The sequence below is a fragment of the Hyperolius riggenbachi genome, chromosome 7 (genome assembly GCF_040937935.1).
Source record: "Hyperolius riggenbachi isolate aHypRig1 chromosome 7, aHypRig1.pri, whole genome shotgun sequence".
Classification (NCBI taxonomy): Eukaryota; Metazoa; Chordata; class Amphibia; order Anura; family Hyperoliidae; genus Hyperolius; species Hyperolius riggenbachi.
This window is the reverse complement of record NC_090652.1, coordinates 57,366,047-57,438,135: the sequence shown is the minus strand read 5'-3', so window position 1 is coordinate 57,438,135 and position 72,089 is coordinate 57,366,047.

The window sequence follows — 72,089 nt, the reverse complement described above, 5'->3', positions numbered from 1 at the left end:
ATAGTTTTAAATTTTACACAGTTGTATCAAACTCACATATGACAGCCTATTTCAGACTTTTGGGCCTCATCAGTACACAGCAGAGATTGATATGGCTGTATGAGATAGGGCTTGGACCAATACAACAGAGTAACCAAGCAGCTCGGGGTGACCCAAACTACTAAGAATGTATAGGGGGATAAAAGGGACCAAAAAGCCCTCCTTCTAAAAAAAAAAAAGCAAAGCTTGGTGTAATTTGCCTTCTTAAAACAGAAGCAAATCTGCAATAATTCAGCTATAAGTGAACATTTGTGGTTACCCACAATGCACTGCTACTGAATATGCAAATGATCCCTCTTCGCCCTTGGTTTGATATGACACTACTTCTTCTTCTTGCTTGGACCAGCCCCTTCTTCTTGCTTGGACCGGCCCTGGGGGCAGGGCGCTACTTCTTCTTCTTGTTTGAAGGTTGAGGCATTTACTCTATTATATATATAGATTTTAGGACACTATTTGGCTCAGAATCTTTTTTTTTCTTAATTTTCCTCCTCAAAAACTAGGTGCGTCTTATGGTCCGGTGCGTCTTATGGTCCGAAAAATACGGTATATAGAGTACCCATATTATGTATAGTATGACCGTAATGTAAAAAAGAGAAAATCTATACATTACAAGAAATATAAAAATAATGCAATGAACATTATAGAGACTCATTTAAATATGTGTAGCAAAAAACGGTCATACATACTATTGGAGAGAAGAGAAGGGAGGAGGACAGTGGCAGCCAGCCGGATGGCCCAGAAGAGAAGAAAATTGAAGGAAGAGAGATCAGGGATAAAGCTGCCTCTCATGCGGCTTTGTGAGCGGCATAGGTTGCCATGGCAATGTCTTCGTACTCCAAGTATGTACGCATCTGTAGTACGCGGTGACGCATGCACCGCCGTCATGACGCGTTACAAGCCGCATCCAATAGTATTATCCAACGTCACGCAGGGCAGGTAGGCGGGACCTTACACGGAAGAAGGCTACTTTAATGGCCTCTTCCATCCAGCATATGTGCACGTTTAGCCTATGAAGAAGCAAGGTTTACCCCATTGCGAAACAGTGGTAAGGCCGTGCACCTACTGGCGCTGCATCAGCACTGTAGTTTCGTCCTGTGTGCACGGTATGGGCAAGGAGGCATGGCTGCAGCGGGGGTCACTTGCGGCGGCGTGGATCAGACATGATTGGCCGCATAAGAGGTTGTGCACACCAGGGAGGCATGGCTGCAGCGGGGAACCCAAAGGAGGCTGATCTCAGCAAAATGAAGAGCTTAATGGCCGCATCACAGCCGGGCTGGATTGTAATGTATTGCGCAGCGGGCAGATGGCTGCAGAAGGGGCAGGATTAGCGACAGAAGGAAACCAGGGGTGATTACCATGGAGCAGGGACACTGGGCATGGAGCCAGCAGAATATGAGACCGCACAGCTACGCACAGTAAGGAAAGTTTTTTTATCTGCACATGTAAATTTGCTACATTCGGACTATATGACGCAGGGACTTTTTCTCCTCACTTTTGGAGGAGAAAAAGTGCGTTTTATAGTCCGAAAAATACGTTACTTTCTTGGGGCACCCTATGGTACTCGTAGTGGTCACGTTGTTCCAGGTTTTTCTCCCACTTGTACTCTCTATGAGCCTTGTTCTCTGGGTCCCGTGCCCCACCTCACTGTCCCTTCCCCCACTCTTTTCCTTCACTCTCTTCCTAACTTTTTTTCCCTTCACTTCAATTCTTCCCACTCCCCCCTTTTGTCGTGGGACTATCTATATACACGCTGACTACAGCGTTTGAGGAATGCGCACTTGGTTTCAACCACGCTATTAGCTATTAAGCTGTATGCCTGGATAATATATCCAGCGCTCAACGTGGCATAGCATCTATTTTTGTATTTTTGTGTCTGTCATGTCCGCCTGCGTGCATCCCTGGTTGCGGGATCTTTCTCCTGCTGCCCGGTGTGGAATGCGGGACGGACTGACAGTTCTACATATTGCTATGTTTTTATTTGCCTGGCTGCCTTTTTATTTGCCTGGCCGGCTTTGTGAGCGGCATAGGTTGCCATGGCAATGTCTTCGTACTCCAAGTATGTACGCATCTGTAGTACGCGGTGACGCATGCACCGCCGTCATGACGTGTTACAAGCCGCATCCAATAGTATTATCCCACGTCACGCAGGACAGGTAGGTGGGACCTTACACGGAAGAAGGCTACTTTAATGGCCTCTTCCATCCAGCATATGTGCACGTTTAGCCTCCGAAGAAGCAAGGCTTACCCCATTGCGAAACGGTGGTAAGGCCGTGCACCTACTGGCGCCCACAGCTGCCTCCTATCTCCAGCAGAGCACGATAAGTAACATCCACATTTATGAAGCTTTCATGTTGTGATTTATGAACTTTCTACCCAGAGCAGGGACAAGGTCCTCCAGCACCCAAGGCTGAGACACCAAAGTGCGCCCCTCCATCCCTCCCACCTCAGCTGTCACACATGGATTGCTATTAGACTAAGAGGGCCACAGGGCCCACAACCTCCCCAACACCTTAATATCTATTTATCTGGCTTCCAGTCACTGCTATGTATCCCCTTTTCTTATTTCTTTCTGCTTCATACACAATTAGGAATGACAGCTGAATGAATTGTGCTCCCCCTCCTACACAGCGCCCTGAGGCTGGAGCCTCTCCAGCCTATGCCTCGGCCCGGCCCTGTTTCTACCACCCGTGTTTGTACACTTGCTGCTCACCCATTAAAGCTACAGTGCCAGACTTTTTTGCTTTGTTCTCTTTTGAAGATTTTGCAGTACTTTGCTTTCTGTCTAGAGCACGTAGCTTCTGCTGGGGTTTACCATCAATATACAGCTGCCATTATCCACTGTTTTTACTGAGTGCCTGCCTTCCTTCTTTTGGTGACTTTATAGAGGAGGACAGATTAAATGCCAGAAGAAGAGATTGTAATGATTCAGCTTGTAAAAGGAAGCTTCAGAAAATAAATGTAATTTCTTCATGAGATGCGCTAATGTTTTTATTGGATCGGTCATAATCAGTGCGACATCATCTGCCAACATACTTATAACATGGTGAGTTCTACCAATTTGGACCCCTTTTATTTTAGAGTTTGGGCGAATTATTTGAGCTAACGTCTCCATTAATAACACAAATATAATAGGAGATAGGGGACACCCTTGTCGGGTTCCATTTGAGATACTGAAGGATTTTGAGATAAAGCCTGCCACATTGACTCTGGCCAATGGTGATGTGTATAGAGCAAGAATTGCTGTGACAATAGGTCCAGAAAAAACAAATTTAAGAAGCGTGATTCTCAGGAATTGCAAGTGAACTCTGTTGAATGCCTTCTCAGCATCCAATGTAAGAAGCACCGAAGGCATTCTACAAAGTTCCACATTCTAAGCAGTCCAAACATGCGTCTTGTCCCATCTAGGGATGGTCGGAAATATCAATTTCCGATTCTGTGGAAAATCTGCATTCTGCCATTGCCAATTATCGCTACTGCTCCCGATTCCCCTTTCCGCTACCAATTTCCGCATTCCAATAAGGATTTCCGCCCGAAATCACGGAAATTTTCTCCGACTTTAACATCGATTTTCTCAAAAACTATAAGGTCTTTTTACTGTATTTTTACTGTAATGTAAAATGCAGAAAATCCGCATTATCCGACATGCGGTAATTTTAAGCCAATCAGAACACGCAGAATTAATAATCCAATCAGAGAATGCAGACATTTCTGCCTAAATCCCCATTCTCTGATTGGTTTATTCATTCTGAGTCTTCTGATTGGCTTAAAATTACCGCATATCGGATAATGCAGATTTTCTGCAATTTACTTTACAGTAAAAATCTGCCAAATTTAGCGGTTAATAGCAAAGCCCCCATAAGGCCTAGAAACACAAAGTTTTCAGGGTTTATTAAACTGGATCTTGTGAACAAGACGCAAAAAAAGTTTTCAAAAAGACCTTATAGTTTTTGAGAAAATTAATGTTAAATTTGGCAGAAATTTCTTTCCGGTGGAAATCCGCTAAAATCTGCCTACCGCACTTGTATTATCGATTTCCGCATTCCGATGCGAAAATGCAATTTCCGATCGGAATTTCGGAAATTGCATTTCCGTGGAATCCGAATGAACATCCCTAGTCATGTCATTAACCTGCCGTCCCCTTGTAAAGCCTACTTGGTCGTATGCTAATAAATTTGGAGTTATCTGCATCAAGCGATTTGCCAACATATTTGCTTATAATTTAAGAATCGTATTTAATAGAAAGATGGGGTGGAAATTTGCTGGAGAGGTCTGATCTTTTCCTGATTTAGGTATCACCGTAATGATTGTTTCTGGATATTCACTAGGGATATTGCCCCCTTCTAAAAAGGAATTGAATAATAACAAGACAATTTGTACTAGGGAATCAGCAAATGTTAAAAGATATTTGTTGTTAAAGCCATCAGGGCCTGGTGCCTTATCATGTTTAAGGGTTTTAATAGTTTTTAAAAATTCTGACTCTGTGAACGGACTGTTTAAGAATTGTAGTTGTGTTGTTTAAACCTTAGGGACATTAATAGATTTTAGAAAATTATTCTGGACTCTTCTGATGGTTGAGGTGTTGAGAGGTCCTCTTTAAGATTATATAATTGGGCATAATAATCACTGAAGAGATCTGCTATCGCCTTAGGGTTGGTGATTTCACACTTAGAGATAGGCTGCGTCATGGTATGAATTCTGAATTTAGCTTTTTTTTAGCTTATAATTGTCTGGCTAACTGTTTACTAGCCTTATTATTTTGAGAATAAAATGTTAAGTTTGCTTTTTGTAGCATATAATCATACTGATATAATAAAAGAGAGCGTAGCTCCTCCCTGAGATGGGAGAGATCCTTTTCTATTTTCAATGAGCCAGAGGTTTTAAGGATTTTGTATTTGGCTTGAATAAGGGCTAATAAGTCATTATATTTTTTTAACTCTTTGACTTTTAACTATAGATCCCCGCCTAATCAATAGGCCACGAATGAACGCCTTATGGGCTGACCAAGTAGATATTGCAAATTTTGATTGATTTTAAACAACTTGAAGAAAAATTACAAAGGAAGGTACAGGTCCACAAAGAGACCATTAAAACTAAGAAACATAAGAAATATACTAAAGATTTTAGGGATTTTAAAACTGGGAAAATATATAACTGGAAAATATCCCCAAATAAACCACCTCCCAAAGCATCAACTTCAGTGACAGAAACTGAGTCTGAATTAGAGATGGCCCGAACGGTTCGCCGGCAAACGGTTCCAGGCGAACTTTGGGTGCGAAGGCGAACTTTCCCGGAAGTTTGGTTCGCCCCCTTAATGCTCCATTATGGTCAACTTTGACCCTCTACATCACAGTCAGCAGGAACATTGTAGCCAATCAGGCTACACTCAGTCCTGGAGCCACTCCCCCCTTGTATTTCTTATGTATATTTGTTCCCCATTATTTGTTTGTACTATGTACAGCGCTACGGAAGATGTTGGCGCTATATAAATAAAAAAAAATAATAATAATAATAATAGTATATAAGACAGGGAGCGCCGGCCATTACACTCACTCGTGTGCCTGCAATAGTGAGAGTAGGGCGAACTGCTGCTGACTGTTTCTCCTAGGGAAAGATTAGTTAGGCTCTTGGCTTGTTAGCTTGCTCCTGGCTGACTCTTATTCCTATAATAGCACCCCACAACAGTTATTTTCAGAGCTAATCTTGTTCTTGTGATTTTTTTTTCTGTGTGTCACTGACAATTGTGTTGTATAGAGAGCTTTTGTAATTCATACTGTGTGCCAGTGACAGTGCCAGCCCAGGCCAATCACAATCAGACACCTGTGTCAGCTGCACATTGTGTAATACCCATCACTGCACTTGTGTTGTATAGACAGCTTTTGAAATAAGTATATATATATATATATATACTAGCTGGTCGCCCGGCGTTGCCCGGGTATGTAATTGGCTAGTGTTAGCTCTGCCCACTTTTTCTAGTCCTAACACACAATTACTCACTGATGACCTAGTTTGTGAGCTTTGCGGTCTTTGGCATCAATAATTGGCATTGAAATGAAATAAATCTAACTGGCTGTGGCTCCACTCCTTTGAAAATCAATAGGTGAATTTTGATTAGCTTTTGTAGGCCCCACCCACTTTTCTGAATATTAATCCCAGTGACCAACTGTGCAAAGTTTAAGAACCCTGCCATTGACAGACAGTGTAAGAATGGCTGCAGTTTACATTCTGACAGTGAAATTAGTATTTTGCTCCACCCACTGATGTCCTAATGTTTCCCGGGTATGTATTTGGCTGCTGTTGGCTGTGGCCACTTTTTCTAACCCTAACACACAATTGTCAATAGTCAATGACCAAGTTTGTGAGATTTGTGGTCTTTGGCATGAATAATTTTCATTGAAATTAAACACATCTGATTAGTTGTTTGTGGCCCCACCCCTTTTCTAAATATTTAACCCAAGTCACCCAATGATCAACTGTACCAGGTTTGAGGCTTGTGCCATTAACAGTGCAAAAATGGCAGCAATTAAATATTTGCCTTGAAAATCAATAGGTGAATTGTGATTGGTTTTTGTAGGCTCCACCCACTTTTCTGAATATTAATCCCAGTCACCCAGTGACCAACTGTGCAAAGTTTTAGAACCCTACAATTTTAATAGTGTAAGAATGGCTGCAGTTTACATTTTCCCAGTGAAATTTGTGTTTGTCTCCGCCCACTGATGACTCGGCATTGCCCAGGTATGTATTTGGCTGGTGTTGGCTCCGCCCACTTTTTCTAACCCTAACACAAAATTACTTAATGACCAAGATTGTGAGCTTTGTGGTCTTTGGCACCAATAATTTGCATTGAAATAAAATAAATCTGATTGGCTGTGGCTCCACCCCTTTTCTGAATGTGAACCCCAATCACCCAATGGCCAACTGTACCAGGTACAGGTGATTAATAGTGCAAGAGGCTTGTGCCATTAACAGTGCAAGAATGGCATCAATTAAATATTCCCCTTAAAGATTAATAGGTGGATTTTGATTGGCTTTTGTAGGCTCCACCCACTTTTCTGAATATTAATCTCAGTCACCCAGTGAATAGTGTAAGAATTGCTGCAGTTTACATTTTCTCAGTGAAATTTGTATTTGTCTCCGCCTACTGATGACCCAGCATTGCCCGATTATGTATTTGGCTGGTGTTGGCTGTGCCCACTTTTCCTAACCCTAACACACAATTACTCAATTACTCAATGACCAAGTTTGTTAGCTTTGCGGTCTTTGGCATCAATAACCTGCATTAAAATGAAACAAATCAGATTGGCATCATCACGCAATGATCAACTGTACCAGGTTTGAGGCTTGTGCCATTAACAGTGCAAGAATGGCAGCAATGAAATATTCCCCTGAAAAATCAATAGGTAATTTTTGATTGTTTTTTGTAGGCTCCACCCACTTTTCTGAATATTAATCCCAGTCACCCAGTAACCAACTGTGCAAAGTTTGAGAACCCTGCCATTAACAGTGTAAGAATGGCTGCTGTTTACATTTTCCCAGTAAAATTTGTATGTTTCTCCGCCCACTTATGACCCTGCGTTGCCCACTTATGTATTTGGCTGGTGTTGGCTGTGCCCACTTTCCTAACCCTAACACACAATTAATCAATTACTCAATTACCAAGTTTGTGAGCTTTGTGGTGTTTGGCAACAATAATTTGCATTGGAATGAAACAAATCTGATTGGCTATTTGTGGCTCCACCCCCTTTCTGAAATTGAACCCCAGTCACCCAATGATCAACTATACCAGGTTTGAGGCTTGTGCCATTAACAGTGCAAGAATGGCAGAAATGTAAATATTCCCCTTGAAAATCAATAGGTGAATTTTGATTGGCTTTTATAGGCTCCAACCACTTTTCTGAATAATAATCCTAGTCACCCAACGACCAACTGTGCAAAGTTTGAGAACCCTACCATTAACAGTGTAAGAAAAACAAAAGTTTGCTTTCTTAAAACAGAAAGAATTTGCGATAATTCAGGTTGGAGTGAGCTTGAGATGTCTCCCAGTGCATCACTGTTGAATATATGCAAATTAACCATTGTTACCCTTAGAAACATAACACACCTCCAGAACCGCTGGATTGCAATGATGTGTCAGCTTGTTAATTTGAACAGAGCCAAAATAATCCAACATGCACACAGACTGTTTTGGATTGTTTGATCCTCATCAGTGTATGGCATGGATTAATTTGGCTCTATGCAGTAGGGCTTGTAACACCGAGAGGTACAGACTAACCAGCAAGCTCATGGTGACCCAGAACTCATTGGCGTGTGTAAGGGACTACAATGGTCCTAAAAGCCCCCTTACTAAGATGTTAAGAAAAACAAACGTTTTCTTTCTTAAAACAGAAAGATTTTGCGATAATTCAGGATGGAGTGAGCTTGAGATGTCTCCCAGTGCATCACTGCTGAATATATGCAAATTAACCATTGTGCCCTTAGAAGCTAAACACACCTCCAGTGTAACAGTGTATGGCTGCAGTTTACATTTTCCAGTGAAATTTGTATTTGTCTCTTTTTGGTTATGGGTTTAAAAAGTATCCTATACTTTATTCCAGGTAATGTACTATGTGTTTGCCAAATTTCATTCAAATCCGTTCAGACGTTTTTGCGTGATCGAGTAACAAACATCCAAACATCCAAACATCTGAACTTTCCCATTTATTATATTAGTAGGATATATATATATATATATATATATATATATATATATATATATATATATATATATATATATATATATATTAGAGATGGGACGACGAATCCGGCGAATCCACGAATCCCTCGAATATTGGGAAATATTCGAGATTCGTTGATTCGAATCCCGACGCCTTTTCCCCCTTAACGAATCCGCCGAATCCCTGCGCGCAACCGCCGATCCCCCGCTCGTCCTCTTCCGACCCCTCTGCGCCTCCTCCGCTTGCCCCTTGCATAGATGTGAGCATTGGCTCACCTAACACCTGGCCGGGATTCCCTACCTGCCGCCAGCGCAGAGCCGCAGACCCGCAGACCTCTTGTTTCCTCCTCTGTTCCCTCTAGTAACCGCCCGGCGCTTCAGTGATGACGCGTATGCAAATGCCGATCACTAGAGGGAACAGAGGAGGAAGCAAGAGGTCTGCGGGTTTGTGGCTCTGCGCTGGCGGCAGGTAGGGAATCCCGGCCAGGTGTTAGGTGAGCCAATGCTCACTTCTATGCAAGGGGGAGGCACGGGGGACGGAGGAGGCCGTGGGGGTGAGCGGAGGAGGCACGGGGGGGAGCGACACCTACCTACCTACCACTATACCTACCTACTTACAGGCCCCTATACCTACCTAAAGGCCCCCTATACGTACCTACCTACCGGCCACTATACCTACCTACCTACAGGCCCCTATACCTACCTAAAGGCCCCCTATACGTACCTACCTACCGGCCACTATACCTACCTACCTACCTACAGGCCCCTATACCTACCTAAAGGCCCCCTATATGTACCTACCTACCTACCGGCCACTATACCTACCTACCTACAGGCCCCTATACCTACCTAAAGGCCCCCTATACGTACCTACCTACCGGCCACTATACCTACCTACCTACAGGCCCCTATACCTACCTAAAGGCCCCCTATATGTACCTACCTACCTACCTACCTAAAGGCCCCTATACCTACCTACAGGCATCTATACCTACCTACCTACCTAAAGGCCCCCTATACATGCCTACCTACCTAAAGGCCCCTATACCTACCTACCTAAAGGCCCCTATACCTACCTACCTACATACCTACCTATACTTAAGGCCCTATACCCTGCTACCTATACTGAAGGTCCCTTTAACTACCTACCTACCTACAGGACACTATACCTACCTACCTACCGGCCACTATACCTACCTACCTACCTTCAGGCCACTATACCTACCTAAAGGCCCCCTATACGTACCTACCTACCTACCTACCTAAAGGCCCCTATACCTACCTACCTAAAGGCCCCTATACCTACCTACCTACATACCTACCTATACTTAAGGCCCTATACCCTGCTACCTATACTGAAGGTCCCTTTAACTACCTACCTACCTACAGGACACTATACCTACCTACCGGCCACTATACCTACCTACCTACCTTCAGGCCACTATACCTACCTAAAGGCCCCCTATACGTACCTACCTACCTACCTACCTACCTAAAGGCCCCTATACCTACCTACATACCTACCTATACTTAAGGCCCTATACCCTGCTACCTATACTGAAGGTCCCTTTACCTACCTAAAGGCCCCTATACCTACCTACATACCTACCTATACTTAAGGCCTCTATATACCCTGTTACCTATACTGAAGGCCCATATACCCTGCTACCTATACTGAAGGCCCATATACCCTGCTACCTATACTGAAGGCCCATATACCCTGCTACCTATACTGAAGGCCCATATACCTTGCTACCTATACTGAAAGCTACCAATATTGAAGGCACCCATACCTAGCTAGCTATACTGAAGGCACCTTTACCTCGCTACCTATGCCTGGCTACCCATACTGCGGGCAACTATACCACGGATCGCACAATTCGTATGTGCAGGATTCGTTAGATTCGGGATTCGAAAGGTTCGAGATATTCGAGAACCTTTTTAGATTCGGATCCGGATTCGGATTCGAAGAAATTGTGGATTCGTCCCATCCCTAATATATATACTGTACACCTAGCTGTTGTGTTCAGTGAACCCATCTCTTCACAGCATAGACCTAACTATTGTGTTCAGTGAACCCACCTCATCACAGCATATACAGTACCCTTACCTAACTGTTGTGTTCAGTGAAACCACCTCATCACAGCATATACCTGACTGTTGTGTTCAGTGAACCCACCTCATCACAGCATATACAGTACCCTTACCTAACTGTTGTGTTCAGTGAAACCACCTCATCACAGCATATACCTGACTGTTGTGTTCAGTGAACCCACAACACCACCTCATCACAGCATATACCTGACTGTTGTGTTCAGTGAACCCACAACACCACCTCATCACAGCATATACCTGACTGTTGTGTTCAGTGAAACCACCTCATCACAGCATATACCTGACTGTTGTGTTCAGTGAAACCACCTCATCACCAGTGGTGCTCAAATACCCCTTTTAAAAATTCGAATTTGGTCGAATTCGAATAGTAAATTATTCGAGGTCAGTCGAATATTCGAGTCGAATATTTTTTACTATTCGATTCGACCTCGGACTTCGAGCTCACTATTCGAGTCGGTATTCGAGCTCACTATTCGAGCTGACTATTCGAATTGGCCCAAAATAGCTTCCAACACTTGTTTTGAGGGTGAATGATGCAAGAAACATCTTTTTTTCCAAGTAACAACAGCAAGTGATTATGTGGGGATGTTCCTTTAAAAAAAAATGTGGAAAGAGAAGTTGTGTCCTTAATTTGGTTCAGTAGTGTAGTGTTACTGTATATACTTGTTCTTCTTCTTCTTTATCTTTCTTAATCTTCTTCTAGATCTTCTTCTTCTTCTTCTTCTTCTTCTTCATCATCTTCTTCTTCTTCTTCATCTTCATCTTCTTCATCTTCTTCTTCATCTTCTTCTTCTTCTTCTTCATCTTCTTCTTCTTCTTCATCTTCTTCATCTTCTTCATCTTCATCTTCTTCATCTTCATCTTCTTCATCTTCATCTTCTTCTTCATCTTCTTCATCTTCTTCATCTTCTTCATCTTCTTCTTCTTCTTCTTCATCTTCTTCTTCTTCTTCTTCATCTTCTTCATCTTCTTCTTCTTCTTCTTCATCTTCTTCATCATCTTCTTCTTCTTCTTCATCTTCATCTTCTTCATCTTCTTCTTCATCTTCTTCATCTTCTTCTTCATCTTCTTCTTCTTCATCTTCTTCTTCTTCATCTTCTTCTTCTTCTTCTTCATCTTCTTCATCATCTTCTTCTTCTTCTTCATCTTCATCTTCTTCATCTTCTTCTTCATCTTCTTCTTCTTCATCTTCTTCTTCTTCTTCATCTTCATCTTCTTCATCTTCATCTTCTTCTTCTTCATCTTCTTCTTCATCTTCTTCTTCATCTTCTCCTTCTCCTTCTTTTTCAATATCGTCTTCTTCTTCTTCTTCACGTATTTCTCTTTTCAAATTTTTTTTTAAAGAAATGCAGCTATTTTTGAGCGTAACAAATAGCTGGTGGGCGCACGCATGTTGGAAGCGCCATTGTATGTGCTCCCTGGCAGTGGAAACACAAAGACAGCAGGAGGTAAATTCAGCAGCAGGAGGAGGAGGATGAGTGTGTGGCAGCAGGCAGTCAATGAGGCAGGCAGCTCGCCGTGACATAATAGCCCTGGTACCTAGCGGTGATACCAGGGCTGTAAATAAACACAACAGGAGGTCCCAGACAGCGGTCGTGCAGCCCACATTGTGTCCAATACACAACTGGGACAACACAGTTTTCAACCCGGGCACCTCAGAAAAATTAAACCTTTTTTTTTTTTATTGGTTTTTTTTGGTTTTGGTTTTACAACCAATATAGCTATTGTTTTGACGTAATAGCTGGTGGCAGAGTGGCAGCAGAAGGTAATTCTGTGTACCCTGGCAGTGGGAAACACAGACAGACAGCAGCAGCAGGAGGAATGGAGGAGCAGTGTGAGCAGCTATTGTTGTGACGTAATAGCTGGTGGCAGAGTGGCAGCAGACGGTAATTCTGTGTACCCTGGCAGTGGGAAACACAGACAGACAGCAGCAGCAGGAGGAATGGAGGAGCAGTGTGAGTGTGGCAGCAGGTAGGCAGCGTGACATAATAGCCCTGGTACCTAGCGGTGATACCAGGGCTGTAAATAAACACAACAGGAGGTCCCAGACAGCGGTCGTGCAGCCCACATTGTGTCCAATACACAACTGGGACAACACAGTTTTCAACCCGGGCACCTCAGAAAAATTAAACCTTTTTTTTTTTTTATTGGTTTTTTTTGGTTTTGGTTTTACAACCAATATAGCTATTGTTTTGACGTAATAGCTGGTGGCAGAGTGGCAGCAGAAGGTAATTCTGTGTACCCTGGCAGTGGGAAACACAGACAGACAGCAGCAGCAGGAGGAATGGAGGAGCAGTGTGAGCAGCTATTGTTGTGACGTAATAGCTGGTGGCAGAGTGGCAGCAGACGGTAATTCTGTGTACCCTGGCAGTGGGAAACACAGACAGACAGCAGCAGCAGGAGGAATGGAGGAGCAGTGTGAGTGTGGCAGCAGGTAGGCAGCGTGACATAATAGCCCTGGTACCTAGCGGTGATACCAGGGCTGTAAATAAACACAACAGGAGGTCCCAGACAGCGGTCGTGCAGCCCACATTGTGTCCAATACACAACTGGGACAACACAGTTTTCAACCCGGGCACCTCAGAAAAATTAAACCTTTTTTTTTTTTTATTGGTTTTTTTTGGTTTTGGTTTTACAACCAATATAGCTATTGTTTTGACGTAATAGCTGGTGGCAGAGTGGCAGCAGAAGGTAATTCTGTGTACCCTGGCAGTGGGAAACACAGACAGACAGCAGCAGCAGGAGGAATGGAGGAGCAGTGTGAGCAGCTATTGTTGTGACGTAATAGCTGGTGGCAGAGTGGCAGCAGACGGTAATTCTGTGTACCCTGGCAGTGGGAAACACAGACAGACAGCAGCAGCAGGAGGAATGGAGGAGCAGTGTGAGTGTGGCAGCAGGTAGGCAGCGTGACATAATAGCCCTGGTACCTAGCGGTGATACCAGGGCTGTAAATAAACACAACAGGAGGTCCCAGACAGCGGTCGTGCAGCCCACATTGTGTCCAATACACAACTGGGACAACACAGTTTTCAACCCGGGCACCTCAGAAAAATTAAACCTTTTTTTTTTTTTATTGGTTTTTTTTGGTTTTGGTTTTACAACCAATATAGCTATTGTTTTGACGTAATAGCTGGTGGCAGAGTGGCAGCAGAAGGTAATTCTGTGTACCCTGGCAGTGGGAAACACAGACAGACAGCAGCAGCAGGAGGAATGGAGGAGCAGTGTGAGCAGCTATTGTTGTGACGTAATAGCTGGTGGCAGAGTGGCAGCAGACGGTAATTCTGTGTACCCTGGCAGTGGGAAACACAGACAGACAGCAGAAGGGCAGTACACAGCAGCAGCCCACTGTAGGTGTGAAATGTGTGGCTGCAGGCGACGTAATAGTCAAAGTGAACCAGGCTGGCTTAGTGAGCAGGAGCCAGGAGGTGGTAAAGGGTGGTAAGGCACATTAACGATGGTACTAAGTTCCGGCAGCCAGTTCATGTCCCCCTCTCGCCGACAACAGGGGCCAGGAACTCGCCTTCCACCCACGCCTGGTTCATCTTGAGAAACGTCAGTCTGTCCACAGACTTGTGAGACAGACGTGAGCGTTTCTCGGTGACCACGCCACCAGCTGCACTGAAGCAGCGCTCGGACAGCACGCTGGAAGGGGGGCAGGACAGCACTTCCAGGGCGTACTGCGCCAGCTCGCTCCAGATCTCCATGCGCTTGACCCAATACTCCATGGGATCAACAGGGGCATCGCTGTCAAGCCCGCTGTAGGACCCCATGTAGTCAGCCACCATGCGGGTCAGGCGCTGGCTGTGACCGGAGGAGGATGCTGCTGCATGCATCTCCTCTCTAGTCACTGCTGCCGGAGCCTCTACAGTCCTGTAGAGCTCGTGGCTGAGAGACAGCAGGTCTGTGGGGCGCTTGCTGCTGCTGGATGCAGGCACCTGCTGCTGCCTCTGTGCTGGCTGCTGGACAGTGGGGGTGGAAGGCTGGGGGAAGGCTTCCTCCAAGCGCTCAACAAGGGCCTGCTGCAAGCTCCTTATTTGTTGCGCTGGGTCTCCTCCTGCAGGCGGCAGGAACTGGCTCAACTTCCCCTTGAGGCGTGGGTCCAACATCATGCTGATCCAGATGTCCTCCCTCTGCTTCATCTGGATCACCCTGGGGTCCCTGCGCAGGCACGTCAGCATGTGCGCTGCCATTGGGAAGAGGCGGGCCACGTCTGCTGGCACATCGACGTCAGTGCTGTCCTCCTCATCCTCCTCCTCTGCTGCCTCATCCTCTCTCCACCCCCGCACCAACTCAGCTGCACTGCGCTGATCCCCCTCATCAGCAGCCAGGTCAGGGACCTCCACCAAGTCCTCCTCCTCCTCCCCCTCAGAGGTGGACTGTGCAGCTGCTTGCCGCTCCTGCTGGTCCAAGGCTGCCGCTCCCTGTGCCAGCAAAGCATCGAGTGCCCTGTTCAGCAGAGAAACCAGGGGCACCCACTCGCAGACCATAGCATGGTCCCTGCTCACCATGTTTGTGGCCTGCAGGAAGGGAGCCAGCACTAAGCACACCTGCTGCATGTGCCTCCAGTCATCATCGGGGACGATGGACGGGATGTTGCTGGTCTTGTCCCTTCTCTGAGCTGCGGAAACAGTGGCCAGGGCAAGGTAGTGGTTGACAGCGTGCTTCTGTTCAACCAGACGCTCCAACATCGCCAGGGTGGAGTTCCAGCGAGTCGGAACGTCAATGATCAGCCGATGGCGTGGCAGATCCAGCTCCTTTTGCACGTCTTCCAGGCTCGCACAGGCTGCAGCCGAGCGCCGGAAGTGACGCACAACGTTCCTTGCCGTTTCCAGCAGCTCGTCCATCCCCTGGTAGGTGCGCAGGAACTTCTGCACCACCAGGTTCAGCACGTGGGCAAGACAGGGGATGTGGGTCAGGTTTCCCCTGTCTATGGCAGCAACCAGATTGGCCCCATTGTCGGACACCACCTCTCCGACTCTGAGGCCTCTGGGGGTCAGCCAAATCCGCTCCTGCTCCTGGAGTTTGGCCAACACGTGGGCTGCCGTCAGCTTGGTCTTGCCAAGGCTGACCAAGTGCAGCAGCGCTTGGCAGTGGCGGGCCTTCACACTGCTGCTGAGGCGGGGGGTTTGGCCAGGTGTGGCGGAGGATGGCAGAGGATCGGAGGAACCCGCTGCAGTTCCCCTGACCCTGCGGGGTGGCACCACCCACTGTGTTGCTGCTGCTGCTGTGCCCGCTGCTGCTCTCCCATCCTCACCCCCTTCCACCAAGCTGACCCAGTGGACAGTGAAGGACAGGTAGCGGCCTGTCCCGAAGCGGCTGCTCCAGGAGTCCATGGTGACGTGGACCCTTTCACCAACCGCGTGCTCCAGCCCTCGCTCCACATTGGCCATCACAAAGCGGTGCAGTGCAGGAATGGCCTTGCGGGCGAAGAAGTGTCTGCTGGGGAGCTGCCAGTCTGGGGCTGCACAAGCAAGCAGCGCCCGCATGTCGCTCCCCTCCTGCACGAGCGTGTACGGCAGGAGTTGGGAGCACATGGCCCGTGCCAGCAAGCCGTTCAGCTGCCGCACGCGACGGCTGCTGGGAGGCAGAGCCCTAACCACCCCCTGGAAGGACTCGCTCAAAAGGCTCTGGCGTGCCTTTTTGCTGGCACGGGAATCAGCAGACGGAGCAGAGGAGGCCACTGAGGACTGGCTGCCAGAACAGGCCTCAGTGTCGGCGGCAGGAGTTGCAGAGGGGGGAGGAGCAGGGCGTTTCCGCACTCCTGCTGGTGCTGCTGGAGGAGCAGGAGGGCGGGTGGCTGCTGTTGCTGCTGCTGCTGCTGAAGGCTGTGCAGTGATGGGATTGGTGCCACTGCCAGCACCAGATGCCTTCAGCCTCTGGAACTCCTCATGCTGGTGGAAGTGTTTCGCAGAAAGGTGGTTGATCAGCGAGCTGGTGCTGAACTTCAAGGGGTCTGCACCTCTGCTCAACTTCCGCTGACAGTGGTTGCAAGTGGCGTACTTGCTGTACACTGTGGGCATGGTGAAAAACCGCCAGATTGGTGACAAAAACATCCCCCTACGGCATGGAAGCGCTGCTGCCTGTTTCCCTGTGGTGGTTGGGGGGGGGGGGGGGGTCTTGGGTGCGGCTGGTGGTGGTACTGGCTGATGCTGCTGCTGCTGCTGCTGAGCCTGAGACACCAGCAGGCTGTGGGACGCTGCCAATGCTTGCAATGATGCGCCTCCTTGCAAGGCCCACAACCGCATCCTCCTCCTCCTCCTCAGAGCTGCTGAGGACGACATCCTCTGGATGTGTTGGCACCCAGTCTCTGTCTGTCACCGGGTCATCATCATCATGCCCCTCCTGAAACATGTCCTGCTCTGATGATGACCCCCCAAACTCCTCTGCTGATGCATGGATGGGACGCTTGACTGTCGCCACAGTCTTGCTGTCCAATCCCTCCTCCCCCAAAGTGCCCATCAGCATCTCCTCCTCCAAATCGCCAACAACAGCATTCAATTGACTCATCATGCCTGGGGTCAAAAGAGTGCTGAATGAGAGGTCGGCGACTGACGGTGAACTGGCCTCCTCCCCAGACCCTGCTGGGCGGCTGCTGCGAACAGGGGTGGTGGTGGTGGTGGTGGTGAGGGTGGAGGCCTCGGATGCAGAGCTGATGGCGGGCTGCTCATCCTCCGTCATGAGTTGCACCACAGTGTCTGCATCCTTTTCCTCAATGGGACGTTTCCGACCCGGCTGGAGGAAAATGGGAGCAGGTGCTACACGCTGCTGCTGCTGTGTCTCTGCAGCGTGAGTTGCAGATGCTCCTCCTGGGCGGCGCCCAAGGCGTCCACGGCCAGTGGCTATGGGAGGAATGTTAGCCACTGACGCTGCTGCTGCTGCTGCGGAACTGTGCATGGTGGCGCGCCCGCGGCCGCGGCTTGCCACAATGCTGCTCCCTCTCTTCCTGATTCCCTTGCTGCCCTTCCCCTTGCCCAAACCGCGCTGGCTGCCACTTCCAGACATCTTCAATGTTTTGGGCGTATAGACAAAAGTTTTGTAAAAGGGCGGGTGAAAAGTGGGGTACTTTAATGGAGTGGGTTGGTTGGTGAGGTGACTGAGTGAGTGTCCCCTAGTACAGTAAGTAAGTATTAACAGTCAGGAAGTACAACTAGCAGTTACAATAATCAGTAGTAGTAATCACAAGTAAATTTAGTGTGTGTACACTCAGACAGTGAGTGCACGCACGCAGGAGCTAGTAGCCTATGGACACAGTGACTGAGTGTCCTAGACTCCTAGTACGGTAAGAGTAAGTAAGTAGTAACAGTAAGTAGAACTAACTAATAACAATAATCAATCAGCGATCAGAAGGAAATGGAGTGTGGGTGGTGTGTGTGTACACTCAGACAGTGAGTGCACGCACGCAGGAGCTAGTAGCCTATGGACACAGTGACTGAGTGTCCTAGACTCCTAGTACAGTAAGAGTAAGTAAGTAGTAACAGTAAGTAGAACTAACTAATAACAATAATCAATCAGCGATCAGAAGGAAATGGAGTGTGGGTGGTGTGTGTACACTCAGACAGTGAGTGCACGCACGCAGGAGCTAGTAGCCTATGGACACAGTGACTGGGTGTCCTAGACTCCTAGTACAGTAAGAGTAAGTAAGTAGTAACAGTAAGTAGTAGAACTAACTAATAACAATAATCAATCAGCGATCAGAAGGAAATGGAGTGTGGGTGGTGTGTGTACACTCAGACAGTGAGTGCACGCACGCAGGAGCTAGTAGCCTATGGACACAGTGACTGAGTGTCCTAGACTCCTAGTACAGTAAGTAGTAACAGTAAGTAGTAGAACTAACTAATAACAATAATCAATCAGCGATCAGAAGGAAATGGAGTGTGGGTGGTGTGTGTACACTCAGACAGTGAGTGCACGCACGCAGGAGCTAGTAGCCTATGGACACAGTGACTGAGTGTCCTAGACTCCTAGTACAGTAAGAGTAAGTAAGTAGTAACAGTAAGTAGAACTAACTAATAACAATAATCAATCAGCGATCAGAAGGAAATGGAGTGTGGGTGGTGTGTGTACACTCAGACAGTGAGTGCACGCACGCAGGAGCTAGTAGCCTATGGACACAGTGACTGGGTGTCCTAGACTCCTAGTACAGTAAGAGTAAGTAAGTAGTAACAGTAAGTAGTAGAACTAACTAATAACAATAATCAATCAGCGATCAGAAGGAAATGGAGTGTGGGTGGTGTGTGTACACTCAGACAGTGAGTGCACGCACGCAGGAGCTAGTAGCCTATGGACACAGTGACTGAGTGTCCTAGACTCCTAGTACAGTAAGTAGTAACAGTAAGTAGTAGAACTAACTAATAACAATAATCAATCAGCGATCAGAAGGAAATGGAGTGTGGGTGGTGTGTGTACACTCAGACAGTGAGTGCACGCACGCAGGAGCTAGTAGCCTATGGACACAGTGACTGAGTGTCCTAGACTCCTAGTACAGTAAGAGTAAGTAAGTAGTAACAGTAAGTAGAACTAACTAATAACAATAATCAATCAGCGATCAGAAGGAAATGGAGTGTGGGTGGTGTGTGTACACTCAGACAGTGAGTGCACGCACGCAGGAGCTAGTAGCCTATGGACACAGTGACTGGGTGTCCTAGACTCCTAGTACAGTAAGAGTAAGTAAGTAGTAACAGTAAGTAGTAGAACTAACTAATAACAATAATCAATCAGCGATCAGAAGGAAATGGAGTGTGGGTGGTGTGTGTACACTCAGACAGTGAGTGCACGCACGCAGGAGCTAGTAGCCTATGGACACAGTGACTGAGTGTCCTAGACTCCTAGTACAGTAAGTAGTAACAGTAAGTAGTAGAACTAACTAATAACAATAATCAATCAGCGATCAGAAGGAAATGGAGTGTGGGTGGTGTGTGTACACTCAGACAGTGAGTGCACGCACGCAGGAGCTAGTAGCCTATGGACACAGTGACTGAGTGTCCTAGACTCCTAGTACAGTAAGAGTAAGTAAGTAGTAACAGTAAGTAGAACTAACTAATAACAATAATCAATCAGCGATCAGAAGGAAATGGAGTGTGGGTGTGTGTACACTCAGACAGTGAGTGCACGCACGCAGGAGCTAGTAGCCTATGAACACAGTGACTGAGTGTCCTAGACTCCTAGTACAGTAAGAGTAAGTAGTAACAGTAAGTAGAACTAACTAATTACAATAATCAATCAGCGATCAGAAGGAAATAGAGTGTGTGTTGTGTGTGTACACTCAGACAGTGAGTGCGCACACGCAGGAGCTAGTAGCCTATATGAACAGTGACAGTGAGTGTCCCTACGGGTACAGTAAGAGTAAGTAGTAAGTAAGTACAACTAACAATAATCAATCAGTAATCAGAAGGAAATAGAGTGTGTGTACACACAGACAGTGAGTGAGTGCACACACGCAGGAGCTAGCTAGTAGCCTATAAACAGTGACAGTCAGTGAGTGTCCTACTCCTAGTACAGTATAACTACAATACTATTAGTAAAGGACAGCAGAAATACTGGTATAGATGATGAGAGAAATAAACAGAGGACAGCTGCCCACAGAGGCAAGGCCCCCCTGAGGCCTAAACCTGTAAGCTTGCAGCAGCTGCCTGTCTCTAATGTAACACACAAGCTACTAACTAAAATACAATGTCTATCTAAATAACAACAATACAGGTGTATATGGCAGGTGTAGGTGAGCAAAAACGCTAGGTAAATGAACACAATAGAGCACTTGCTAAGCCAAAGCACAAAGGAGCAGATCTCTCTCTGTACAAGTCTCAGGCAAGCATGGAAAACCCGAACATGGCGGCCGCTATTTATAGGGTAGGGGCTGGCCAGGGTCCCCCTCTGTGATTGGCTGCCGTCAGAGGGCCTGGGAGCCCTCTGATTGGCTCTAAGCACATCAATCTGGGCTATGACGCTATTCGAGCTCGGTACCGAGCTCGAATAGCGCCGGTTTGCTCGAATAGCTCGAATAGTGAATGGGCTATTCGAGTGTTCTCGAATAGCCCATTCGAATAGCTACAGCTATTCGGAGCTCGAATACCGAGCTCGAATAGCTGAAAAAGAGCTCGAATATTCGAGCTACTCGAATATTCGAGCTCTGCTGAGCACCACTACTCATCACTGCAAATACCTAGCTGTTTTGTTCAGTGAACCCACCTCATCACAGCATATACCTGACTGTTGTGTTCAGTGAACCCACCTCATCACAGCATATACCTGACTGTTGTGTTCAGTGAAACCACCTCATCACTGCAAATACCTAGCTGTTTTGTTCAGTGAATCAACCTCATCACAGCATATACCTGACTGTTGTGTTCAGTGAAACCACCTCATCACAGCATATATCTCCTCCACGCGGCTAGGATGAGGAAGAGGGCCATCAGGATCTCCTGCGATCCCTCCCACCTTGGCAGCCGCTTCTTTGAGCGTCTCCCATCCGGCCGGCGCCTCCGAACCATTCCTTCCAAGACCACCAGGTGCAGGAACTCTTTCTTCCCCCAGGCAGTTCTACTGCTCAACAACACAGACTCGTGACTACTTCCTCCTAGTCCACAATCAGCACGCTTGCCTTAAGTGCTGCTCTTCAGCCTTATAGTCTGTATCTAGCTCACGCTAACACAGCGAAGTCATCATACTGTTAATGATGCTTGGACTCCACTAAGGTTATCTTGTAAATGCTGCTAGAACGTAAAATGGTAGCAATTGTAGTCGTAAAATGTACTATTGTTTTTTGTGTATCATAGCCACATATGTAATATGGACATTCTGTTACTGTGTACTTTGCCTAAGCCATGTGTACCACAAGCAATTCCGAGTACGGTACCCCCGCACTGGGCGAATAAATCCTTCTTGTATCTTGTATCATATACCTGGCTGTTGTGTTCAGTGAAACCACCTCATCACAGCATATACCTGACTGTTGTGTTCAGTGAAACCACCTCATCACAGCATATACCTGACTGTTGTGTTCAGTGAAACCACCTCATCACAGCATATACCTTTACCTAACTGTTGTGTTCAGTGAAACCACCTCATCACAGCATATACCTGACTGTTGTGTTAAGTGAACCCACCTACCTACGTAAGTCCACGCAGTGTGATATACCACTCTATGCATACCTGTTAACTGCTGCACCTGTGTGACTGCACATTGTATTAGTCAAATCAATGCATACCTTTCACTTAATCCCCCCCCCCCCGATATGGACAAAACAGACAAAACAGGTAGAGGAAGAGGTAGAGCCAGACCCAGAGGAAGGCCACCTGGCAGGTGTGTGTGAGGTCGTGTTGATGTGATTTTGTGCGGCCCTGACCCAAAGTAAAGAGGCCCAACTCTATAAAGGAACTAAAGAAACAGGGACGCAGACTGGAACGAAGGTGGCGCAAACATCAGTCTCCTGATGACAAACTTTCCCTAATTGCTCACCTGAAAAAATATCAAACGATGATTAACAAAAAGAAGTCCTTATTCCTGTCTCACGAAATTGCAAATGCAGCCAACAGACCTGCCCAACTCTTCCGCACGGTTGACAGTCTCTGCAATCCATCTTGCAGGAAATCCAGCATCAGACCTTCACAGGAACTGTGCGAGAAATTTGCCCACTTCTTCTCAGACAAAGTCTCCTCCATACGATCTGCCATTCAATTCACAGCCCCAGAAACACATGCAGAGCCATATAACACGTGCAAAAATAGCCTACCACCATAGTCTGATTTTAAGGTAATCACTGAAAAAGACATCTTGGATATCCTCTCAACCCTTCGCCAGACTACCTGCGATCTGGCCCCCTGCCCCACTAAGTTCATGTTGAAATGCCCTGAACTATTTACACCAGCATTCCACAAAATAGTCAACGGCTCCTTACAAGAAGGGTGGTTTCCCTCTACTCTGAAAGAAGCAATCGTCAGGCCACTACTCAAGAAACCATCCTTAGACCCAGATGCTCTAAACAGCTACAGACCTGTCTCAAACCTCCCCTTTCTGGGAAAAGTTATTGAAAAGGCTGTCTACCTCCAACTTGAAACCAGGCTCTCCAGAAACAACATCCTTGACCCTCTTCAATCTGGCTTCAGGAAATATCACAGCTGTGAAACAGCCCTCACCCAGATTTGCAATGATCTGCTCATTGCAAGAGACAAGGGTCAATGTTCCATCCTGATTTTGCTCGACCTCTCAGCGGCTTTTGACACAGTCGATCATGAAATCTTGCTCAACAGGCTACAAGAGTACTGTGGCATAGATTGCATTGCTCTCCGGTGGTTCAACTCCTTCCTGGCTGGCAGAACACAAAGGGTAGCCTTAGGGCCCTTCCTCTCCAACCCTGTACCACTAAAATACGGTGTACCTCAGGGCGCAATATTATCCCCTTTACTTTTCACCATATACATGCTGCCACTTGGAGAAATCATACGAAAACATGGCCTGACATATCATTGCTATGCTGATGACACCCAGCTATATTTGTCATTCAAACCTGACGTCACAGACCCTACTCCACAAATAAACACATGCTTAGCTGAGCTTCAGGAGTGGATGAATAATAATTGGCTAAAACTTAATGCTGACAAAACTGAGGTTCTTGTTATCGAGGGCCAGGGCTCAACAGCAAAGCAGCCCCAGTCTCAACCAACACCGCTAAGGATAGGGAGCTCAGACCTGAACAACTCAGACTGTGTGCGCAGCCTGGGAGTACTGATTGATGGGAAATTAAGCTTCAGGAATCAAATCTCAGCTGTTGTGAAACATTCCTTCTTTCACCTAAGGAATATTGCAAGGATTAAACACCTAATTCCTTCAGAGGATCTTCCAACCCTAGTTCATGCCTTTGTCACATCAAGGTTAGACTACTGCAACGTCCTCTACACAGGCCTGCATAAGAAAGACTTACACCGCCTGCAATTAGTACAGAATGCCGCCGCAAGGCTGTTAACGAGCCAACCCCGCCATTGCCACATAACACCAACCCTGTGCTCACTCCACTGGCTACCGATAAAATGGAGAATTCTGTTTAAGATTGGTTTACTGACATTCAAATCCTTGCACAATCTGGGCCCTGGATACCTGAAGGACTTGTTGCAACTGCATCACACCCCCCACAATCTTAGATCAAAAGGATGTAACACCTTGGTCACCCCCAGAGTCCACCTCAAAACCTTTGGAGACAGAGCCTTTTGTCATGCTGCCCCTACACTTTGGAACTCCCTGCCACACCCAATCAGGACAGCTCCATCCCTGGAAGCATTTAAGTCTAAACTGAAAACCTACCTCTTCAGTCTGGCATTCATGAACATCTGACTATCTCCTCTGTAACACAACCCAGCCTGCAACCCTGTATTAATCTGAGACACAACTATGCGCTTTGAGTCCTATGGGAGAAAAGCGCTTTACAAATGTTATTGTATTGTATTGTTATTGTATAAAGTACAGTGCTCAGAAGAAGGCACGTCCCATCACTTCCCAAGATTGTCAGGGCGCGGTTGACTTTTTAACACAGAATACCTCATCTTCCGCAGCCACCACCGCTACTACAAGCACCACATCCGCTGCATTTGACACTTCGCAGGACTTTTTTGGTGTGGAAATCACTGATTCACAGCCACTACTCCTACAACAAGATAAAGGCACTAAGCAAGTTACACCACCTCATACGTCTGAGTTAGGTGGCGACACTATGGATGTAACGTGTGAGGAGGGGGATGATGAAGTAGCTGTTGTTGGTGCAGTTTCGGAGGTGTCTGAGGAAAGCGAAGCTGGGCAGGATGATTATGATGACAATTATACGGATGCCACGTATGTTCCCAATAGAGGAGATGACCAGGGGGACAGTTCAGAGGGGGAGTCAGAGAGGAATAGGAGGAGACAAGTCCCTGAAAGAAGCAGAGGGAGCTCATCCTTAGAAACCGCTGGTGGCAGTGTCTGGTGCCATGTATCGCCACCTATAGACAGCTAGCCAACATGCCCTTCACCATCAGCTGCTGAGGCCACTGTAGTGCCATCACCCCAGGGGGGCTCAGCGGTTTGGAATTTTTTTAACGTGTCTGCCTCAGATCAGAGCAAAGCCATCTGTTCTCTCTGCCTCCAAAAATTGAGCCGTGGAAAGGCCAACACTCACGTAGGGACAAGTGCCTTACGATGGCACCTGGAGAAAAGGCACAAACAGCAATGGGAAGAACACCTGAGCAAAAGCAACACACAAAAGACAAGCCACCCTCCGCCTCCTCTTCCTCCTTCAGGTGAAGCATCTTCAGCCGCTTTTTCCTTTGCACCTTCACAGCCACCCTCCTCCACTCCGCCTCTGCCCTTGAGCGTTTTCTGCTCCTCTGCCCACAGCAGCCAGGTGTCCGTGAAGGAAGTCTTTGAGAGGAAGAAGCCAATTTCTGCCAGTCACCCCCTTGTCCAGCGTCTGACAGCTGGCGTGGCGGAATTATTAGCTTGCCAGCTATTACCATAGAAGCTGGTGGACTCTGAGGCTTTCCGTAAATTTGTGGCCATTGGGACACCGCAGTGGAAGATACCAGGCCGCAATTATTTTTCTAAAAAGGCCATACCCAAACTGTACCGTGAAGTTGAGAGGCAAGTGGTGTCATCTCTGGCGAAGAGCGTTGGGTCAAGGGTCCACCTGACCACGGATGCCTGGTCTGCCAAGCACGGGCAGGGCCGCTACATTACGTACACAGCCCATTGGGCAAACCTGGTGAACGATAGCAAGCAGGGAGTACGTGGCTGCGCAGTGGACCAACTTGTGACACCTCCACAGCTTGCAGGCAGGCCTCCTGCCACCTCCTCTCCTTCTCCTCCTGCTATATCCTCTTCGCTGTCATCCTCCTCCTCCTTGCCTGAGTGGCAGTTCAACTCTAGTGGTGCTGCCATCTCCTTCTCTCCAGCTACACAACCCTATCTCCCCAGAGCCTACGCTGCATGCCAGGTACGACGGTGTAACGCCATCTTAGACATGTCTTGCCTCAAAGTGGAGAGTCACACTGGACCAGCTCTCCTGGCTGCTCTTAACAAAGAGGTGGAGCAATGGCTGACCCCGCACCAGCTGGAGAATGGCAACATAGTGTGTGACAACGGCAGCAATCTCCTTTCTGCTTTGAATTTGGGAAAGCTGACACATGTACCCTGCATGGCACATGTGCTGAATCTGGTCATTCAAAGACTTGTGTCAAAGTACCCTGGCTTAGAGGACGTCCTGAAGCAGGCCAGGAAGTTGTGTGGGCATTTCAGGTGGTCTTACACGGCCATGGCACGCTTTGCGTACATTCGGCGGAGAAACAACTTGCCGGTGAGACGCTTGATATGCGATAGCCCGACTCGCTGGAATTCAACCCTGCTCATGTTCTCTTGCCTGCTAGACCAGGAAAAAGCCGTCACCCAGTACCTGTACAATTACAATAAAAGGACACCATCTGGGGAGATGGGGATGTTGTGGCCCAACAACTGAACACTGATGCAAAATGCATGCAGGCTCATGCGGCCGTTTGAGGAGGTGACTAACCGCAGTGAAGGCACCATCAGTGACTTGATCCCCTACGCTTCCTTCCTGGAGAGTGCCATGCGTAGAGTGGTGGATCAAGCAGTGGAGGAGCATGAAGAGGAACAGTTACGGCAGGAAGAGTCATGGGAGCGATTTTTATCAGACCCAGATGTTTCCTCAACGCCTGCGGCACCACAGAGGGGGGAGGAGGAGGAAGAAGAGGAGTCGTGTGGAGAAGAAGAGGAGTCAGACTCGGATGATGAGGAAGGTGTTTCTGTGGAGGAGGAAGAGGCGACGGCAGAAGAACAACAACCGCAGCAGGCATCGCAGGGGGCTTGTGCTGCTCCATGTTCCCGTGGTGGTGTTGTTCGTGGCTGGGGGGAGGAAGAGGACTTATGTGACGTCACTTTGGAAGAGCAAGAGGAGATGGAGCGTACGTCTGGATCCAACTTTGTGCAGATGGCATCTTTCATGTTGTCCAGCCTGTTGAGGGACCCCGTATAAAAAAAAACCTCAAGGGGAATGAGCTGTACTGGGTGGCCACGCTACTAGACCCTCGGTACAGGCACAAAGTGGTGGACCTGTTATCAACTCACCAGAAGGCGGAAAGGATGCAGCACATGCAGAACAAGCTGGCAACTATGCTTTACAATGCCTTTAAGGGTGATGTGACAGCACAATGCAATAAAGGTACCACCACTGCCAGTAATCCTCCTCCCATGTCCACGCAGGCAAGGACAGGACGCTCTAGTGATCTCATGGTGATGTCGGACATGCGGACATTCTTTAGTCCAACGCCTCACCGTAGCCCTTCGGGATCCACCCTCCACCAATGCCTGGACCGGCAGGTAGCTGACTACCTGGCCTTAAGTGTGGATGTAGACACTGTGAGCAGCGATGATGAACCCTTGTACTACTGGGTGCGCAGGCTTAACCTGTGGCCAGAGCTGTCCCAATTTGCCATCCAACTTCTCTCTTGCCCTGCCACAAGCGTCCTGTCAGAAAGGACCTTCAGTGAAGAGAAGTCGCCTAAGTCACAAAAGTGTTCAGTACCTCACCTTTATCAAAATTAATGAGGTGTGGATCCCGGATGGCTACTGGCCGCCCAAAGACTAAGTCAGTCCCCACACACAGCATCTCTGCCTGCACGCCGTGTGACTGGCTGCCTGCCACAAGACTAAGTCGCTCCCCACACAGCACCTCTGCCTGCCGGCCGCTTGACTGCCTTCTCCGCCACCACCAACAGGGTCCAGGACTCCAGGCTGATTCCTGAATTTTTTACGCCGCTGCCCATCCCCCTTCGTGATCATTACCTTGCCGACGGCAAGGGGCGGCTTGCGTATCACAATGAAGCAATGACCGCCGGCTATATGAGTGTCTCGGGGGTTGGCACACCAAGATAATAAGGTCGTTGCTTCCTTGTGGTCAGACCAAATTTCATAAGCTGGACAGTCACTGTTCTGTCATTCAGCTACATCAGCCGGGCGACCATATGGGCTGTAAAGCCGCCATCACCTGCACTCTCGTCATGGTAAGCACCACCAGTCACTGCATATGTTTCACTGCATCTGTGACTGCACATTGTATTATACCTGGCAGTCAGTGCATACCTTTCACTTGAATGGATGGCAGACTTGCCCTCCAGAACAGATTCTCGCCGGAGACCAACCTGGTGAATTGCAGTGAAGGCACCATCATACTTGCCCTCCATAACAGATTCTCGTTAAAGGATTTAAAGTTGATTTATTACATCAGGGCCTCGAAAGTCCTCCTGTATTGTTATTTTTGGTCACTACCTCGGGACCTGCATGCCTGCCTGCTGCCCTCCTTGCATGTGTAGTGTGGTAGCTGTTTCTCAGGCTACGGACCGGAATTGAACCCTCATTCCCCGGCCATTACCCGTGGTCACTCACAAATGGCAGACTTGCCCTCCAGAGGATTCTCCTAGAAGGCTCATGGTGCAAAAATTGGCCACCATAGGTTCTCGTTAAAGGATTTAAAGTTGATTCATTACATCAGGGCCGCGAAAGTCCTCCTGTATTGTTATTTCTGGTCACTACTAGTGATGGGCGAACACTTACTGTTCGGCATAGCGAAGGTTCGGGTGACGTCATTCAGCGCGCCTGCCCCCTCCCGCCACCAGGGGGTGCCGGTCCTCCCGAGAGCCGGCCGGCCCCTCCACAAGCCCCCCCACGCCATGCCTGCTGCCTTCCTTGGATGTGTGTGGTGGTAGCCGTTTCTTAGGCTTCAACTCCGGACCAGAATAGAACCAGGATTCCCTGGCCGTTACCTGTGGTCACTTACAATGGCAGACTTGCCCTCCATAAAAGATTCTCGTTAAAGGATTTAAAGTTGATTCATTTCACATACACAGCAGGGCCTTGAAAGTCCTCCTCCTGTATTGTTATTTTTGGTCACTACCTCGGGACGTGCATGCCATGCCTGCTGCCTTCCTTGGATGTGTGGTGGTAGCCGTTTCTTAGGCTCCAACTCCGGACCGGAATAGAACCAGGATTTCCCAGCCATTACCCATGGTCACAATGGCAGACTTGCCCTCCATAATAGATTCTCGTTGCAGGTACTGAACCGCAAGCAGAAAATGTAATGTAAAAAAAAATAGACGTAAGCTTTAACAATGCTAGAGAAAGAACCATGGAAAGTTGATAAGGCAGTGAGACATTACCTAAACTGACATCACTGAGTGAGGAGGAGCAATCTCGCCATGGTGCGCAGTAGTCCAGCACGGCCGTCACTACACAAACAGCTGTTTGCGGTGCGTTACACAGTGATTTTGGTCTGTCACTGTGAAGCAGTACACTAATTACACTACACATTTGCATGGTTTGGGAGCAAACACACCAATGGTGAGGTGAGGGGGGGGGGGGGGGCGAGGTGCAGACAAGCCCCCCAGACGCTGCCACCGCTGGGCAAGCCCATCAGAATATGCAGGATCTAACCTGTCCACCTAATCTTCCTGCAGGAGTTGGCCCACGCAACATTTTGCATCTCAACAGGGGTGCCGCGTGTAGGCCTCCTTGTACCCCCAAGAAATGAAGGGCAGTGCAGACACCCCCACAAGGCATCCACTGCCCGAGAGCGCCGCAACCACCCCTCAAGGAGGGGGGAGCGAGAGAACATGGCCAGCACACCCCCCAGACATGGCCTGTGCCCAGGGGGGACCACCCATGCTGCCCCCCAAAAGATTAGCTACCCTACCTTTGCGAATTTACTTACCTGTGGTGCCATTTGCATGGTTTGGGAGCAAACATACCAATGGTGAGGTGAGGAGGGGGGCGAGGTGCAGACAAGCCCCCCAGATGCTACCACCGCTGGGCAAGCCCATCTGCACCCCCCCCCCCCCCCCCACAACACCCCGTGAAGGAAGAAACACAATTGTATGCTACATAGTAGAAAAAAAAGAGGGTGTGTGCTCAGACCAGTCAACTCCTGACTTAAATACTGGCTGCCTCAAGTCATCTGACTAATTAAAATGGCAAAGTGTGTGCAAATTGCATTCGCCCACCAGAATATGCAGGATCTAACCTGTCCACCTAATCTTCCTGCAGGAGTTGGCCCACGCAAAATTTTGCATCTCAACAGGGGTGCCGCGGGTAGGCCTCCTTGTACCCCCAAGAAATGAAGGGCAGTGCAGACACCCCCACAAGGCATCCACTGCCCGGGAGCACCGTAACCGCCCCTCAAGGAGGGGGGAGTGAGAGAACATGGCCAGCACACCCCCCGGACATGGCCTGTGCCCAGCGGGGACCACCCATGCTGCCCCCCAAAAGGATAGCTACCCTACCTTTGCAACTTTACTTACCTGTGGTGCCATTTGCATGGTTTGGGAGCAAACACACCATTGGTGAGGTGAGGGGGGGGCGAGGCGCAGACAAGCCTCCCAGACGCTGCCACCGCTGGGAAAGCCCATCCACACCCGTCCCCCCCCACAACGCCCCGTGAAGGAAGAAACACAATTGTATGCTAAATAGTAGAAAGAAAGAGGGTGTGTGCTCAGACCAGTCAACTCCTGACTTAAATACTGGCTGCCTCAAGTCATCTGACTAAATAAAATGGCAAAGCATGTGCAAATTGCATTTGCCCACCAGAATATGCAGGATCTAACCTGCCCACCTAATCTTCCTGCAGGAGTTGGCCCACGCAAAATTTTGCATCTCAACAGGGGTGCCGCGTGCAGGCCTCCTTGAACCCCCAAGAAATGAAGGGCAGTGCAGACACCCCCACAAGGCATCCACTGCCCAGGAACGCCACAACCGCCCCTCAAGGAGGGGGGAGCGAGAGAACATGGCCAGCACACCCCCCGGACATGGCCTGTGCCCAGGGGGGACCACCAATGCTACCCCCCAAAAGGATAGCTACCCTACCTTTGCGAATTTACTTACCTGTGGTGCCATTTGCATGGTTTGGGAGCAAACATACCAATGGTGAGGTGAGGAGGGGGGCGAGGTGCAGACAAGCCCCCCAGACGCTACCACCGCTGGGCAAGCCCATCTGCACCCCCCCCACAACACCCCGTGAAGGAAGAAACACAATTGTATGCTACATAGTAGAAAAAAAAGAGGGTGTGTGCTCTGACCAGTCAACTCCTGACTTAAATACTGGCTGCCTCAAGTCATCTGACTAATTAAAATGGCAAAGTGTGTGCAAATTGCATTCGCCCACCAGAATATGCAGGATCTAACCTGTCCACCTAATCTTCCTGCAGGAGTTGGCCCACGCAAAATTTTGCATCTCAACAGGGGTGCCGCGTGTAGGCCTCCTTGTACCCCCAAGAAATAAAGGGCAGTGCAGACACCCCCACAAGGCATCCACTGCCCGGGAGTGCCGCAACCACCCCTCAAGGAGGGGGGAGCGAGAGAACATGGCCAGCACACCCCCCCGGACATGGCCTGTGCCCAGGGGGGACCACCCATGCTGCCCCCCAAAAGGTTAGCTACCCTACTTTTGCAAATTTACTTACTTGTGGTGCCATTTGCATGGTTTGGGAGCAAACACACCAATGGTGAGGTGTGGAGGGGGGCGAGGTGCAGACAAAGCCCCCCAGACGCTGCCACCGCTGGGCAAGCCCATCCGCACCCCGCCCTCCTACCCCCACAACACCCCGTGAAGGAAGAAACACAATTGTATGCTACATAGTAGAAAAAAAGAGGGTGTGTGCTCAGACCAGTCAACTCCTGACTTAAATACTGGCTGCCTCAAGTCATCTGACTAATTAAAATGGCAAAGCGTGTGCAAATTGCATTCGCCCACCAGAATATGCAGGATCTAACCTGTCCACCTAATCTTCCTGCAGGAGTTGGCCCACGCAAAATTTTGCATCTTAACAGGGGTGCCGCGTGTAGGCCTCCTTGTACCCCCAAGAAATGAAGGGCAGTGCAGACACCCCCACAAGGCCTCCACTGCCCGGGAGCGCCGCAACCGCCCCTCAAGGAGGGGGGAGCGAGAGAACATGGCCAGCACACCCCCTGGACATGGCCTGTTCCCAGGGCGCAGACAAGCCCCCCAGACGCTGCCACCACTGGGCAAGCCCATCCGCACCCCGCCCCCCCCACAACACCCTGTGAAGGAAGTGAGTTCACTCAACTTTTCAACTACAAGAAAGGCCCAGGAGTAGTCTTAGCTACTGTAATATCTATGTTATGGCAGGGCCCTTTGTCAGGAACTGGCCCCACGGGACGCCTGCAGATACGGTTCCTGACTGCGGGTTTGACCAGATCAAGCGGGGAGCAGCCTTATTCAAGCTAAAACCAAGGCTGTGACCCCTCAAACACTTCTCACTGCCACCACTAGCTGCCGCTAGACACTTCCACTCTGCTGTCGAGTATACTGCACGCTGTCCGCGTTTTCGTATTCGGGTCAGCTTTGCGCTTTAGGCCGAATACGGGAATGCCATGCACACACACACACACAGTACAATCATACAGTAGCACGGCACAATCAGGCACTGACTTGTAATGTAAGCTGCACTGCAGTCTCTACTTCTAGGCTATGAGTGTTAGTTTAGTACAGCAGAAGTCAAACTTATTAAATAACGATGTAATGTTCCAGGAAAAAAGTGGAACACTGCAGAAAATAATATATACAAAAGATTTACAAAAAACAAAGTAAAAAGTTACAAAATAAAAGTTACAAGGATACACAACAAGACAAGTTGCAAAAATAAAAGGGAAATAAATAACGTTACCAGCGTAGGTTAGAACGTGGTTGGCGGGAGAACGCAGTTTCCGATTCACTCGGGATCATCCCTAGCTATGCGCTACCCCCAAGAGAAGATTATCTGTGACTGTCCTAGCTGCTGTGTTATAGCAAAATTTGTGCCCCGGGCCACCCCAATGTCCAGGTCCAGGAATAATCCAATTTCCTGTTTAACGCATGCAACTTCAAAGCGTTCCTGTTTTAGCTTGTGAAATTTGGGGTAAAACTATAGTCTAGTACATACATCAAAAGATTGTGGAGTGAGGCTTCCTCCTGTCATATGTAAATTCCAAGGCTTTTCCTGTCCACCTTGAACTTGGCAGACTCAATTAGTCAGATGTATTTTGGTTAACAGGTAGCTGTTTACATGTACACAGAGTTCAAAGCAATGTTGTTATGTAATTACCTGTACCCAGACACAGACAATCACATATGAGACAGCAGATCAAAGGTGAAGACCTGACTGCTATTGTTCACCCTTAGATGCAAATGTACTACAGGAGATCCAATTAGCAGCTTCCAACTTCCAGAGGACTGAATACAGACTCAAGGTAGCAGCTTCCTTCAACCATACACATGTGACACACAATGAAAAATATGTTCCTGTATTATCCTTAAAGAGAAGATCCGCGCATCTAAAAAAAAAAAAAAAATTGCACTCACCTGGGGCTTCTTCCAGCTCCTGGCAGTCGATCAGTGCCCTCGGCGCAGCTCCTCTCCCTCCGGGCGTCCAGTGCTGAAGAAGCCAACCTCGCCAGGTCGGCTTCCGGGGCGGCGTCATGTGCGTTCCACGGCGCAGGTCACGTGATGTATGTGACATCATCGGGTCTCTACTGCTCAGGTGCAGTAGTTCTGCGCCTGCGCAGTAGAGGCCCGATGACGTCTCTACACCATGTGACCCCCCGCCGTGGAGCACACGGAAGCCGACCTGGAAGCCGACCTAGCGCGAGGTTGGCTTCTTCACCGCTGGACGCCTGGAGAGAGAGGAGCTGCGCCGAGGGCACCGATCGACTGCCAGGAGCTGGAAGAAGTCCCAGGTGAGTGCAGTTTGTTTTTTTTAGTACCGTGAACCATCCCTTTAACATCCTAACTAGCTGCTATCATGACACCTCCGCCTTCAAATTGGTGCAGGGCAGATGACCTTCCCAGATCATCCTGCCAGCGCCTACACCGCTGGTCTGGCCTGGTGGGGTAACTCCTTAGCATTCTCATGAGGATTCCCCCCCTGGCAGTTAGCTCCAAGCTACATGGCTGGAAAACTAAACCAGGTTGCTGCAATGTGTCGTTGCCCCCGGCAACCTGACATAACCAACCAGGGGGATGATGGTCCATGACGACCGTAAATTCGCGACCATAGAGACAGTGCTGCAGCTGGGGAAAGGTTCCGACCGTCACTACACGCACTTTCTCTATAGTTGCAGGAGCTATCTCTCGGTCCCTTTGGGGAACGATTATCTGCCGGTCTGCCTCCTCCATTTCGGACAGCTCCGAGGGAATAACTTCCCAGAACCCTCTCAGCCTGCCCCCTCCAGCTGGTGAGACCCCTGAGCTCTTCCAGGTTGCTGTCAAATCGAACAGCCCCAAAGAGCTCAGTGCTGCCTGTCACACACGCCAGGAAGGCTGCAGACAGAGAGGCTTCCGGGCCCTCAGGGCCCAGGTTCTGAAGTGGATGTTGCTGACCCGGCAACATTTGCCACTTTAGTGGGCAGTCCCTCTGCTGTAGACCCGCTAGCGCTGCTGGTTACTACTGCAGCTGAGGGAGCACCCACATTACACATATCATAAACCACATCACATTTGGTCTTAAAAACATCTGAAGGGGGAAGATCTGGCCTGGTGCCGTTTGCCCCTTCAGTGGGCAGTTCATCTGCTATAGGCCAGTGAACACTGCTGGTTACTCCTGCAGCTGATGTAGGGTCCACATGACACACAGCATTATGCAGCACAACACATATGACATCAGCAGGATCTGCCTTACACACATTGTCATTTAAAACATCACATATAGCATCAACAATATCTGCAGCATTGCACACATTGCTACTCAGCACTTCACAGGTATCATCAACAGTTCCTGCATCGATTGCCTCGATCGTCCATGCGTCATAAATGACATCATCAGTTTCTGCATTCTCTGTATCAACATGCCCCACTCCAGGCCTAGGAGTGGGACATGTTGATACAGAGACTCACTAGGGCTGGCTCCTAGTATACAGTCCGTAGCCCCTGGAGGCTCACTAGCACCCCCCACTTGCACAGAGTTATCAAACAGTACCTTGCAAGAGTCCTGAGCTTCTGCTGGGGAGGCGGGCTCCAAGGGGGTTGGATTAGGCTCATACCGGGCTACTAACCATCCCAGGTCAGTACCCAACAAAACGTTTGTGGGGATGGCATCAGTTACCCCCACTTTTCTCATTACACTGCTGGCACCCCAGTCCAGGTGAACCCATGCAGTGGGTATGGCTGGGCTGACACCCCCAACTCCTTTGACAGCCATAGTCTTGCCAGGAATGTACTCTTCCGGGTTAACAAGCTGGGGGTGCACTAGAGTCACCTCTGCTCCAGTGTCCCTCAGGCCGGTGGTAACTGTATCCCCAACCATGACAGGTTGCAGATTCTCTGCATAGCCAGTGGCATTTCTGGTAGCACACAAAGCAGTTTGGACTTCACTGGGGTTTGAGGCCTCACTGGATTTTGGGGCCTCCCTCTTCCCCTCTGGCAAGTCATGCTGATATGACCCACCCTGTCACATACAAAGCATTTTCAGGTGTCAGTGGTTGGTTGCTTGAATCCAGGAGACAGTGGTGCTTGCCTCCTCTGGGTGATGGGTGAAACAGGTTTAGCAATCTGTTCTCCCCTCCAGCTGGATGTAGTAGTCCTCTGGGACTCGGGTGCTCTATGGGCCGTGTAGGAATCGACAATTTCCGCAGCCTCATCCACTGTCTTTGGTTCTCGATCCAGCACAAACAGCCGGACATCAACAGGACAAGTGTGGAGGAACTGGTCTTTTATCATCAGTTCCTGCAGGGCATCCAAGGTTTTGACTGACAGTCCTTTTAGCCACTGCTGAAAGGCAGTGCACAGGTTGCAAGCATTATCCAGGTAACTGTCATTAGGACCTTGCTGCACTGTCCTGAAACGTTTGCGATACACCTCTGGCGTGAGGTGGTATCGCGTAATGATGGCTTTCTTAATTGCCTCAAAGTCTGCTTCTTCCTCCTGGGGGAGACTCACAAATGCCTCCAGGGCCTTGCCTCTTAGCCCTGGTGTGAGGTATCTTGCCCACTGCTCGCGGGGCACCCCATACTGACGACAAGTCCTTTCAAATCCCTGTAAGAAAGTGTCTAGATCAGAGTCTTTGTCCATAGCGGGGAACTTATCCAGCGGGATTCTGTGTACTCGCTCACCTTCGTGTTCTGCGGGTCCAGCAGACCAGTTTTGCTGCTGAAGTTTAGCCAGCTCCAGGTGGTGTCGCTGTTCAGCTTGTTCCCTCTTGGCTTGTCGTATTTCCCTCTCTGCTTGCCGATGTTCCAGGATCAGCTTTAGGCACAGTTCGGGATCAGCCGAGCCTAGTAGCTGTAGGTCAGCTTCCAGAGATGTCATCTCCGTGTTCGGTGGATCATCCAGGACATCGTCTCCACTCACATCCTGCGGCGGGAGCGATTCCTCCTTTGGCGTGTCGTGAGCTGCATCTGCTGGTGTTGGAGCACGGGCTTGCTCTGCCTCATACTCCTCGAGGGCACGAACTAACTGCTCCTTAGTCTGGCCACTCGCCGTCTCGATGCCTCTGTGCTCACACAGGTTGAGTAGCATCTCTTTGCTTTGTCTTGCATAGCTGGATGCCTTCTGAGCCATCGTATTGCCAAATAAAAAGAAAAAGGGGGAGGGGAAGCAAAATACCAAGTGTGTATCCTTGAAAAAAAAAGTATATAGATTCTGCACTGAGAAGACTTCTGTAGGCTAGTCGCTTCTAGCAAGCTTCCAGCCTTTATTACTCAGAATAGCGAGCTAAACTGCGTACTAATGTACTAAACGATCCCACCGCTGCCAGCCAATTATGTCAGGAACCGGCCCCGCGGCACGGCTGCAGATACGGTTCCCGACTGCGGGTTTGACCAGATCAAGCGGGGAGCAGCCTTATTCAAGCTAAAACCAAGGCCCATGGGCGTAGGGCTCATGGTCGCAGAGGTCGCCTTCGCGACCAGGCCCGCCTCCTGAAGAGGCGGGGGGGCCCAGGGGGCCATTGGGAGGGGGCACTGTAATGGAGGGGGAGCCGGAGCCGCGGGGAGGGCAGCCTGACCTCTCCCTCCCTTCCTCTCCCCGGGCGCCCTCCTTGCTTCCCCCCTCGGTGTGCCAGAGTGAGCGCACAGGGCAGCGCTGTACTAAACTACTCACCTCCCTGGTTCCAGTCACCGCACTCGCCTCTGATCTTCCCTTCTCTGCATACACGCTGATACACACACTGCTTCCAGTTTAGCCGGAAGCAGCGTGCGTATCAGTGTGTATGCAGAGAAGGGAAGATCAGTGGCGAGTGCGGCGACTGGAACCAGGGAGGTGAGTAGTTTAGTACAGCACTGCCCTGCGCGCTCACTCTGCACACAGGGGGAAGCAAGGAGGGTGCCCGGGGAGAGGAAGGGAGGGAGAGGTCGGGCTGTCCTCCCCGTGGCTGTGGCTCTGGCTCCCCCCTCCATTATGGGGGTGGGGGGCACCTACCTAACTAACCTATCCTGGGGGACACCTACCTAATATAACTTATACTGGGGCGGCAGCTACCTAACCTATCCTGGGGGGCACCTACCTTTACTGGGGGGGGGGGGGGGCAGCTACCTAATCTAACCTACACTGGGGGGCAGCTACCTAATCTAATCTATACTGGGGGGTCACCTACCTAATCTAACCTATACTGGGGGACACCTACCTATCTAACCTATACTGGGGGCACCTACCTAATCTAACCTATACTGGGGGGCAGCTACCAATCTAACCTATACTGGGGGTGGGGGGGCCGCTACCTAATCTAACCTATACTGGGGGGCAGCTACCTATCTAACCTATACTGGGGGGCAGCTACCTATCTAACCTACACTGGGGACACTTAGTTATCTAACCTGTATTGGGGGCACCTACCTACCTAGCTAGCCTATACAGGTGGCAACTCTACTGGCTACCTATATTGGAGGCACTTACCTAACTAACCGATACTGGGGGCACCTACTTATCTAACCTATGCTGGGGGCAACTATTCTGGCTACCTATAAGAGGCACCCACCTAGCTAACCTGTACTTGGGGCACCTACCTATCTAACTTATACCGGGGGCTCCTGCCTATCTAACCTATACTGGGGGCAACTATACTGGTTACCTATGGCTGGCTACCTATACTGGGGGAACTATACTGAGTGCAACTAGACCTCGCTAACATAAACTGCGGGTACCCATACCTTGCTCGGGGGGGGGGGGGGGGGGAGCAATATTTACACCCTCCCAATAAGATTGCATTTGTGGGGAAATGTGCTGCCAATCTCATTGCATTTGTGGGGAAATCTGCTGTGAATCTCATTGCATTTGTGGGGAAATCTGCTGCCAATAAGATTGCATTTGTGGGGTAATCTGCTGCCAATCTCATTGCTTTTGTGGGGAAATCTGCTGCCAATAAGATTGCATTTATGGGGAAATATGCTGCCAATCTCATTGCATTTGCAGAGAAATATGCTGCCAATAAGATTGCATTTGTGGGGAAATCTGTTGCCAATCTCATTGCATTTTGTGTGGAAATCTTCTGTGAATCTGATTGTATTTTGTGGCCGGCCGGCCATCCACCGTGTGTTTTTTTTTTTATTGGTTGTGTGCTGATCTCTTCTACCTCCGGTATGTTCACTATAATTTGTTGCTCTGTGCCTGTAGGTATAGTAAACTGCTACCCACAGTACTGTATAAGCTGTTACTGTGTACCTGTACTGATAGTAAATTAGCTGCAGTGTGTGCTGAACTTTGCTACCTCAATTATGTACAGTATAAGCTGTTACTCTGTCCCTGTACTGATAGTAAACTAGCTGCAGTGTGTGCTGATCTCTGCTGCCTCCAGTATGTGCAGTATAAGCTGTTACTCTGTGCCTTTACTGATAGTAAACTAGCTGCTGTGTGTGCTGATCTGTTACCTCCAGTATGTACAGTATAAGGTGTTGCTCAGTGCCTGTACTGACAGTAAACTAGCTGCAGTGTGTGCTGATCTCTGCTGCCTCCAGTATGTACAATATAAGCTGTTACTCTGTGCCTGTACTGATAGTAAACTAGCTGCTGTGTGTGCTGATCTGTTACCTCCAGTATGTACAGTATAAGCTGTTACTCTGTGCCTGTACTGATAATAAACTAGCTTCAGTGTGTGCTGATCTCTGCTGCCTCCAGTATGTACAGTATGAGCTGTTACTATGTGCCTGTACTGATAGTAAACTAGCTGAAGTGTGTGCTGATCTGTTACCTCCAGTATGTACAGTATAAGGTGTTGCTCTGTGCCTGTACTGATTGTAAACCAGCTGTATTGTATGTACAGTATTGGCTGTAAAGCCTGGTAAATGTAATGATCCGCTCAGCTGTCTGCACAGGCAGACAGCTGTTTAACCATTCCTTAAGTCTGAGGGCTGCAGGTCTCTGGAAAAGAGACCTGTCTTCACTTTGCAAGTTTCAGACCTGCTCTGCTGCTGAGGAATTTGCATATACTTGTCATGCAAATTGCCTAGTTGCCACCTTTGAAGGCTTGCAGTATAAATACCATGTTCTCCCAGAGTCCTTTGCTGGTCATGATGGTTTGTTACTGCTAACACCTGGAGTGTCAGCCTTTGCTATTGTTTGCTAAGATTATCTTAGAGTAATTCCTTGGGACTGCACTAGGCATCCCTTCTAGTGCAGTCAGGTTGTATTATCTGTTTTGTCTGTGCGATTGCACCGTCACCAGCGGTTGGCGATTGTGAATCGTTCTGTCTTGCGATTGTCTTGTCGCCAGCGGCGGTCGACCGGAAATCGTTCTGGATCGCACTCGCCCTAGCGGTAGTGGCGGTGGTTCCTTCTGTATTCTGCCTTGGGGGTGCTAACAAGAGCAGCAAATGCTACTGGTAGCCCCATCTGTTTGTCTTTCTGGATCGCATCCGCTCTAGCGGTAGCAGCGGTGGTTCCTTCTGTGCTCTGTCTGGGAGTGTAGGCCAGAGCTGCGGCTGCTTCTCTCTGTCTTGTCTGGTACGAACGCTTTCTGTAGGCTCGGTTAGGGTAACCGTTTAGCAAGCGCTCGCGTTCTCTATTTTGTGTTTGTGTTGTGTTGGTTAGTAAGGGTGGCACGCTTATCACTGGGCGCCTAACGCGCGGTGATCATGCTTAAACGCATTCGCTGTTGCGAATGAGTGCGGTGTTCACATTTAGCTAGCGTTTGTTATTTTCCTTGACGTTCTGATCATTGTTATTGTTATATCTTTCCTGCTACACTTGTGCTCTGTCTGATCTGGTCTTGTGTCTCTATTGGCAATCACCACTCTTGCGATTGCGTTCCCACTTCGTTTCCGTTGTTGTGTGTTCACCGTCGCTGGGTGGCGACTGGATTGGTGGACACACATACATTCTATCTCTGTACTTATTCAGTCTTGTTTCCCTGTTGGCAATCGTCATCTCTTGCGATTGCTTTCCCACTTGGTCCTCACTGTTGTGTGTTCATCGTCACTGGGTGGCGACTAGATTGGTGGACACACATACATCCTGTCTCTGTGCTCTCTCTTTTTAAGGGCTATCTTGCCCTGCATTGCTTCCCCTCGTACAATTCCTATCTGGCATCTGTGGCAGTACAGAGGGGTTGTTCCTCTGCTCTCCACAGCTCCATCTGCTGGCAGGAATTCCCCTCTACAGGTGCATAGCACCATTGCTGGGTTCTCTCAGATTATACGCTTGTGGAGGATTTCCGCAGTGTCAGCGCGCATCCTGTGCACTGACCACGGAAATAATTACACAATCGTTACAGTAAACACATACGATTTTGAATAGCCAATTTTACTACTACTAGGTATTATGAGAGCTCAGCTCTGTTCATAATATTCAAAGTCTCTTGGCCCTCATACTACATTCAGTGATAAAATTGGTCAGTAATTGACCAATCAAAATTGAATGTGTGTGTATGCATCTTTATTCTATGCTTATACTGATAGTAACCTATCTAAAGGCTAGGGGGCTCCATCCAACATTTTGCTGGGCAGGCCCATTATTATTAGGTTACACCACTGTTAAGTTCATGTAACTTGGTCCCACCCATGGTCACGCCCACTCCCTGCATGGCCACACCCATTTTTGCCACGGCACACTGCGCATGCCGCAGGTCCTTCCCACCCAGTGCCCGTTGGTGCCCTGGATCTTTTAGGATCCTAGCAACGCCCCTGTTTACTATAAAGGGATTCTATTGTAATTCCTTCAAACTGGCATCTTGCTACTAATTGCCCTATTTCCTCTGGGTGCTGCGTATGTTTGCAAATTGAACGTGGCACACATGCTGCTGCAAAGCTGAACTGATATAGCCATGCCATGCACAGCTATGGGGATTCGGATATGTGTGTGCGTCGAGTGTTGCGGGGGGGGGGGGGGGCACATCCAGATTCCGCATCGGGGCCCAGAGATTTGTAGCTATGCCACTGCCAAGGCCGTGACCCCTCAAACACTTCTCACTGCCACCACTAGCTGCCGCTAGACACCTCCACTCTGCTGTCGAGTAATCTGCACGCAATCCGCATTTTCGTATTCGGGTCAGCTTTGCACTTTAGGCCGAATACGGAAACGCCACGCGCACACACACACACACACAGAACAATCATACAGTAGCACGGCACAATCAGGCACTGACTTGTAATGCAAGCTGCACTGCAGTCTCTCCTTCTAGGCTATGAGTGTTAGTTTAGCACAGCAGAAGTCAAACTTATTAAATAACGATTTAATATTCCAGGAAAAAAGTGGAACAATGCAGAAAATAATATATACAAAAGATTTACAAAACCAAAGTAAAAAGTTACAAAATAAAAGTTACAAGGATACACAACAAGACAAGTTGCAAAAATAAAAGGGAAATAAATAACGTTACCAGCATAGGTTAGAACGTGGTTGGCGGGAGAACGCTGTTTCCTATTCGCTCGGGATCATCCCTAGCTATGCGCTACCTCCAAGAGAAGATGATCTGTGACTGTCCTAGCTGCTGTTTTATAGCAAGATTTGTGCCCCGGGGCCACCCCAATGTCCAGGTCCAGGAATAATCCAATTTCCTGTTTAACGCGTGCAACTTCAAAGCGTTCCTGTTTTAGCTTGTGAAGTTTGGGGTAAAACTATAGTCTAGTACATACATCAAAAGATTGTGGAGTGAGGCTTCCTCCTGTCATATGTAAATTCCAAGGCTTTTCCTGTCCACTTTGAACCTGGCAGACTCAATTAGTCAGATTGTATTTTGGCCAACAGGTAGCTGTTTACATGTACACAGAGTTCAAAGCAATGTTGTTATGTAATTACCTGTACCCAGACACAGACAATCACATATGAGACAGCAGATCAAAGGTGAAGACCTGACTGCTATTGTTCACCCTTAGATGCAAATGTACTAGGATATCCAATTAGCAGCTTCCAACTTCCAGAGGACTGAATACAGACTCAAGGTAGCAGCTTCCTTCAACCATACACATGTGACACACAAAGAAAAATGAAAAATGTGTTCCTGTATTATCCTTAACATCATAACTAGCTGCTATCATGACACCCTTATTACACTTTCTCTTACAGGGCTATGGAAACAGTTTTGCCCATGCGATAAAGCGAGGTGCAAAAATGAAATCTTGCCTAGCAGAGGTTGGTTTTGATTCATCAACCTTTGGGTTATGGGACCAGCACACTTCCACGGCGCCACTCTGCAGTCTGCTTACATTTGTATACAATCTTCAAGTTTAAGAAGGGTACATTAGTTGAAATAGTTACACTACAATCTATGTTACAGCAAGGCCCTAATGACACTTTCTCGTAAGGGGCTATGGCCGCCATAGCCCCTTAAGAGAAAGTTTTATTAGGGCCTTGCTGTAACATAGATTGTAGTGTAACTATTTCAACTAATGTGCCCTTCTTAAACTTAAAGATTGCATACAAATGTAAGCAGACTGCAGAGTGGCGCAGTGGAAGTGTGCTGGTCCCATAACCCAGAGGTTGTTGGATTGAAGCCATCTTCTGCTAGGTGTACTTTATTTTTTTACACCTTGCTTTACCACATGGGCCAATCGGCGGCCATAGCCCCTTAAGAGAAAGTGTCATTAGTGCCTTGCTGTAACATAGATTGTAGTGTAACTATTTCAACTAATGTACCCTTCTTAAACTTAAAGGGAAGGTTCAGGGAGGGTAGCTAAAAAATAAAAATCAATTTCCACTTAACTGGGGCTTCCTCCAGCCCGTGGCAGGCAGGAGGTGCCCTCGTCGCCGCTCCGCAGGCTCCCGGTGGTCTCCGGTGGCCGACCCGACCTGGCCAGGCAGGCTGCCAGGTCGGGCTCTTCTGCGCTCCAAGGCCCGGCACTTCTGCGTCCCACGCCGGCGCGCTGACGTCATCGGACGTCCGCCGTGCTGTACTGCGCAGGCGCAGTAGTTCTGCGCCTGCGCAGTACAGCCCGGTGGACGTCCGATGACGGTGTGTGATTCAACCACAATAGCAGCCAAAGAGATCAACAGGAGAACCAGGCAACTGGTATAGTTTAAAAGGAAACATCCATATCCCTCTCAGTTTAGGTTCCCTTTAAGGCTACTTTCACACCAAGACGTTCCGTTTTAGGGGACGTTATGGTCACATAACGTGCCCCTAATGCAACGCATGGTGGTGTTGAAGTTGGATGTCAGATTGAGCTTGCAGCTCTCAAGGCAGCCGCTCCAGGTTAGTGATAGGAAGTCCGGATCTTTTTAAGGATTCGGATCATTTGAATCGGATCATTGAAAAGATCCGGATCTTTGAACCAAATCATTTGAATCATTTTGCTAGGGAAGCAGACTGGGGGTGAAATGACTAGCAGGACAGGACTTTCCCTGCACTGTGCTGGACTTCCAGGAGGGGTCCCTCGGCATTCATCTGCTATCCAGCTTTGAGGCACTTTCTCTGGGCACAGTCTGGACTTGAAGTCCCTGCTCCAGGCCTGTGCTGGGCAGGGGCTTTCCTGCTCTAACCATTCCTGGAGCGGCCAGCTCATACCCCCCCTGGCTCTGGTGCTTACCTAGAGGAGGATGGGGGGTCCTCCTCGGATGGATCCATCGCGGACAATGCAGTCACTTGGCTCAGGGCATGGAAAGCCTGTGAGTAGACATTAAAACAAACAAAATAGAGCTTTGCTAAGGCAAGGCACAGGTATGGTCTGAGCTGGAAGCCGGAATTCCTGCGGTCTGATGAGGAGCTTTCTGGGCTCAGGCTGGCTATCCGGGCCCAGAAAGCGAAGATGGCGGAGCTGTTAAAAATTGGGGGGCCCTTTGCGGAGCAGCTGGGGCACGCCAGGAGGTTCAAAAAGATGCTAAGACCTGAGACAGACATCGACAGTGATACTGAAACTGAAGATGAGTGTGTCATAGTGGTGGAGAGGTGTACCCCTCGTGAGGCGCCCCCGTGGGTGAAAACAGAGGAGTCCCAATCCCAGATCCCACCTGGCCAAGGTGAAGCAACCGGAGGTGCGGAGGAGGTGAGGAGTGACATGGAAGAACAAGATGGTGAGAGCATGCAAGTACCCAGCCCTGTGGTAGATGCCCGGGAGGGTGCTGGGGGTGCCCGTGCTGCTGCTCCTGCTGCCGAGGGTCTGGGTGGCACATGTGCTACTGGGGCCTTGGGTGAGGTGGGGAGTGGTAGTGTGGGTGCCTCTGGTGCCCAAACAGTGGTGGCTGTCCCCCCCTCTAAGTTACCTGGAGGTGGTGGTGTGGCTGGGGCTGTAGCGGCCCCCCCGGGTGTCCGCACAGATTCCCCCCCTGGTGGAACCTCAGGGCCTGCATTGGGATCACGATCGGTGGCTCCTGTGGGGTCTGGGGTGAAGCTGGGGGAGGATGAGTGCGCCCAGGGCTCGGTGGAAAGCTTACCTGTTGTTGGGGATGCCGGCCAAGATGGCGCCAGGAGCCGGAGTGGCGTGGTGAAGACGCCGCGGTCACTTCCGGTACGCCAGCCAGAAGTGACGAAAGCAGACGAAGAGACGCATGCGCGGCCGCCAGGCGTACCTTCCGATGACGCCAATGCGGCCTGTGTTACGCTTGGAGGCGGAATTCCTGGAAGGGAAGCGGAATTAAGGGCTGAGGCGCAGGCGCAGTCACCAGACGGAGTTCCGGAGGCTATCAGCATGGAGGAAGGCGGGAGTCCGCTAGCAGAGGCGGAAATGGAAAGCAGGGAGGCGGATTCCCATGCAGATGAGGAGGAGGGGCTGCCAGCGGACTCAGAAGACATAGAGGACAGTGAGGCAACTGTCCTGGGACTTTCAGAGCTTGCTAAGGAGGATGTTTTCACAGAAGAAGACGAGCAACTGGCCAAGCAGCTGGGACCAGAGGCAGGTCTCTCTGGGGAAGACCTTTTTGAAGCAACCTCTCTTGATGATAACAGGGCAGTGGTTCCTGGACCTTTTAGCCCTGCAACAAGCTTAAAGGAGGATGCTGACTTTGAGTTACTGGCCCAGGATCTCCTTAGGGGAACCTGGTGGAGCGAACCGGGGCCCTCTTGTGGATCATGATGGAACTGAGGAACGTGATTGTTCCTTATCGTCTAAGAGGGCAAAAAAAGGCAGGAATTGGTACAGTAAAGCTGTGAGGCTGGAGTTAGAGTTTGGGGGTAAGAGGGGTAGGAGAAGAGAGTGCAGTAACTCTGCTTCTCCCTCTGAGGTTGAAGAGACAGACCTTTCCTCTGTGGAGGATGGAGGTAGGGATGGTGGGGTGAAGAGTAAAGGAGGTAAGGATAGCAAGAAGCCTCCTGTCTTTTACCAGGAATCAGAAGGTGGAGATATTTATGTGGAAACTGGGAAAGTTCGCAGAAGTATTGTATCCAAAAATCTTGCAAATATGTTTGATAGGAATCTTTTTTCAGATTTTTATTCTGATGACAGTGACAGTGAGAAAAGGAAAAAGAAAGAGAAGAAGAAAACAAAACATCTAGAGCCCCCTCCAGTGGCTGTCGAGAACTTGCTTACAGAGTTAAAGACAGCGAATGTCACTTACAGACTGGAAAGGGACAGGCTGGTTGTCATAGATGATCACTCTAACGAGGCGATCATCCTGAAGGTGGAACCGGGGGGAGATTATGGGGGCTTATATCTGGTAGGCATGGGTGACCCCGATTGTGGTCGACAGATTGAGTTTCGGGCCGAAGGCAAGACGTTTATAATTGAAAATGATGTTGTTAAGAGGTTTTCTTTCGAAGGCAAGATTGAGTGGAGCGAGACTATATTCGGGCTTGGGCCGAATGCCCCCAGATATAAGCCCCCTCCTCCCCCCGTTTCCACCAGGGAAATTGCTCAAGGTGCTGATGGTGTTGCTGAAGGTGGTGTTGATGCTAGCTTGACGGCTGGGGGTGGCATTGCTGGGCCGGGGCTGCCAGAGCTTGAGAGTGTGACTAGAGTGGGCTTTCCAGCCCTGGGTCCCGCTGCGAACCCCGGGGCACTCGCTCCTTTGGCTGCTCCGGTTCAGGCTGCCACTTCAGCTAAACCGCTGTCTTATTCTAGGGTTGCAAGAGGTCCTGCTCCAGGGAGGAGAGTCTTGGCTCCCCTGGAAAAAGAATCGGAGGCCTACACCCCAGGCCGAAGGAATGTTGTGAGGCTAAAGTGGGAGCACACAACGGCGATTCCTTCCAAGAAGGTATTCGTTCAGTATTTACTCAGTCTGGGGGTTAGGCCCGTGGATCTTTTTGTGATTCTGGCTCCAGGGGACCCCCCACAGTACTTTGATGTGTCCTTCCTCTCCCAGCATGGTATGTAGAATTTTTTAGAGGAGAGGCTGAAGGAGTCAGTCGGGGGGGAATGGCACGGCTTTAAAGTCATTCCTCTCTCGAGGCAGTCGCTGGAGAGGAAGGCACACATCATTGTGCAAAATGAAAGTATTCCGGTGCGGGACCTGATGACCTGGGTCCAGCATTACGCAGACATCATGTCCCCGCCCCACAAGGTTCTGGACGAGCTCAGGATTTGGTGGGGGGAGTATGAGGTGGCGATCAAGCTCCATGTTAAGGAGGGGGTCGTCACCCATATTCCCCGTTCCGCCCTTATAGGGCGGGACAAAGTAATCACCTTTTACCCGGGCCAACCCAGGACCTGCAATAGATGTGGCAAGCGGGGACATCTTGCCAGTGGTTGCCCAGATCCGAGGTGCGGTCGGTGCCAGGAGTTCGGGCACTCTACCTCCTCCTGTAAGCGTATAAAGTGCAATTTTTGTTTTGAATTCGGCCACCCCTACACAGAGTGCCCGATCTCCTGGACCATGATGCCCTCGGATCTGAAGATGGACATGTTGGCCCGTATGGAGGAGAGTCAGGATGTCTCAGGGTCAGCCCCAGGTGTTTCTGTCCAGCCCGTTCCAGTCCCTGATGTTTCAATGTCTGTTGTCAACCTGTCCTCTGTAGCCCCTTCCTCTGTTTCTCCTCCAGCCAGCATGGCCCTTGTAGGGCAGACTGGGCCCAGGTCATCGGCTTTCATCCGGGATGCTGCTCATGGTGGGGGAGACTCTCCTCCCAAGGAGCAGCGGCCTAGACCGGAGAGGAATAGGAGGGGTGGGGGTCTCAGACCTCTCCCCCCTGTTCCCACAACCAATCCTCCCGTCCCTTTGCCTAGGAGGAGAAATCTTCCTACACCCGTTCCCTCTGCCACCGTCCCTTCCACTTCCCCTCCTGCCCTCTCGGCCCCTCCTGTGGCCCCTTCCCCTCCTGGCCCCCCTGCTCCTGTTATGGCCCCTTCCCCTCCTGGCCCCCCTGCTCCTGTTGTGGTCCCCTCCCCTCCTGGCCCCCCTGCTTCTGTTGTGCCCCCTCCTGCCCTCCTGGCCCCTCCTGTGGCCCCTTCCCCTCCTGGCCCCCCTGCTCCTGTTGTGGTCCCTTCCCCTCCTGGCCCCCCTGCTCCTGTTGTGGTCCCTTCCCCTCCTGCCCCCCCTGCTTCTGTTGTGCCCCCTCCCCCTCCTGCCCTCCCGGCCCCTCCAGTGGCCTCTTCCGTTCCCCCTGACTTCCCTTCCCCTTCTCCCTCTGGAAGTGAAGCTGCCCCTTTCTTTGCTGGCCCGGTTGCTACGGCTTTCTCCTTTACAGCTCCCACTCCAACTGGAGCTGCTCTTGCCCCATGGAAGCGGGAGCATTTATCTATTGAGGAGAGGCAATACTTAGAGTAGCGGTTCAAGATTAAAAAGAAAAAAGGTGGTGGGCCCAAGGCTCTTTCTAGAGCTGTCCCCGAGGAAAAAAGGGAAGCCAAAAGGCTGGCGATCTCCCAGAGGAGGGAGAAAGACAAAAAGGAGTTGAGCCTATCAAATAGGTTTGAAGTCTTGGCTACCTCTCCCCTCACGTCAGAGGAGGATGAGATGGTAACTGAGAGTTCTGGTGCTGTTGAGGAGATTTTGTAGTTTGTGTTTATGGGTTTTTCTTTTTGTTGAGGTTGTCTTTTTTCCTTTTGTTTTTTGTCTTTGTTTAAGGAAGTATAAATGGAAACCTTAATCATTCTGATGGCAGTTCCCCCACCACTCATGTTAGCAACGATCAACGTTGCTAGCATTAAAATGACCAGAGCTCGAAAATTGGCTTTTTCGATTTTGGCTGCCCTTGAGGCTGATGTTTTCTTCCTGCAGGAGACCAGGCTCACCTCTATGGCTGACCTCTGGTTGGTTGAGAGGGACTGGGTGTCCGGTCCGAGTTTTTGGTCTCTTGCGGGAGAGCCTGGTACTGGTGTTGCGGTCCTCTTTAGGGCCGACATGGTAACTTGCCGGCGAATTATTGAGGTGGAGATGGGTAGGTGTCTGGTCTTGGACGTCTGCGTGAGGGGGCAGGATCTCAGGCTAATTAACATCTATGCCGACCCCAAGTCTAAGGGGGAGAGAAAGCGCCTCTTCACACAGGTCAGGCCATTCCTTTTTTCAGCCTATCCTGTGATCCTGGGTGGTGATTTTAACACCATCACTAGGGCCATGGACAGGGCAAGGGCCCAGGTCCGGATAGGTGTTGACAGTAGGTTTTTAGCTAGATTAGTTGTTGAGACTGATCTGGTGGACGTGCACGTTCGCCATTCACCGGATCTCACGGGGTTCACCTTTTACAGAGGTAGTAGTAGGTCTAGGATAGATAGGTTTTTTGTTTCGGAGAGCCTCATCACTTCAACTCCCAAGTTGTTGGCGGTGGAGTTCTCTGATCACCTTATTCTGTCGGTGGGCTTGAATGCTTCGGATGCTCCTCCCAGGGGTAGGGGTATTTGGAGGATGAATTCATCCCTGCTGCTGGAAGATGAGGTGAGACAATCCTTTGAGGAGTTTTTTCATGCACAGGTCTCTATCCTGGACTGCTTTGACAATAGGTCTGAGTGGTGGGAAGAGGTCGAAAAACGTGTTGCCAGATTTTTCAAGGGTCTAGCGATCCGTAGGAGTGTTGGTAGAAATCTCGCTTACCGGCATCTAAGGGAGAGGTTGACTGTTCTCGTCTCTGAGGGCGGAGATCCGGGGGAGATCTCTGAGGTCAAACTTTGCCTTAAGCAACAGCAATACGACCGGCTGGCTTCTTTGACTCTGGAAAGGGATCACGGTAAATACCACTCGCCTGATCATTCCTTACCAGAGTTTCAAACAAAGCTCGGCACTTAAGACGGTCCGTGGTCTCAGGGATGGTTCGGGGTCTCTGGCAAAGTCCAGGTTGGAGATCTTGGCCATCGCTAGAGAGTTTTATGCTGACTTGCTTGGGGAGAAGCCACTTGACCAGACGAGGATGGAAGACTTCTGGGCTTCCGTACCAGGTCTGGGTGATGTTGATGTTTCTGCCATAAATTTGACAACGGAGATCACTGCAGAGGAAGTAGAGAGAGCCATTGGTGGCCTTGCGCCTAAAAAGACCCCGGGCCCGGATGGACTGACGGCTGAGTTCTACAAGGCCTTCACGTCCATCTCAGCCCCTCAATTGGCTGGAGTGTTTAATGATTGCCTTGCTGGGGGCCAGTTACCTCCCTCCATGAGGCAATCTGCAGTGATCCTGCTGTCAAAGGGGCGTGACCCTGAGATGATTGAGAATTGGTGTCCCATCAGCCTTCTCAACGTCGACAGGAAGATCCTGGCGAAAATCTTGTTCTGGCGCTTGTCCCAGGTAACAGATGTGCTTTCCCGCCATCAGCACTGCTCTGTTGTGGGTAGGAGCATGCTCTCAGCATTGTTAGCTGTCCGGGAGATCCTGGAACGGTGCAGGGCTGAAGGCTGGGGAAAGTTCTTGCTGACGTTGGACCAGTCCAAGGCCTTTGATCGAGTCAACCACAAGTACCTGTGGCGGCTACTTACTGTGTATGGTTTGCAGGGGAGGTTTGTACATTGGCTGCAGACTTTATACAAGGAGGCTGAGAGTTTTATGCTTATCAACGGATGGGTCGGCCAGCCTTTTGAGGTGAGCTCGGGGGTGCGCCAGGGTTGTCCGCTGAGTTCTCTACTGTACGTGTTCGCCATCGACCCCTTCGTGAGAAGGCTAGAGGGCAGCATGCTCGGTGGGGTTCCGGTGGGCATCCCTGGTGGCTCATCTCTGAAGGTGGTGGCGTATGCCGATGACGTTACTGTGGTGATCTCGAAGGCGGAGGAGGCGTTGGTGGTGGCCGAAGAGATCACTGGGTACTCATTGGCATCTGGTTCAAAGATCAATCCGGATAAGTGCGAAACTCTCTGGATGGGTAAAGTTGAAGAGTCCTTCAGTCTTCCCGGATCCTTTCCCGTGCCTCAAGAGGAAATTAAGATCCTTGGCATCAGATTCGGCCCGGGCGATTACGGCCTGCGAAATTGGGAACGCAAACTAAATGATGTCAGCACAAAGGTAGCTCGCTGGAAAGGTTGGAGTTTGACCTTCAGGGAAAGGATTGACTTGATCAAGACCTATCTGGTGCCAATAATGTTGTATGTCAGCTATGTTGCTATTTTGCCAGCATCTCTGTACACCAGGGTCAATGGCCTGTTTTTCCTGATGTTGTGGGGAAACAGGCTAAACCATGTGCGCAGAAGCATTACCTACAAAAGTAGGCGGGAGGGTGGCCTAGGTATGGTCAACCCGATTGTTTTCTTCTCCTTAATTTTTATTAAGTACAATCTTGGTAGTGTGTTGATGGAGAACCCGCCTAGTTGGGTAGGTATCTTCCAGACCTGGTGCAAGCCTTTCCTTAGAGAATGGAAGAGCGGTGGCCCGGTGAAAAATCTGAGAGCACGTCATGGCTATCTTCCGGCCTATGTCTTACCTTGTATGAAGAAACTGCTGCAGTGGGGATTGACGGTGGAGGACATCAGATCGGTCGACAGGAAGGTCCTGTTGGCTAGGTTGGTGGACTCTTACTTTCCTGACTCACTGGCCTTGAGGGATTGCCCAGGCACAATTTTGGAGGAGGGCTTGCGTTTGCTGAATTCGCCGCGGGTTCTGAACAAATTGTGGGACATCGCCTGGCTTACCTTCCAGGGCAAGCTTTACGTTGGGGGGAACATGAAGTGTCGGGATGTGGTGGAGCGTGTCTGTCCTCGACAGGGGTGCACTGTTGAGGAGGACATGGACCATTTCCTGATGTCATGCCCCTTCAACGTAGAGGTATACAAACAGGTGGGGAGGGCCCTGATTATCCCATTCTTGACGCATCTTAGTTATGCCGAGTGGGCCTATGGAGCTTTCAATCATCGCCTGGGTTATGATTTGTGCACATTATATATAGTCAGTCTAGTGGTTAGGAGACACTTGTGGTTGGCACGTTGTGACTTAGCTATTAGGAAAAAAGACTTGCCCGTCCAGGTGGTGGTGAACAGCATTCTGGGTGAGGTGGGGACTATTCGGTACTTGGAGAGGAAGAAGTTGGGGAGAGGGGCTTGGGTTCTGGCGTGGCAGAACATCAAGCCTCCTTGAACTAGCGGACTCCTCTCCTGGGTGTGAGCTTTGTCTATCTCCTTTTTCTCTCACCGTAGATTTTGTCTTTTTTGCATTATTTTTTTGAAGTCTGGCCGCAGGCACAAAGGAGGAGTATCCCTTCGTGCTTCCTTCTTACTTGTTGGTGAGGTTTTGTTTTGTCTCTGGGTTCTTTTTTTTTTTTCTCTTGTCTAGTCTTGTGTTTTGTCTTCAGTCTTGTGTTTAGGTACTGTATCCTCGGGCGTAAAAGTCCCACAGCCCCTTATGGGTGTGAATGGGGTGTGTATGGTGTGATGTGGGTGTTGTTGTTTCACTTTTGGGGTGGTGTATGTTATGTGTTTTTCCTTTCTTTCCTTTCCTTTTTGTCTCGTTGTTTGATTGTTGTGATGTAGGTGTTGACTTATGTCTTTGGGTGGTGGTTGGTGTTATATGTGTTTGTTTTTCCTTTTGTCTGGTTATCTAGTCGGTATGGATGTGTGTGAATGAAGTCTCCTCATCAGCTTACTGGTTGTACTCTATGCTGTATATATGGAACAGATAGTTCCCAAGATTTCTCGTGCCTGTTGCTGCATTTTTGTTTCCTCTTTTTTATGCTATATTGCATATGTAGATTGTATTTTGTATGTAGGGCATTGTTTTCTTGGCATTGCATACTTTTAATTTTATTTATTACGTTGTATGCTGTATGGGTTTTGTCAGATATGTTGGCATACTTTTACTTTATTTATTTTACTGTATGCTACTCTGAGTTTTTTCATTTAATAAAAAATTTCCCTGCACTGTACATTCTGTATGTTCCTGTTTCTTCCAGACAGACATCCACTGTGAACCGAATCTTTCATTGTGATGATGCGGATGATTCGACTCACAAAAAAGATCCGGATCAAATGAACGATTCGTTCATGATCTGGACAACACTACAGTTTAACCAGGAGTCACCACAGTGCAGTGAATATTAATTAGCCATGTGGCTGGCCGCGGAGGAGGAGGAGGGGAGACCTCCTCCTCCAACATTACTGAGCATGTGCAAGCAGTCTAACGTGGCTTAGCCCAGTATAACATACAGCATGCAGCACTTTGTTTAAACGTACTGCGTTACTATGTAACGCAACGTGTGCACTGTGAACAGCCCATTGATTTTACAGTGCTGTGAGTTAGGCTGCATTACTGGCTGCTGTAACGTGGGACTTTAATGTCCCACTGTGAAACCAGCCTTAGAGAAAGTGCCATTAGGGCCTTGCTGTAACATAGATTGTAGTGTAACTATTTCAACTAATGTACCCTTCTTAAACTTAAAGATCGCATACATATGTAAGCAGGCTGCAGAGTGGCACAGCGGAAGTGTGCTGGGCCCATAACCCAGAGGTTGATGGATGAAAAGCATCTTCTGCTAGGTGTACTTTATTTTTTTCACCTTGCTTTACCACATGGGCCAATGGGCGGCCATAGCCTCTTAAGAGAAAGTGTCATTAGGGCCTTGCTGTAACATAGATTGTAGTGTAAACATTTCAACTAATGTACCCTTCTAAAACTTGAAGATTGTATACAAATGTGAGCAGACTGCAGAGTGGCGCAGTGGAAGTGTGCTGGGCCCATAACCCAGAGGTTGATGGATTGAAACCAACCTCTGCTAGGCATGATTTCATTTTTGCACCTCGCTTTATCGCATGGGCAAAACGGTTTCCATAGTGCTGTAAGAGAAAGGGTAAAAAGGGCCCTGCCATAACATAGATATTACGGTAGCTAAGACTACTCCTGGGCCTTTCTTGTAGTTGAAGAGATGAGTGAACTGTGACACCACACTTTAAAAATAAACAACAAAAAACAGCAAACAGAGAAGCTTCCCCATATTGGATCATTGGATTTGGTAAAGTATTAAGCCAATGTGTTGAAAGACACAAGAAAGCTTTAGGTTAGCAGGAATGGTTGCATGGCCACCTAGCTTTTCATCCTTCCTAGGCCAGTGAGGCTGGCTTCAGCCTGTAGTGTTGGTAGTATAGTGGTGAGCATAGCTGCCCTCCAAGCAATAGACCTGGGATCGATTCCTGGCCAAGGTATGTGAGTGTGCTTTTAACATCCTACAAATCCCTGGAAGACAAGATCCTCCTCCAGAGAAGGAGGGAATGATGCTATATAAGGAATAACAATCAGCCAGGAGCAAGCCTACAAGAGCCTAACTATGCTTCCCCTAGCAGAGTCTGTCAGCAACTGTCCCTTCACTAATTACTGTAGGCAGACGAGTGAGTAAAATGGCCGGAGGTCCTAGGCTTTTATAAGGGGGGGTGAGGCTCCAGGAGTGAGTGTAGTCTGATTGCAGAAAATGTGCCTGCTGACTGTGATGTAGAGGGTGAAAGTTGACTCTAATGGAGCATTAAGGGGGTGAACCGAACGTCCACAAAAGTTCGCCTTCGCTGGCGAACGCGAACCACCCAAAGTTCGCCTGGAACCATTCGTGGGCGAACCGTTCTGGCCATCTCTACTCCCCATTTAAGTCTATTGAGGGTCACGAAACCTTCAACTGAAGTTCGCAAACGGGGTTCGCAAACCCGAAAATCGGAGGTTTGGGCCATCTCTAGTCTGAATCAGAAGGGGAAACTCCAAATACAGGAGTGAGACCAAAACAAGGGGATTTTTAAGGCAAGGGCAAGAAGATAAAACCTGTGGAGCCCACCACTAGAGATGGCCCGAACCTCCGATTTTTCGCGAACCGGGTTGGCAAACTTCCGCGAAAAGTTTGGTTCGCACGAACTTTCGCGAACCACAATAGACTTCAATGGGGAGGCGAACTTGGAAAACTAGAAGCACTTATGCTGGCCAGAAAAGTGATGGAAAAGATGTTTCAAGGGGTCTAACATCTGAGTTTTTACATGGATGAGTGGGATAGACGCCAAAAGTCCCAAGGAAAAATCTGGATTTGATGCAAAGCAGCGTTTTAAGGGCAGAATTCAAATTGAATGCTAAATTGCTGGCCTAAAGTGCTTTAAAACATCTTGCATGTGTATACATCAATCAGGGAGTGTCAGGGATGCTCGGGTAGTACTTTTTAATACCCGCCCGGATCCGGATCTGGGTACCTGGATATCTGGATCCAATTCGGATATCCGAATTTGACATTTTTATACCCGAACAGAATTCGGTTATCTGACCCTAGTATCTGTAGTATCTGGCCGGATTCGGATACCCGAATTGAAAAACTGGGTATAGTCTTTTCAAGGCTCCTTATCCCGTTTTAGAAGCTAAAAACATACCACCTCCACAATGATGACACCACTTGCCTTCTCACGAGAATCTGTTCTGGAGTGCAAGTCTGCCATTGTGACCACGGGTAATGGGTGGGGAATCAGGGTTCGATTCCGGTCCGGAGTTGGAGCCTGAGAAACGGCTACCACCACACATTCAAGGAACGCAGCAGGCATGGCATGCACGTCCCGAGGTAGTGACAAAAAATAACAATACATGAGGAGGACTTGCGAGGCCCTGCTGTATATGAGATGAATCAACTTTAAATCCTTTAACGAGAATCTGATATGGCGGACAATGATGACACCACTTGCCTTTCACAAGAATCTGTTATGGAGGGCAAGTCTGCCATCCATTCAAGTAGAAAAATTATTATAGCGGCCGCTGCTAGCAGCGGCCTTAAAAATTCAGGAATCCGCCTTGGTGTCCTGGACCCTGTTGGTGGTGGCGGAGAAGACAGTGAAGTGGCCTGCGGGCAGAGATGCTGTGTGGGGAGCGACTTAGTCTTGAGGCAGGCAGTCACACGGCGTGCAGGCAGAGATGCTGTGTGTGGGGACTGACTTAGTCTTGGGGCGGGCAGTAGCCCTCCGGGATCCAAGCCTCATTCATTTTGATAAAGGTGAGGTACTGAACACTTTTGTGACTTAGGCGAGTTCTCTTCTCAGTGACAATGCCTCCAGCTGCGCTGAAAGTCCTTTCTGACAGGACGCTTGAGCCAGGGCAAGAGAGAAGTTGGATGGCAAATTGGGACAGCTCTGGCCACAGGTCAAGCCTGCGCACCCAGTAGTCCAAGGGTTCATCGCTGCTCACAGTGTCTACATCCACACTTAAAGCCAGGTAGTCGGCTACCTGCCAGTCCAGGCATTGGTGGAGGGTGGATCCGGAAGGGCTAAGGCGAGGCGTTGGACTAAAGAATGTCCGCATGTGCTACTTCATGATGGGAGGGAGAAAGAGGCTGAAGATGATGCACCTGAAGGAGGAAGAGGAGAAGGAGGGTGGCTTTTCTTTTGTGTGCTGCTTTTGCTCAGGTGCTCTTCCCATTGCAGTTTGTGCCTTTTCTCCATGTGCCTTCATAAGGCACTTGTCCCTACATGGGTGTTGGCTTTTCCACAGCTCAATTGTTGGAGGAAGAGAGTAAAGATGGCATTGCTACGATCTGAGGCAGACACATTAAAACATTTCCAAACCGCTGAGCCCACCTTGGGTGATGGCACTATGGTGGCATCAGCAGCTGACATTGAAGGGCATGTTGGCTGGCTGTACATAGGTGGCGATACATGGCACCGGACACTGCCACCAGCTGTTTCTGATGACGAGCTCCCCCTGCTTCTTTCAGGAACTCGTCTCCTCCTACTCCTCTCTGACTCCCCCTCTGAATTGTCCCCTTGGTCAGCTTGTCTCTTAGGATCCCATGTGACATCCGTATCATCGTCATCATCATCATAATCACCCTCCCCAGCTTCGATTGCCTCAGACAACTCCAAAACTGCACCAACAGCAGGCACTTCATCATCCTCCTCCCCACACATTACATCCATAGTATCGCCTAACTCACACATATGAGGTGGTGTAACTTGTTTAGCGCCTTCATCTTGTTGTAGCAGTAGTGGCTGTGAATCTGTGATTTCACCACCAAATAACTCCTGCGAAGTGTCAAATGCAGCGTATGTGGTGCTTGTAGTAGCGCTGGTGGCTGCAGAAGATGAGGTGTTCTTTGTTAAATACTCAACCACGTCCTGACAATCTTGGGAGGTGATGGCACGTGCCTTCTTCTGAGCACTGTACTTTGGGCCAGGGACACACAAAATCACATCAACACAACCTCACACAGACCTGCTGAGTGGCCTTCCTCTGAGTCTGCCTCTACCTCTTCCTCTACCTGTTTTGTGCGTTTTGTCCCTATCGGGTGGGATGAAGTGAAAGGTATGCAATGACTTGACTAATACAATGTGCAGTCACACAGGAGCAGTTATCAGGTATGCACAGAGTGGTATATCACACTGCGTGCACTCACGTAGGTAGTTGGGTGCACTGAACACAACAGGTAGGTATATGCAGTGATGAGGTGGATGCACTCAACAAAACAGGTAGGTATATGCAGTGATGACTGAGGTGGGTGCACTCAACACAAAAGGTAGGTATATGCAGTGATGACTGAGGTGGGTGCACTCAACACAACAGGTAGGTATATGTAGTGATGAGGTGGATGTGCTCAACACAACATGTAGGTATATGCAGTGATGAGGTGGGTGCACTCAACACAACAGGTAGGTGTATGCAGTGATGAGGTGGATGCACTGAACACAACAGGTAGGTATATGCAGTGATGAGGTGGATGCACTCAGCACAACAGGTAGGTATATGCAGTGATGAGGTGGATACACTCAACACAACAGTTAGGTATATGCAGTGATGAGGTGGGTGCACTCAACACAACAGGTAGGTATATGCAGTGATGAGGTGGGTGCACTCAACACAACAGGTAGGTATATGCAGTGATGAGGTGGATGCACTCAACACAACAGGTAAGTATATGCAAAGATGACTGAGGTGGGTGCACTCAACACAACAGGTAGGTATATGCAGTGATGAGGTGGATGCACTCAACACAACAGGTAGGTATATGCAGTGATGAGGTGGATGCACTCAACACAACAGGTAGGTATATGCAGTGGTGACTGAGGTGGGTGCACTCAACACAACAGGTAGGTATATGCAGTGATGAGGTGGATGCACTCAACATAACAGGTAGGTATATGCAGTGATGAGGTGGGTGCACTCAACACAACAGGTAGGTATATGCAGTGATGAGGTGGGTGCACTCAACACAACACGCCCTGGCAATCTGTCCTTCATATGTAACATCACACAAGAAGTATTTAATATCCATCAATTGTTTAGTTGTAATACCATATTTGTCATTTATCTCATCTCTTGTCCCTGTGACAAACAATATGTTGGCAGGACAAGCCAACAACTAAGAGCCCGCATAGGACAACATAAAAGAAACATCAAAAAAACATTTCCCAAACATAGTCTATCCAGACATTTTGCACAGTACCACGATTCCAATCCAAAACTGCTTACATTTATACCAATTGAACATATAACAGATAATCTGTCTCGTACAGAACGGATGGTTAAACTAAAAGCACGGGAAATGTTCTCATTGCCCCCAACCGTCCCAAATCCTGTGGGACTGTCCCGATTTGGGGGGCTCTCCCACTAACCCGATATGACCCCCCACCCGCCCCCCCCCCAAGTCCCGGGCAGCAGTGGGCAGGGAGGAAGAAAAAAATTATCGAGGTGCCAGCCGTGCCAAAGTGGGATGCAGGATGCCTGTCCTTACATTCTATCTCCCTCCCTCCCTTGGAATCTGCCCCCCTGTGTCTCCCCCCTACTTGCAGGGTGCACAGCTAAGCGGAGCGGGCTGTCAGCTTACCGGTATCCATCCATGCGTACCGATGTCCGGCTTCACTCTGCTTCCTGTGATGTCACAGGAAGCAGGAAGCCAGATGCTGGTACGCATGGATCGATACCGGTAAGCTGACAGCCCGCTATGCTTAGCTGCACACTCTGCAAGTAGGGGGGGAGACACAGGGGGACAGATTCCAAGGGTGGGAGGGAGATAGAATGTAAGGACAGGCATCCCGCATCCCACTTCGGCGCGGCTGGCGCCTCGATCATTTTTTTGTTGCATTGGCACCCTCCTCCCCACTCATGGCCATCCTCACCCTCCTCCCCACCCACCCACGGGCACCCTCCTCCCCAAGGCATATGGGGGAAATATTTATAAAAAAATATTAGGGGATATTATTAATTGAAAAAAAAAATAATTCAAAAAAACTTTATGGTATGTGTGATTGGGGGTTGGGGGGGTGCATTGGCACCCTCCTCCCCACTCATGGCCATCCTCACCCTCCTCCCCATCCTCACCCACCCACGGGCACCCTCCTCCCCATAGTATATGGGGGAAATATTTATAAAAAAATATTAGGGGATATTATTAATTGAAAAAAATAATAATTCAAAAAAACTTTATGGTATGTGTGATTGGGGGGTGGGGGGTGGGGGGGGGGGGGGTATGATGTTCTGGATATTCAACCTCAGAACACTAAGGCCTGAAGGGCTAAACTAATGTCTGGAGCATAATTATTAATCACCACTTACAATTCTTTATCTATTGGTAACAAATCAACCGAGGTGAACTTGCTGCATCCGTCATTCATTGATTGACACAGATTCCTAACCTTCTATTCACACAACTTCTTATGCAATCCATTCCCAACTACCAATCTCCCTCACCTCAGGCACCATTTCCCCACATACCCCTAACATTTTCACTCATGGCATTCCTTCCTTCCCGCTCACCTCCCTTTCCCCACACACCCTCCTCTCTTTTCATTTCCCCACACATTAACACAATGCACCCATATGCACACCGCTGATATTATATAAAAATATCAATATTCTTAGAATCATCACAATCCAGCAATTCCACTTCACCCTATCTACATACATCACTATATAATACGTAAGCCCTACTAATCAATTCATGCCTCATAGTGCCATCATGTTGTGATTATTTCACAATGACTATAGTAATTTTTTATAAAAAAAAAATTCTCTCAGCACTGCAATCCACAACATGTGCACCAATATTCAATCACAACAAATAAAAAAATAAAAAAATAAAAGTATATATTTTTTTCATTCACTATTATGAGTACAACAAACTAATATAACAAAAATCAATTCACTCTTCATTCATTTTTTTATCATTTCATTTTTTTACTTTTATAAAATAATTGTTATTAATATTTTTATTATTAATAATTTTATTATATTATTATAATTAATTAACTAAGCCATTACAATTAATTACATACATACAGAAGTCCTCTCTAACACTACATTTGAACCATAACTCAAATTAACCACATAAGGACTACAGTCTTTCTACCACTTAAGGACCAGACACTTTTTTTTCCATTCAGACCACTGCAGCTTTAACGGTTTATTGCTCGGTCATACAACCTACCACCTAAATGAATTTTACCTCCTTTTCTTGTTACTAATACAGTTTTCTTTTGATGCTATTTGATTGCTGCTGCAATTTTTAGTTTTTATTATATTCATGACATGAATTTTGTCAAAAAAATGATTTTTTAAACTTTCGGTGCTGACATTTTTCAAGTAAAGTAAAATTTCTGTATACATTCTTGTCCAAGTTTATTGTGCTACATGTCTTTGATAAAAAAAAACATTCAGTGTATATTTATTGGTTTGGGTAAAAGTTATAGTGTTTACAAACTATGGTGCAAAAAGTGAATTTTCCCATTTTGAAGCATCTCTGACTTTTCTGAGCACCTGTCATGTTTCATGAGGTGCTAAAATTCCAGGATAGTATAAATACCCCCCAAATGACCCAATTTTGGAAAGAAGACATCCCAAAGTATTCACTAAGAGGCATGGTGAGTTCATAGAAGATTTTATGTTTTGTCACAAGTTAGCGGAAAATGACACTTTGTGACAAATAATAAAATTAAAAAAAAAGTTTCCATTTCAGCTAACTTGTGACCAAAAAAAATTGAAATCTGCCATGAACTCACCATGCCCCTCTCTGAATACTTTGGGGTGTCTACTATCCAAAATGGGGTCATTTGTGGGGTGTGTTTACTGTTCTGGCATTTTGGGGGGTGCTAAATTGTAAGCACCCCTGTAAAGCCTAAAGGTGCTCATAGGACTTTGGGCCCCTTAGCTCACCTAGGCTGCAAAAAAGTGTTACACATGTGATATTGCCATACTCAGGAGAAATAGTATAATGTGTTTTGGGGTGTATTTTACACATACCCATGCTGGGTGGGAGAAATATCTCTGTAAATGAGATTTTTTTTTAATTTTTTTTTACACACAATTGTCCATTTACAGAGATATTTCTCCCACCCAGCATGGGTATGTGTAAAAATACACCCCAAAACACATTATACTACTTCTCCTGAGTACGGCGATAACAAATGTGTGACACTTTTTTGCAGCCTAGGTGCGCTAAAGGGGCCCAACGTCCTATGAGTACCTTTAGGATTTCACAGGTCATTTTGAGGCAATTGGTTTTTAGAATTCTCCTCACGGTTTAGGGCCCCTAAAATGCCAGGGAAGTATAGGAACCCCACAAGTGATCCCATTTTAGAAAGAAGACACCCAAAGGTATTCCGTTAGGAGTATGGTGAGTTCATAGAAGATTTCATTTTTTGTCACAAGTTAGCGGACATTTATTTTTATTGTTTTCTTTTCACAAAGTGTCATTTTCCACTAACTTGTGACAAAAAATAAAATCTTCTATGAACTCACCATACACCTAACAGAATACCTTGGGGTATCTTCTTTCTAAAATTGGGTCACTTGTGGGGTTCCTATACTGCCCTGGCATTTTAGGGGCCCTAAACCGTGAAGAGTAGTCTAGAAACCAAATGCCTCAAAATGCCCTGTGAAATCCTAAAGGTGCTCATAGGACTTTGGGCCCCTTAGCGCACACCTAGGCTGCAAAAAAAGTGTCACACATGTGGTATCGCCGAACTCAGGAGAAATAGTATAATGTGTTTTGTGGTGTATTTTTATACATACCCATGCTGGATGGGATGTGTGGCATAACGGTTGGTCTCAGCCACAATTCAGTCGTAGAGACCAGCAGTGACCAGAAAAAAAAATTCTGTCACTGCGGTGGGGCAGGTGATGGTTTGGCCGGGTGATCAGAAGCCTGCAGGGGGCAGATTAGGGCCTGATCTGATGAATAGGAGTGCTAGGGGGTGACAGGTGGTGGCAGGAAGTGATTGATGGGTGTCTCAGTGGGTGATTAGAGGGGAGAATAGATGCAATCAATGCACTGGGGAGGTGATCGGAAGGGGTCTGAGGGGGATCTGAGGGTTTGGTCAAATGATCAGGAGCCCACACTGGGCAGATTAGGGCCTGATCTGATGGGTAGGTGTGCTAGGGGGTGACAGGAGGGTGTCTCAGGTTGTGATTGGAGGGGGGAATAGATGCAAGCAATGCACTGGGGAGGTGATCAAGGGGGGGGGGGGGGGTGTCTGAGGGCTATCTGAGTGTGTGGGAGGGTGATTGGGTGCCCACAAGGGGCAGATGAGGGTCTGATCTGATGGGTAGCAGTGACAGAGGGTGATTGATGAGTGATCAGTGGGTGATTAGAGGGGAGAACAGATGTAAACAATGCACTTGGGAGGTGATCTGAGGGCGGGTTTGCGGGCGATCTGAGGGTGCAGGCGGGTGATCAGGTGCCCACAAGGGGCAGATGAGGGTCTGATCTGATGGGTATCAGTGACAGGTGGTGACAGGGGGTGACTGATAGGTAATCAGTGGGTGATTATAGGGGAGAACAGATGTAAATAATGCACTGGGGAGGTGATAAGGGGGGGACTGAGGGAAATATGTGGGTGTGGGCGGGTAACGGGGTGCCCGCAAGGGGCAGATGAGGGTCTGATCTGATAGGTAGCAGTGACAGGTGGTGACGGGGTGATTGATGGGTGATTGATGGGTGATCAAGGGTGATTAGAGGGGAGAACAGATGTAAACAATGCACTTCGGAGGCGATCTGAGGGCGGGTGTGCGGGCGATCTGAGGGTGTGGGTGGGTGATCAGGTGCCCGCAAGGGCAGGTTAGGGTCTGATCTGATGGGTGGCAGTGACAGGTGGTGACAGGGCAGTTTAGGACCTAATCAAAAAAATAGCGTTGACAGATAGTGATGGGGTAATTGATGGGTGATTAGAGGGGAGAACAGATGTAAACAATGCACTTGGGAGGTGATATGAGGGTGGGTTTGCGGGCGATCTGAGGGTGCGGGCAAGTGATCAGGTGCCCGCAAGGGGAAGAGGAGGGTCTGATCTGATGGGTAGCAGTGACAGGTGGTGACAGGGGGTGGCGGGGTGATTGATGGGTGATTGACAGGTGATCAGTGGGTGATTACAGGGGAGAATAGATGTATACAGTACAAGGGGGGGTCTGGGGTGGGGTCTGGGGAGGATCTGAGGGGTGGGGGGGTGACCAGGAGCCAGTTTAGGACCTAATTAAAAAATAGCATTGACAGATAGTGACAGGGGGTGATTGATGGGTGATTAGGGGGGTGATTGGGTGCAAACAGAGGTCTGAAGGGGTGATCGGGGGGGGGGGGGGGGCTGAGGGGTGCTGTATGCGATCAGAGGGTAGGGGGGGCAGGATCAGTGTGTTTGGGTGCTTACCTGGGGGGCTGCAGCCTGCCCTGGTGGTCCCTCGATCACTGGGACCACCAGGGCAGGAGGCAGCCTGCATAATACACTTTGTATACAGTACAAAGTGTATTATACGCTTTACATCCGGCGATCTGTGGGTTAACAACCCGCCTGCGCTTCCGAACGGTCGGCGGGCTGACGCAGCGGGTGGGCAGAGCCTCTTGCTGGCGGGCGATCGTGTTACCAGTGACGCAACCGCCGGCTAAACACGCCCATCGGCAGCGCCGCCGATGGGCATATTGCGGTCGTTCCGGCCACCACTTTTCCACCGCCCATGGGCTGTGGGCGGTCGACAAGTGGTTAAATCTAACTATATATAAATCTTCTAAAGTTCACCTATTGTGTGTGTAAAAAATCCAATTCCTTATCCTATGCTGCCATCTAGTGTCTAAAATCTTTTATACACTTTTACTCTATGCACTGTGTGCATAGAACTAGTGGCAGGTTACAATGCTAGGCTATGAGATGCCCATATTCAAAATGGCGCTGCCCGAACTTCCTGTCAGGGCGGCATGCGTGATGAGGTCATCGTGCACAGGCCGCAAACCCCTGACCTACGGCGAGCGCGCTGTTCAGTGGCCGTCAGTAACATGTAATAATCTATAAAGCACAGCGCGGGATTCCCCCCGCTAGAGGCTCCCTTGGCTAAATATCCCATTTAGCTTGGTAAGTGATGCATATTCATGTTATCCCCTATACTTTCGTCACAGCGCTCCCCCTGTTGTTATTTTCTATTAACCTGCACTGTCTTGTTGTTTTTACCTCCAGTGACCTGTCTACCTTTTATTATATGGGCAAGCACAGCCAAATAGAGCCCAGCGCTTCCCATTATTTGTTTGAACCTCATAGTAGCTGGCCAAGTCTTTCTAAGAATCCCTTTATGTATGTTTAATTAACAGTACACTATATTTTTATGTATTCCTATTTTCCTAAAGAAATCTTTTTAGCAATAACACGTGCAGCAATATATGTGTGTATATATATGTATGTGTGACTTAGGCAATCCCAATACTGATGAATTGGATTGAAGTATGACCTTTTAGTAATATTTATTTATTTATTATATACTATTATATTATATATATGCATATATATTTTTATGGCACATAACTACTAGTAGCCCTATAATACACACTAAGGACCATAATTTCCTGATATAAATAATACAATGTATCTACCTAAAATAACACCTTCTAAGTACCAATGGCTATAATATTCCAAATGTTAAATAATATAATGATGTAAATGCATGCACATCACTGATGTTGTAAATGTATGTACTCTACTAGTACTGGTATATTGAGGAGTCTTTGAGAGGAAACGCGGAGGAGCCGCCGTCTCTCACAGTGAGGCGGCTGTTTCCGCGTTCAGCAGCGCGTCACAACGCGAAAAAACCGCCACATGCCGCTTAGGCAGAGCGGCGGAATCCGCATTGGTAACAGCGGAATCCGCATCAGAGGCGGCCCCCGCACTAGATACATTGCATGACAGTACTGGTGTGGCTGGGACTGATAGTCCACCAAGATTCAGACTTACACGCGCGCGAGCACAGAGGCAGAGTTTAAATAGCTGTTAGAAGGGAGTCGGCTGATCAGCTGGGTCAGCTGACAAATTCCACTGCTCCCATTGGACCAGCAATTAGGGAGGTCCTGGAAAGGTCCTAGAGTATATATACTGCTGGTTGTTCACTTGCTCTTTGTCTGGCGTGCGATCACTTATGTGGAAGCACCCAGATCCGTAGTCAGATCCGCAAGTGTGCCGGGACCAGCTGGAGCTGTAATCCTACACTTAGCTAGATTCTGTTGATAGCTAAAGTACTAGTTTGATTGTGATTATCTGTTATGACTTCCTGCCTGCCTTGACTACCCTTTTGAACTCTGATCTTGTACCTCAATATTTCTGATACTCTGTTGCCGAACCCCGGCTCGTTCCTTGACTCTGCTTCTGCCTCCTGATTTTGTACCCCGATATTTCTGATACCCCGTTGCTGAATCCTGCCTGTACTTTGACTCCGCCTTTGCCTCCTGATCTTGTACTTTATCTGTCCGTGTGTGTACGACCTGGCTTGTCCGACCTCGAGAACCGACCTTATTGTTAGAGGCGGTTCCTCGTTCTGTTAAGTGACCCTTCCGCCAGAGGGTTACTTTCAGTATATCCTTCCCGCTGGCAGCCCGACTCCTCCCGCCTTGGAGAGCTCAGGTTTGCGGAAGGAATCTGTGCAGCTCTCCTTACTGCACTGAGGCCTAGTCCTCAAAGTGTTACAGTTACACCAAACACTACACTCTACTCAAGTGAACAGAGGTTAGCTAGTATATCGGATTATCAGTGATACTTCAGATCACGTATAATCTGGTATACATCTGTATTTCCTGTGATACTGCAGATCACTGGTAATCAGATCCTCTCTGTGCTTCACCGATCGTTACAGTCTCGTTTTCTGCTGATGTAGGCAATTTTATTGGCCTGAGGAAGCGGGCTTGGACCTGCGAAACGCGTTGCCTGTGCTATAAATAAATCTTTTGTTTATTACAAAGATTTGTCGTCATTGAGGTAAGCTACCTCAATCCTTTGTCAATTTGAAACTGTTTTTAGATGCTTTTATCCTTTTATCTACCATTAGGGCGCCTCTTTACAATTGTCCAGTGCATTTTGTACCCTCACACGTGTCCCGTTTGAGGGGTGGAGACAGACCACACGTGGTGTACACTGCGGTAGACACCTGTCCCCTTTCTTTTCCCAAGGAGTGTGTCCGCATCTAGGTCCTCTGTGACCTCCCCGAGTGGAGTCAGGTTTATTGTCTCCACCTGCTTCCTGTGGTCGGTTGCCCCTCTGCTACCCACCTTTGTGAGTAGATTTTCACTTTCTACAATTTCCCAATTGGGCTCCATTGCACCATTGGGCTCCCCGTTTTTGATCCCTGTGTATTTTTTCAGAATGTGTCCTGACACCCACTACCCACTACGTGCGCACATGAGTGATTTTATTCATATATATATATATATATATATATATATATATATATATATATATATATATATATATATATATATATATATATATATATATATATATATATACTAGCTGGTCGCCCGGCGTTGCCCAGGTATGTAATTGGCTAGTGTTAGCTCTGCCCACTTTTTCTAATCCTAACACACAATTACTCAAGGATGACCTAGTTTGTGAGCTTTGTGGTCTTTGGCATCAATAATTGGCATTGAAATGAAATAAATCTAATTGGCTGTGGCTCCACTCCTTTGAAAATCAATAGGTGAATTTTGGTTAGCTTTTGAAGGCTCCACCCACTTTTCTGAATATTAATCCCAGTCACCCAGTGACCAACTGTGCAAAGTTTAAGAACCCTGCCATTGACAGTGTAAGAAAAACAAAAGTTTGCTTTCTTAAAACAGAAAGAATTTGCGATAATTCAGGTTGGAGTGAGCTTAAAATGTCACCCAGTGCATCACTGTTGAATATATGCAAATTAACCATTATTACCCTTAAAAGCTAAACACACCTCCAGAACTGCTGGAATGCAATGATGTGTCATCTTGTCAATTTGTACAGAGCCATCATAATCCAACATGCATACAGATTGTTTTGGATTGTTTGATCCTCATCAGTGCATGGCATGGATTAATTTGGCTCTCCGCAGCAGGGCTTGTAACACCGAGAGGTACAGACTAACCAGCAAGCTCATGGTGACCCAGAACTCATTGGAGTGTGTAAGGGACTACAATGGTCCTAAAAGCCCCCTTACTAAGATGTTAAGAAAAACAAAAGTTTGCTTTCTTAAAACAGAAAGAATTTGCGATAATTCAGGTTGGAGTGAGCTTGAGATGTCTCCCAGGGCATCACTGCTGAATATATGTAAATTAACCATTGTGCCCTTAGAAGCTAAACACACCTCCAGTGTAACAGTGTAAGAATGGCTGCAGTTTACATTTTCCAGTGAAATTTGTATTTGTCTCTGCCCCCTTTTTGGTTATGGGAATAAAAAGTATCCTATACTTTATTCCAGGTAATGTACTATGTGTGTGCCAAATTTCAGTTTACATTCTAGCAGTGAAATTTGTATTTTTCTCCACCCACTGATGTCCAAGTGTTTCCCGGGTATGTATTTGGCTGCTGTTGGCTGTGGCCACTTTTTCTAACTCTAACACACAATTGTCAATAGTCAATGACCAAGTTTGTGAGATTTGTGGTCTTTGGCATGAATAATTTTCATTGAAATGAAACACATCTGATTCGCTGTTTGTGGCCCCACCCCTTTTCTAAATATTTAACTCCAGTGTAACGATCGGTGTAACACAGAGAGGGTCTGATTACCGGTGATCTGCAGTATCACCGAGAATACAGATATATACCCGATTATTGATGATCTCCAGTATCACCGATAATCAGATATATCTCTAACCTCTGGACACCTGAGTAACAAGAGTGTTTGGTGCAACAGTAATACTTTGAGGACTGCTCCTTGAGAGCAGGTACAGAGCAGTAAGGAATACTGCACAGAAGTACGTTCCTTCCGTTAGCCTGGACTCTCCCGGGGGAGGAGTCAGGCTGAGAGTAGGAAGGACAGAACCTGAGTGACACCAATGAGGGAGTGTCACTAACAGATCTGGGAACTGTCTCTAACAGGAGGGACAGTTCTCGAGGTCGGGCAAGCCAGGTCGTTAACACACAGACAGATAAGGTACAGATTCAGGAGACAGATGCGGAGTCCTATGGACGAGCAGAGTTTGGCAACAGAGTATCAGAATAGCAAGGTACAGAATCAGGAGACAGATGCAGAGTCCAATGAACGAGCAGAGTTTGGCAACAGAGTATCAGAATAGCTAGGTACAGAATCAGAGATCAGAAGAATGGTCAGGCAAGCAGAAGGTCATAACAGATAATCAACAATTCCTAGGCTAAGGTGTGAGCTCCTTGGTCATCAACACCTTGGAGACTGATCTAGATAATAATACAGACAATAACAGAATTCCTAGACTAAGGTGTGAGCTCCTTGATCATCAACACCTTGGAAACTGATCTAGAACACAGATACTGACAAGGTCTGAGTGCTACCACGTAGTGATCACAACGCCAGACACCAGAGAAATGACCAGCACCTAGTATATATACCATAGCGCTTCCCAGCGCCTCCCCTAAGTGCTGGACCAATAAGAACTGGCAGGGTTGTCAGCTGACCGGCTTGGTCAGCTGACCCTCCTCTGACTGTCATATAAGCTCTGCCTCTCTGCGCGCGCGCGCGTCCTTCTGAACCTGTGTGGACTATCAGTCCCAGCCACACCAGACATGTTTTGCAATGTATCCGTTGGTTTGAGCGCGGGGCCAGCCGCACTGCTTTCTGAGCAAGCGGCGGCTTCCCCGCGTCTAGCCACACTGTCAGTAGCATTCTCATGCGAGCAACCTGCCGCATCCAACGCGGACTCTACCGCTCTGCCCATAGGGCATGCGGCGGTTTCTCCGCGTTGCGCCGCCATGTTGGACGCGGAATCAGCCGCCTCACTCTGAGTACTTGCGGCGGCTTTTCCGCGTTTCCTCACAGTACCCCCCCCTGAGGAGTGGACTCCGGACAGCTCCTACCAGGCTTCTCAGGATACAAAGCGTGGAACTCCCTTCTTAATTTGTCAGCATGCATGCGACACTCAGGTACCCATGTTCTCTCCTCAATACCATACCCTTTCCATTGAACCAGATACTGTACTGAGTTCTGTACTATACGTGAGTCTAAAATCTTTTCTACTTCGTACTCAGGTTGGTCATCTACCATCACAGGAGGAGGAGGAGTGGGACCCACATGGACTGCTGGCTTAAGCAGGGACACATGAAAGGATCTTACGCCACGCATGCTGGCAGGAAGATCAATGGCATAAGTAACATTGTTGATCTTCCTAGTTACTGGAAATGGGCCCACAAACCTGGGACCTAACTTGGCCGAGGGCTGTTTCAGGGTCAAATGACGTGTGGACACCCAGACTAAGTGTCCTGGTTGAAACCTCCACTCTAAGGAACATTTTTTGTCAGCTTGACCTTTTTGACTTTGAAACGCCTTCTCCAAATTATTTTTCACGATCCACCAAATGTCTTTAAATGACCTTTGCCAAGCCTCCAAAGCTGGAAACAGAGTGGAGGCTACTGGCAATGGGAAGAATTTAGGCAACCTCCCAGTCACCACCTGAAACGGAGAAAATCCAGAGGAAGAGCTTTTCAAATTATTGTGCGCAAATTCTGCAAAGGGCAAGAACTTGACCCAATCATTTTGCGCATCTGCAACGTAACACCTCAAAAACTGCTCTAATGACTGATTGACGCTCTCAGTCTGACCATTGGTCTGTGGGTGGTAGCCGGACGAAAATGACAGCTCCATGCCCATTTGATGACAAAATGCCCTCCAAAATCTAGAAACAAATTGGACTCCCCGATCTGACACTATGTTTTCCGGAATGCTATGTAGTCGGAAAACGTGGATGATGAAAAGATCGGCCAACTCCTGGGCCGAGGGGAGTCCTTTCAAGGGCACAAAATGGGCCATTTTACTGAAACGGTCGACTAACACCCAAATGACCGACATGCCCTCAGACCTTGGAAGCAAACCCACAAAATCCATGGACAAATGGGTCCACGGCTCACTCGGGGTGGGTAAAGGCTGCAACGTTCCCACAGGTGCCAGACGGGAGGGCTTACTTTTCGCACACACTGCACACTCTCTAACATACTCCTTGCAATCTGTTGCCAAGGAAGGCCACCAAGCACACCTGGCAACAAGATCCTGTGTTCTGGAGGCCCCAGGGTGTCCAGCATTCTTGTGTGAGTGGAACATCTGTAAAATCTGGAGACGGCATGGCAGTGGTATAAACATAACCCTTTCAGGCTTTCCCTCAGGGACATCCTGCTGAAAGGGACTTAAAGTCTCCGTCCAGTCTTTCCAAGTCTCCGTTGCCGCTAACACCAGTCTCTGTGGGACAATGGTCTCTGGGACAGAGGGCTGTGCTGTCTCCTGCTCAAAGCATCTGGACAGGGCATCTGCCTTAATGTTTTTGCTACCCGGAGTGTACGTAATTATAAATCTGAATCTCGAGAAAAACAATGACCATCGAGCCTGACGGGGGCTTAATCTTTTAGCTCCCTCGATTTATTCCAAATTTTTGTGATCAGTGGAAACTGTAATCGTATGTTCTGCTCCTTCTAGCCAATGACGCCATTCTTCAAAGGCCAATTTAATGGCTAGGAGCTCCCTGTTGCCTATATCATACTTTTTCTCTGCTGAAGAAAACCTACGAGAAAAATAGGCACACGGGTGCAATCTTCCCTGCAACCCTGACCGCTGAGACAGCACAGCCCCTACTCCGACCTCCGAGGTGTCCACCTCAACAATAAAGGGATAGGAGGTGTCAACGTGTCTTAAAATGGGTGCAGAGCAAAACAAATCTTTCAAAGTGGAGAATGCATCCAGAGCCTCCGGAGACCAGTGGTTAGTATCTGCCCCTTTCTTAGTAAGACTGGTGAGGGGTGCAATGACTGTGGAATACCCCTTTATGAACCTTCTATAGTAATTAGCAAAACCCAAAAATCTCTGGAGAGATTTTAACCCTACTGGTTGAGGCCATTCCAGAACAGCAGAGACTTTGGCAGGGTCCATAGAAAGGCCTGAGGTGGAAATTATGTACCCCAAAAAGGTGACAGATGTTACCTCAAAAATACATTTCTCCAATTTAGCGTAAAGCATGTTCTGCCTTAGTTTGTTCAACACAAATTTGACGTGAGCCCTGTGCTCAGAGAGGTTATCTGAGAAAATAAGTATATCATCTAGATAAACTAAGACGAATTTTCCCAACACCTCCCTGAAGACCTCATTAATGAGTTCTTGGAAAACGGCCGGGGCATTACACAACCCGAAGGGCATCACCAGGTACTCGTAATGCCCATCGGGTGTGTTAAAGGCCGTTTTCCACTCATCGCCCTTTCTAATCCGCACCAGGTTGTATGCACCCCGCAAATCTAATTTCGAAAAAATCTTAGCATTGGTAACCTGAGTAAACAAGTCGTCTATCAAGGGCAAAGGATAGCGATTTTTCACTGTGATTTTATTCAGGCCCCGGTAATCAATGCATGGCCGCAGGCCTCCGTCTTTTTTCTTTACGAAAAAAAACCCTGCCCCAGCAGGTGACCGGGACGGACGAATGAAACCCTTAGCTAAGTTTTCACGGATATATTCCTGCATGGCCATTTTCTCCGGCCCAGATAAATTGTAGAGATGGCCCCTAGGGGGCATACAACCAGATCGGAGATCGATGGGGCAATCGAAAGGGCGATGTGGAGGTAACTTATCAGCAGCCTTGGGACAAAACACATCTGAATACTCGGAATATTGCTCTGGTACTCCCTCCAAATGAATCCTGATCTGACCCAATGTCACCTTCACTAAACAATGCTGAAAACAATGGGCTGACCAGTTTGTTAGCTGACCAGTGGCCCAATTAATCTGCGGGGAGTGAAGGTGCAACCACAGCATGCCAAGGATGACTGTGGAGGTTGTCATGTGTAACACAAAAAACTGCAGTTTCTCCCTATGCAGCACCCCTATAGTGACTTCCACCTCTGGTGTCTGAGACAGAGGATGATTACTTTGCAGGGGGGAATCATCCACTGCCGTAACCTGAATGGGTGGTTTTACCGGGGTGAGCGGAATACCCAATTTCTTTGCAAATTCAAAATCCATAAAATTAGCTGCTGAGCCTGAATCAACGAAGGCCTCAGAGACTTCAAATTTATCTTCCCATGTAACTGTACAAGGAAGAAGCAACCGTTTATCCTCTAGGGGTAAAAGTCGCACGCCTAGGTTGTTACCCCCTACAACTCCTAGGCGGTAGCGTTTCCCGACTTGTTAGGGCAATTCCGTAGTCTAT